Below are 72,089 nucleotides of genomic sequence, written 5' to 3' on the forward strand. Positions count from 1 at the left end.
GTTCTCTTACCTTGTGCAACCCTGGGACACCTCACAGAGGTGACAGGGGAGGGGCAGAGGCAAAGGAAAGTCCCCTGGCCAGTGCTGCCTGGGAAACCTCACAACCTACCTTGTGCCAACCCGGGGAAAGCTCACAGACCGAATTTTAATTATTTTCTAACCTGACACCAAAATGCAGATTCTGTAAAAGTATTTGAAGAAAAAATATTTTCTTTGGATTCTTGCTACTTATTGGCATACAAAATCAAACATGTGAATCCAAAACTCTCTTGAATTTGAATGATTAATAAATAAAATATAAATTGACATTTAACTGATACATATTTATTTATTAATCATTAATGTGTTATTTATTCATAAGAACCAAGTATGTGCATACATTTAAATGTACTATAATAGAGACTATTACCATACACAGTTGAAAGATTTTTTACAGTTGAAAGCTTTATATTATCAAAGAAATATTCAAAATAGTAATAAGATATAGTACATCTCATACCAGAAAATGGTACATATTAAAAAATAAAACTGGAGAAATTGTACTGCTAGAGAAGTAATTATAAGGAATTCTCATTACTATTGATACAAATGTCAGATTCAGAGTCTTGGAAATATGCATATAGATTTTCTATTAAAGTAACAATAGAGGGGCCAGAGTGGTGGTACAGTGGTAGGGTGTTTACCTTGCACGTGGCTGACCAGGTCGGACCACAGCTTGATTCCCGGCATCCCATATGGTCCCCCAAATCAGGAGCGATTTCTGAGCATATAGCCAGAGTAACCTTTGAGCGTCACCAGGTGTGACCCAAATGCCAAAAAAAAAAAAAACAAAAAAACAAAAAACAAATAGAACTTTCCTATAACTCAGAAATACCACTTCTTTGTATTCACACTCAAAACATACTCAAAAATGATTCAAGATACATATTCACACTATTTTTCATTGAAGAACACAGTAAAACAGCGTAGTACAATACAATAGGATATTTATTCATTGCAGCTGTCTAATGATAGACAAGTAGATAATAAAGGTACTTAAAAGTATTATAAAACTTATTGCCTAAAATAATATTTCAAAATTTAAATATATAAAGGGGACCTGAAAGCAATAAAATGAATCACACCATATATTCTCATTTATCTATGTTTTATAGAATTATCTGACAGTAGAATATAAGTTATCCAAAGAAGATCCCTGACTCTACAATGCAGAAATAAATGGCCAACAATGTAAAGAAATGAAGTCAGAAGAAGTAACAAAGTGATTAAGATATATTATATGCCTATTCACATCAAAGATATATGTTAATTATTGAGGCAACATGGATTTAAGCATTGCATAAAACTACAATTATTAAATTTAGAAACATGCATTTAAGTGTACAGACTGGGGGTGAAAAACTCTTAATTATTTAATATTAACATTTAAGACATATGTGTGGCTCATTACTTTCTTAGGCAAGAAAACCTCACAGAGGTTATATCTCTTATTCCAGAACATTGTGATAGAAAATAAGTGAATTTTAATTTGAGTTAGTGTACTCTCAACTAAAGGCTATTATTTATTTAAAATGTGTTAGGTGGATATGTTATATAACTCTATGTATGGCAGTATAATTCATTTTGTTATAAATCTTTCATTTCACGAATCATATAATAGTCTATCAATATTTTCTCAATATTCAAGCATTGAGAAAATGCCTGAATATTGCACTTTCTAAATACAATGACCGATTTATTAGTTTATTATTTCAATTTTTTGAGGTGACACTGGTTTACAAGAATATATATTCTAATAATTTTTAGAAATTTTATGTTATACTCCTTGCCATAGTGCAAATAATCTTGTGTAGTCAGAGATACCTTTTGAGTTACTTCCTTCCCTCTAGCATTTCGTAACCTAATTTATTTTTAAAGAGTCTACAGACTTCATTGGGTGCTGTCAATATTCTTACTTTGTTTCTTTATACAACACATGTGAGTGATATTATCTATTCTTTCTCTTTCAGACTGATTTTGCTTAAAAAATTACTTTCTATTTCCACCTATAAAAGGTAAAAGGGAAGATTTTAATTTCTTCTATTAACTAACATTTCTATACTTGGAAAAATATTTAATATAATAGAATATTTGGATCTGAAGGTTTTCACTCTCAACTATGTAGAAAGAATTCAGTATGATTCTAGTCTATTACTCTAAGATATTGGAGTAATTACATATTATTGAAAATATGTATATGATCCAATTGACTATTAAAAAGGGAAGGGTTTAAAGCATATAGATTAAATTCAAATACCAGCAGGAAATATAGAGACGGCAGACTCACTGGCATACTGCGTGCTTCTTTGTTGAGAGAAAGTGCATCTTCAAAAGTAGTTGCCAAAATTCTGGGGAAGTTGTTAGACGTTCATTAGTCATGGAATCCAAAATGTATGAAATACCTAATTGAATTAGTTTTTTGTTTATATTATAGAGCTTGCATAAGTACAGTTAAAGGTTATCTGCTGTATTATATTGGTCATAACCTCTTGATACAATATAATTTTAATTCCTCATTGCTTCAAACACATCTTTATATATCTGTGATCATAAAAAATAAACTACTGTACTTGATAGCATAACATACTTCACTGATGACCATAATTTTTTTAGAATCTGGAAGCAACCAGGTGCCGCACAACAGATACATAGTATATCTACACAATGGAATACTATGAAACCATTATAAAAAATGAAATCATAAATTTTACCTATTCGTGAATGGACATGGATAGTAGTACATTCAGAGAAATGAGTTAGAGGCAATGGAATAAACAGAATAATCTCATTCATAACTGGGATATAAGAAAAAAAGCAGTGTGGGGATGATACCCAGAGAAAATAGACATGAAAATCAGGAGGTGGGTAGTTTGCCACAATGAGCAAAGAGTGCAATTAGGAAGTATAATATGAAAAAGCCATTCATGAAACCTCTTCATTTGCAGTGGTATAAACCACAATATCAGAAATACATACATACATACATACACACACACACACACACACACACAAGAATGGTGAGAGAGAAAGAGAGAGAATGAGTGAATGAGAGAGAAAGAGTAAGAGAGTGAAGTAAAATACCTTCCCCAGAAGCTGGGCTGGAGAGGAAAGATGAGAGGAAGAGTGTATCAGGGAGGGTGAGAGGGTGTTGACATTGATAACAGGAAATGCACACTGGTGCAGGGTATTATACATTATATTAACTGTTAAACATGAATAACTTCAGCTAACAAAATTAATTCCTTAAAATTATTATTCCATCCCACATTGAATTAAAGTATATTAAAGAGGAGGAGAATCTACAATGTAGTTATTCATGAGAAACAATTTTAATAGTTTAGGAAGTAAAATCTTTGCATATATTTATGCCCAAGATTGTGTTGGAATTACTAAAGAGAATACTATCATAAATGTAAGATATGTCTTTTAAGCAAGAATATTTTGCTTAGTAATATAGAATTTCAATATAATACAGAAATATATATAGCCTCATAAAAATAAAGAAAATAATTTTAAATAGTAATAGTATTCTAAAAATCATAGGCATTTTCAATAATCAGAGTTTTCAGAAAGTTCATAAATGTAAGATATGTCTTTTAAGCAAGAATATTTTGCTTAGTAATATAGAATTTCAATATAATACAGAAATATATATAGCCTCATCAAAAATAAAGAAAATAATTTTAAATAGTAATAGTATTCTAAAAATCATAGGCGTTTTCAATACATCAGAGTTTTCAAAAAGTTATAGTGATAACTTCAAAAACAACCTAATGTTATTTTAATATCAAAATTGATTTTAAAAATAGAATTACAATCTTCAGCAGGTCTGTGGTAAGGCCAGAATTTAATATGCTTTAAGTAGACTCTATTTAAGCACTTCTGACCCTTTATATTTAAAAATTCTTCTACTATTGTTTCTTGTCTTATCTGCTATGAAAAATGTTCTGAGTGTATGGGTGAACTGAATGCTGATAATATAATTGAGAAATTTTAATTGCTAATTTAAAAATCATGTATGAACCATAATCTTATAAAATGATTAGACATCTGTATGATATATGTATCTGAATTTAATGTTCTATTCTTATCATAGTCATATTTCAGGGATTGTGACATATAGAAATTCTCCTTCTGTGATTTATGTGGCACAATTTTTGATGATGTACAGTTTGATATTCTGCATGAAATGATTTACACTATGGAATAATTAGCATATGCTTACTAATAAGCAACAATGGATTGAATTTATACTTTTAGTCTAATTCTTATATTATGTGACATGAAATAGAATATAAATGACATTTTTCATTCATGTAATCAGAAAAAAACTAGGATTAGAAATTCAATAATAAAAGTTGCAGAGCAGATTTGTCACATTAATTTTATCTAATGAAGTATATTTTTATAAATGAATTAAGTCTATTATATTGTAATATAATTTCCTTTTCATGACTTACACTGATATATTTTGATTTTATTGCTAAATTCACACATGAGAACCTATCAACAAAGATAGTCTTTAAAAATCATGATTGAATAGTTAATCATTACAAAAATCTATTAAATAAATCCTTTTCTATATTTTTAACAATATACATTTATAAATCTTATTTTCCAGGTATGTCTAAAAAAGCATTACCCTTCTATCATGTACTATTTTGAAATATGCTATTTTTGGCTGTTTTATCATACTCACAATATATAACGTAAGGAAGTGAACCAGATATTGAACCTGAACTCTCTGACAAGGTAAATATAGGACTGTTATATTAAATATGTGGCAATGAGAGTATATCAAAGATTCAGACCATAGAAACCACACATAATAGCAAATATAGTTAAGGTCCTATAATACAAAAGAGATAAAATCTCTCTTGATTTCTTATTTAATAATGCTGAAATACCTACATATTCTTTCTAGGTAGAATTTAGAAAGTTTTCCCCAAATCAATAACTCGTGTCCTATGAATAAAATTTTTCTCTTTAAAGCATAAACAACAATGACAATAAATGAGTATATTCTCAATCATTTGCCTAAATGAATAGAAAGATGATAATGATAAAAAGAAACATGGCTGCAGATTGTCTTTAATAATGATTATTATTGAATTATCATTGTTTCTGAATCTTTGGGAAAATTGTTTTTTATGTGTATGACATTATTATTTCATTCCACCATTAAAATGTGATACCAAAATGATATAGTTGTTTGCTGGTATAATATCATACACCATTTTTATTGTTTTTTTTATTATTTTTAAGTATTTTTTCAATTTTCACATACAGTTACTATGTCATTTCCATGCTATTCTATTTTTTATCTGTTTACTTTTTATTGTATTTTGAGGATTAAATTGAAGAAACTTAATTATGGTTATTGAGTAACCAAATGGATAAATGCAATCAATATTTTACATTCAAATAATTTTATCCTTTTCTGTTAGAACTTATGGTACATACATTGATACATTTTTAAATCTTTGTGTTTGTTATAAACATAAAAGAAGTAGCCATCCACCATACAAGAGCTGTCTTTTAAAAAAAATTGTTTGTATAGTACAATTTAAGTCATTATATCTATAGTTTCTTTAAAGCCACAGAAATGAATAATGAAGAGATAGCTATAATATCTGAATAAAATATTAATGAATTATAAAGAGTAAACAATGACAAGAATTTTTCTTTAGCATATGATCCATGATCAATTGAAATATTAATTTTTTCTAGATAAATAATTTTCAATGAATGATATCTGTCAGGAGCTAAAAAGAAAGATTGGCAAGTTTGGTAACTATTTGGGTACTAAAATTATAAATTACTTCTTGCTTAAATGATTGACATCAGAAGTGTTCTGAAATATTCATTCAATTGTCATATACCAATCTGAGTTGGTTCATGCAATTACATACATTATATTGGGGTTATATTTAATGCAAATCAGAGTGGTATAATGAAGTTTGTGGGAATATAATTCAAATAACCTAGAAGCAAACAAATCCCAGGTAAAGTGAGAAAACACTATAGCAGAAACAATTTCATTTATCTGAACTTTTTTTGCAAATAACAAGATTGTATTGAATACGGAGATCAAAAATATGACACCTTGGGGCCGGGCGGTGGCGCTAAAGGTAAGGTGCCTGCCTTGCCTGCGCTAGCCTTGGACGGACCGCGGTTCGATCCCCCGGTGTCCCATATGGTCCCCCAAGCCAGGAGCAACTTCTGAGCACATAGCCAGGAGTAGCCCCTGAGCATTACCGGGTGTGGCCCAAAAAAAAAAATATGACACCTTATTTTCTAATATTAACAACAAATGTAATAAAATTTTTGATTTTTTTACTGGAAACTGTACATGGTGGTTTATGATGCTGTTTCTTTTTCTTATCCATTATAATAAAAATGTATGAGACTTTTAGGTGGTAAAGCTGACAGCACACTTTATTTTATGTTTAAGTTATTTTAAAAAGGGTATTTATGATCTCTGTTTTATGATTAAAATTTTTAATATTTTCAATTACAATTTATTCTAAGTCACCCATCTTTATGGGATTAAAGACCCTTTGTATAATAAGTGATATTAGAATGTCACAAACAAAAGGTTACACAACAAATAGCAACATTAGCCATATTATTTGCTCCGAGAAATCTATTACTTTTCAGATGAAGTTTTGAGACCAGGTCACCTCCAAATATATTCTTTGACCTATGGTACACTTTTATTCCCACCATTTTCTATTTAATTTTATATTTTCAGTCCCTTTCTTCTCTGATATTGTTAGAATAAAAAAAGCACCCTAAGCTTTAGAGTTTCAAACATGTAACTAAAAGAGCTTTTGCAAATAGTTGACATAGTAAATGAAAAGTTAAAATTTTGATTAAATAAATGTGTGTTGATAAAAGAAGGAAAAATTTAAATCGCTGAGAATATTTAGAACATAAATGTGTACAAGAGTGGGAATTATATGTGATATATTTGAGAATATATATTCTATTACCTCACAGATGCAGAAACATGTTTTACCACAGAATAAAATATATAAATTTGGAATCACAATTAAAGAACAAAGTATTAGCCCAAAATGAATGAACTAAAGAAGTTCTAGCATCTTTTGTGTGTTTTGTTCAAGTGATTTAAAATGAAGAATGCAGAAATATTACAGTTTTGAAGTAAAGAAACAGACTTAGCTCACCCTCAAAATAATTGTATTTGGGGCCAGAGAGATAGCACAGCGGCAGGGTGTTTGCCTTGCACACAGCTGAGCCAGAATGGACGGTGGTTCGAATCCCTGTGTCCCATATGGTCCCCCAAGCCAGCCAGGAGAGATTTCTAAGCACAGAGCCAGGAGTAATTCCTGAGCTCTGCTGGTGTGACCCAAAACAAAACAAAACAAAACAAAAAATTGTATTTGCTTTCAAATAGTTCAGAAACTAAGGTAATTCCCCAATGTATAAATTTATAAATATTATGATCTTTATATTATCATAGCTAAACAGATTTCATTCAGCTTCTGTATAATCTCACAGATTTATAATTTTGGTATTTTATTTCTATTTACATTATTTTTGTTTTAAAGTATCATTGTGTAGGTAAAACAGCTATAGTTATGTTTGAATTGTAATATCAATTCAAAAAATATTTTACCTCATTAATATCAGTGTCCAAAACTCTTCACCAATATTTTATGTGACCTTTAGTCAATTTTTTGTCCCTCGCAAATGTATGTCTACACATTTTTTCTGAGAGGGTTCACACCTGGCAGCGCTCAGGGATTACTCCTGGTTCTCAGGGATTGCTCCTGGCAGACTTGGGGGACCATATAGGATACCAGATTTGAACCACCGTCCTTCTGCATGCAAGGCAAACACCGTACCTCCATGCTATCTCTCCAGCCTCATCTCTACACTTTATTAATGAATTTTTAACTAAAGACAAATGGTTTGTAATTGATGCTGACTTTTTTATAATTTCATCTCTCAACATTTCAAGGAGTGGGTTTATAAAGTATAGATCCTTCCCCTTATTATTTTCACTTAATATGATATCATCCAGTTCTGTTTATATTATAGCAAACTCCCTAATTTTATTTAGTTAGAGCTCTATACTAAACCATACCCCAACTACTTTATCCATTTATCTGTCATTTGATATTTTGGTTCCTTCCATATTTTAACTATTGTTCTAAGTATTGAAATAAATATAGGTATCTATGAAATGTATATATAAATATGCATTGTATATATATGTGAATATATATGTATAAATAAGGTGATATGCTTTTAAACAATTTTATTTATTTTTAGTGACTGAAACTCAAACACAATCATGTATGTAATAAAGTTGGTTAAATAAAAATAAAATAAAATAAAAGATGCTGAGTAGTGCAATGGATAGGAACAGGACCAGAAATATGCAACTCCCATTTTTTTTTTTAGCCTGGGCATTTTTTTAAATTTCAGTAGTATTTTCTTTCTTTATGCAAAACTTTTTATTTGATCCAGTCCCTTTTGTTGTTGATTTTGGTTTGTTTTGTCTTTGATAATGGAATAAATTATTGAAGGCACCTCTTAAGGCCAATACCACAGAGAATTTTCCTATCCTTTCCTGAATGGATTCTGTTATAATTCAAGCTCTTCAATTTTGAAATTAACTTTGTAAATGGTGTGAAATACAAAGTATAAATAGCAGGCTATACAATTTACATACATAATTATGTTGCATTCAACTAATAAACAGTAGAGAAAAATAAAGAAGACTGAAATTTACATAGTGTTTCAAAACATCAAATATATAATTCAATTAAACAAAGATGAATGGCTTAAATAATTTTAATAATACATATAGTAAAAGTTATATAAATACTAAAATAAGTAGAAACAAAGAACAGTACAAGGAAACATTTTATATCCATGGATTTGAAGAATCAATATTGTCAATAACTGCCCTACCAAAGCATTCTACATAATTAAAATGCAATGCCAGCCAAAATTGTCATGATATTATTTAGAACTTAAGGAAAGGAATCTTGATGTTAACATAAAATAAGGTGGATACCTTTGATATATGTTGTTGATAAAATGGGATCCATCTTTTTATACATATAGGTTTGCTGCATTATTAACTTTTCATTGTTCCAGAAAGAAGAAAGTTTGGAGGAAATGAAACGTTATAATAAATTATGTATCCATCTTAGAATAACATCAATATACATGGATATTTAAAAAGATCAATTATCATTGGGATATAATGTGAAAACATAAGTATTTGTATATTATTGCTTAAAATTATGATAATAAAACACTATTGTTATCTATTTTGTTAGGTATACTAAAATTATGGGCCAGAGAGACAGTGCACTGAAAATGGTGTTTGCCTTGTATTGGCTAACCCATTTCCAATACCCTCCATCCCATATGGTTTGTGAACACTGCAAGGAATGGCCACTAAGTACTGAGACATGTATAAACTCTGAGAACAGCCAGTGTAGCCCTATAACCCATACCCAAATATTCTTAAATATTTCACTAGTAGAGAGGAAAAACAGGATATAAATTGAATATCAGCTGACATTATTCTTTTAATATTAAAAATGTTCAATTAGGAAAATTTAGGGAATGCTTAATTAATGATTAATTTAGGGAATAATTAATTTGTTTTGTTTAGGTTCACATAATGTTGTGATCAGAACCTATGCTTGATTTTGTTCTCAGGGATCATTCCTAGATGGGTTAGGTAATTTTAGGAGGTGACTGGGATCAAACTCAAGTCAGCTAGGTTCAAAGCAAGAATTTGCCCACTTTAATATCACTCTGATCCCAGAAAGTGATTAGTTTTTATTTTGCTCTTCAGTGGAGATAATTATATACTATTCCTAATGTGCTTCTGAAAACTATAAACTTAAAAAATTTGAAATAAACATCATTTTTTGAATTTCTCATATTAAATATTCCACTCAGATTTGATTATAATAAACTATTCATTTTGTAACTCGTGCTTTCAGCAAAATACCTAATATTTTATTCATCTATTGTCTTACACTATGATAAATTTTAATATAAGTAAAATAGAATTAATTTAATGCCTTATTATTATAATAATAATTACTTGAAGCTCTTCTCTGTGTATCATAATACACAATACACAATACATAATACACAATTTAATTCAAACAACTTTCTGATTGGTTTTAATTGAGATAAAGATTTATATCATTTTCTATTTCAATCTCTTTTTTTATTCATTTTTGTTGAGTTTCAGTCTTATACTGTTACAATACCCAGCCCTTTACCACTGCCACTTCCCTCTCAACTCATAAAATGTTCTTACCACCTCGGTTCCCCCACCTATCACCCCCACTCCACAAGCTTGCCAATGTCTTGCCACTTTTTTCTCAACCTTACTTTTTCTCTTATCCCCTTTTCCTTTCAGGCACTGTGGTTTGCATACTGTTACTGAAACTATTTCATTTCATACTATTTCATATATAATTACTTTCTGCACACAGTTCTTGTCGAGAGTGTTCATTTCAACTAATTTTGTCATAATAGTCCCTTCTCTGTCCTAATTGCAACTCTCCACACCTTTTTGTGGCAAGCTTCCTACAATGTACCAGTCCACATAGCTTTCATTTACATTGTCTTTGTGTATTATTCTCATATTTTTATCTTGTAAATCAGTGGTATCATTCATTCCTATCTCTCCTCCTCTGAATCATTTCATTCCCCATATATATCTATGTATAAGCAAAAATCAATCTATCATTTTTATAATGACAATATATTATTCCATATTGTAGATATATCATATTTTCTTTTTGTGTTCTTTTTTTTTCTTGAAAACTTGGGTTGTTTCTAGATTCTGTATGTTGTGATTAGTGCTACAATAAATATATGATGCAGGTCCATTTTCTGCATTGTGTTTTGGGGTTCCTAAAATATATATCCAGGATCAGCAATGCTGGGTATAATAGAAAATATTTCTAGGATTTTTTTGAGAAATATCTGTATTGTTTCCCAAAAAGGTTGAGTCAGTCTACATTCCCAGCAACAGAGAATGAGACTCTTCTTCCCTCTGCATTCATGACAGCTCTAGTTAAACTTGTTCTTTTTTATGGCAGAAATAGACCATCAGGTATATGAACATTTTATCTTGATTAAAAAAAAAACATATGAAGTGGAGGAATGAAAGTTTTTTCATCAAGTGATGCTGGAAAACTCATCATTTTTATGTAAAAATACAAATTCAGATATCTAATATCATGCACAAAAGTCATATAATAAAGAACTAAATACCTTGATATCACAAATCAATCCATAAGGCAAAAAGAATAATACATAGGCAGAACTCATCTTGACGCTGAAGCTACAGCAATTTCAAGAAAATATCACTGGGTAATGAAGTGGAAACAAAGATAGACAAATGGAGCTAAAAATAGAGTGAAATTCTGCACCTCCAAAAAAATATTGATGACCAGGATTCAAAGAACATATAATGGTAGAGACTATTTATCCAAAAACAAATTGATTAGATATTAATATTCAAGATATACTAGAAACTGATAGAACTTCACAAAAATGTATTCTCTATATTTTGATTTCTTAAAATGTTTCCTTCTGGCAATTTCAATCCATTATGTTAATCAACTCTGTAATTTTCATTTGGGGTTGCATTTTTCTTTACATTGTGTATTTTGTTGTTTTAGGGGTCATACCAAGCAGTGTTTTGGACATACTTTTGGCTCTTTTCTAAGACATCATTCCTGATGGAACTGAGGGGACAATATGGCGAATAGAGGTTTGAACCAATGTGAGCAAGACAAATGCTCTACCTTCTGTACTATTGCTCCAACCACTGTTCTTTGCTTTTATATTACACATATAAGTGATGTAATCTAGCAGTATAATTTTTATATCACTATTTCATGTTATGACAACTTTAAACTTCATTTATTATTATAGAAAATGGCAGTTTTAACTTTTCTTCTAATTGAGAAATATTTTACTATGTGTAGATAACACAGCTTGTCATATACAGATTGTTGAATATTTTATTGTTTACATATATATCTTCATTATTGTAAAAATTACTGAAATAATAAAGTGTATACATTAGTTGGAATTACAGTTTTAAAAAATATCACATTATACCTAGTAATGGTGTTGGTAAATTTTATGGTTTTTATAATAATGATATCTTTTAGAAACCTGTATAGTCTTGCAGAGTTTATTTCCACCAATATATGGCAGAGTTTCATTTTATCCATAAAATTATGAATATCTAATTCTTATTTTTATATAGTATCAATTCTCAGTAGTTAATTGATATATTTTGTAGTTTAATAAAAAATAAATGCTATAATGTATATTCCCTTGTATTTGACATCTGTATGTCTAATTTAGATAAGTGTCTTTTTAACTGTTCCCTCCATATTTGGTGCATTCCTTTGTTCACTGTTTTTTTATATTGTTTATAAAATACATGGGAAGTCTATATCATGCAAATTTTAACCTTTCTTTTTAGATATAACAAGGGCTAAATCATAACAGGTTTTCTTCTTATCTATAGCCGACAAGTACAAATTGTAAATAATTATTCTCTTCGGCAAAGTAAAAATTGACATTTTCACTAAAGTTTTATTTAACTCAAAATATAGGTTTTAATAATATTTGAAGTCCAAGGATTTTTATTATTTTTATATTCACTTGGAGTTAATACATAATGAAGGTGAAAAGAATACAGATGTAAATGAAGTAAGGAAATAATAAACCAGCTGAAAAGGAGAATATAGAGGAATAGCAATTTGAAACTATTATAGGAGGTGAAAGCATAATGCATGTATTTAGATATCACAGATATAATATTGTATCTTGACTTTGTTTTAAAAACATCACTTTCATATCTGTTTTCATCATTATATTATCAGCAATTTTTCTTAAATTAAAGAAAATTTGATAATGTATAGATACTTATTGATATAAGAGAATGTTAGTAATATTATTTGCCTGTTTTATCAAGAATTTTCCCTGTATAATATGCTGACTTTTAAGTATACTAAACACTTCTGCAGTACGTTATCAACCCCTTATAGTGAAAGATAATACATGAGATTTAGAATCATTAAACTTACCTGTAAACATCAAGCAATGAAATAATGGTAGCATCGAGTTTTGAGCGCATACTATCTCTTCTCAATCCTAAACTTTCTATTATTTTGCGTAATATATTTTGTAATTACTTTTTCTAGCTTTTGTTGAGTATAATTTTCCACAGAAGTCTGATGAGGTATATTGTGATGCTATCAAGAGTGTTAGCCAAAAATATATGGCAAAAACTAAATGCCATGTTTAAAACCTTTCCCTCATCATGTGTAAATTGTAGATACACCCCAGTCACTTGACTTTATTGCGATTAGATGTAGAGAGGAAAAAAAAAAAAAACATGTGTCAGGGGTACAGTGTTTTCCATCTCATGACTAGATTTTATAATGCTAATTTAAATAGCTTTGGATTAATCTGAAATTTAAGAGACAAATTGACATTCATGGACTTTTATGGTTCAAGGATGTGAAATGATCCTTTGTAAATTTGTAGGCCAACAGGCTTGGAGACAATGTGTGGAAAAATCAAGCTGCTTTATCAGTTCCATTTCAAAAAAATGTTGTACCTCTTCATAAAGAAGCTTCAATTCACTGTGGACGCCTAGCCCAAAGACAAAAGTGTGACTGTCTTCAATAGACAATTCAATTATAACTGAAATATACTAGTAAGAAACTCACCAGGAAGTCTCATTATTAAACAAATTTCAAATATGTTCATATAATTATAATAATCTACTTATGAATTCTACGATTTTCTAATTATGAACATATTGAAACATTTTTTCCAATCTCTCTACCAATCTCCAAGAAACAATTTCTCCTGTTCTCCTTTTTTTTTCTGGACTCCGTGATTAATTATAGACTCATTATCAGAAGAGCGAACATTTTTACTTTTTTTTTTCTTTTTGGGCCACACTTGGTGACGCTTAGTGGTTACTCCTGGCTATGCACTCAGGAATCGCTCCTGGCTTGGGGAACCTAATGGGACGCCAGGGGATGGAACCACGGTCAGTCCTAGGTTAGCGTGTGCAAGGCAAACGCCTACCATTTGCGCCACCTTCCTGGCCCCGGAAGTGTGACTTTTTATGTAAAAATAACAAAAACAAAAAAGTAGTAAGAAGAAATTAAAGAGTTTCTGTTGGGACACTTTGTTTTTTTTTTCCCCAAACAAAGGCGTTCCCCAGCTACCTCTTTCCTGTTCACCAATGTTTGACACATAAAATTCCAACTAGACTAGATTAGCTTGATAGGTACTCTTGTCTCTCACTTTACCCTTATTCTCCTGGTTGAATTTGAGTTAGTCAATAAAGAAAGATTTTGGTAGTCGGACCTGGAGACCACGAGATGAGAAGCCACTGACTCCATGATTTTTTCCTCATGATTGTCTTATTAATTCATGTGGTGATCATGCTTCAGGCTAACTCACCAGGAGCTGGAAATACAGCACATGGGGTATTTATATGAAGAAAAGCTGAATTCCATTACCAAGTTAATGAAATCTACACCCATTTTTAATATTTATTTAAGCACCATTATTTAAAATATGTTTGTAGTTGGGTATTAGTTATAAAAAATAAAAAAAAAAAACCTTCACCAGTGTAACACATTTTAATGAGAGTAGGTCTGATTCCAATGAGGGGAGAACTGGACCTTGTCTCTGTATTTTATTTATTACCACTATCAGGAGAGTAAAAGGTCTTATTTTACCTTTTCTGTGTATTAGAGCACCCTGGTATGTTATGCACCAAATCAGTCTGTCATGTTTAACTTTGCTTTCTACCCTCACCAGCTACAAGTTCCCAACCTAAGGAAGAGCATTGTACAAATGTAACTTGAACCTTGGGTTCAGTGTTGAGCTTATGGATACAATTCTACTGTACTGCCACCAGAGCTAGGTAAATAAATTCCATTTTATTCTTGCTCTTTCACTTACATTTGTTTGCCTATTTCCTTTGTGGAATATTCTGCAACACCTCTATAAATTTTCCTCAAGTCTTGTCTTGAGGGTGTTTTATATTAAAATAAAATCTAAAAATATTGACTTAACGTTAACAGTTTACCATTTATTTTGATATTTCTTATGTTTAATTTAGTGGATATGGGGACGACAACCAGTTGTGCTCAGGACTTACTCCTGGATCTATGTCCTATGATCACTCTGTGCTCAAAGATAACTCTTGGAAATTTACAGGGGTCATAAGCATCTGAAAATTGAACTATCTGTTGTGTGCAGAGCACAACCAATTTACTACCTCTGTGGACCCATTTAACTATTCCTAAAAGCATAAGTCTGTCAATAACAGCATGAAAAATCACAATTATCTCCAAAAGTACTTTAAAATAAAAGTAGTTTAGATATCACAGAAAAATTAGCTTATAGTCCGAAGGGAATACTATATATCAACTACCCACTTAAAATAAACAACTTGAATAATCAACATTCTCTTCCACAAGGTTATATAATTTATAATTAATTCTATGTTAACACATAGCTTATACTCAGAGTTCATTATTGCACTAGTATGTAGTCAAAACATTGTTCATTTTGAAACTTTATTTTTTTGCATTTTGTTTTGCATTCTGGGTCACACCCTGCAGTGCTCAAGGTTTACTACTGTCTCTATGCTACAGGATCATTCCTGGCAGAGTTAAAGGACCATATTCAAACTGAAGGAGTAACCCTATTGCTGAGCAAAGCATTTGTCCTGCTCACTATACTATCTCTCTGGGCCCCAAATTTTGCAACTTTTTACTTTAACATGTAGCCAACATTTATTGTCTTACAAAAACACTGAAGTTTCATGTAGAAAGAATATTTTTGGATTGGTCTTTCATCCTTCTCTTCTCTTGATTTTCCAATTTTAGATTCTTTGACAGATTATATAGTTTTGTGTTTTTCATAATCTAAAAAGCTGGAATTAAGCAATATGCATAATTTGAATACCACATTTTTCACTGAACAATAGGCATTTAAGGTTAATTAATATATTTTCATGGCTTGATGGCACATTTTTGCAATTAATAATATTCCATTGTTTACAAGTGTAATAATTACTTTACTATCAATTGATAAAGTGACATTATATTCCCTCAAAGTTTGGTAATTTTGAATAAAACTTCTATGAACATAAAAATATTGATTTTTTGGTGTGGAAATATCAATTTTTAAAATCTTTTGTGTAAAAATCATGGAACAGAACATTGAATCATTTATTTATTATTTAGTTATTATTTAATATTTTCAGGCAATAAAAATGGTCAAACTCCTTTAAAATGACTGTACAATTTTGCAGTAATATTGGAAATCCCTTTGCTCCACTTTCTCCCCAGAATTTATTATTGTAATTGCTTTTGGAATATTTTGACCAGATGATTAATATTGTATCATAAGGAAATGAACAGACTCAATAAATTGCTAAACTTTCAAGAAATAGCCATAATATGTATATAAATACACTGGTAGTAGGTGTGTAGGTAGCTACCTACAGAGGGCGCAGGTAGACACTAGAGGGTCTACTATACTACCCTTCTCCTTGACCACAAGTCCAGGATGTCAGTATTTACAGAAGGCTTTTCACAGTGTGGTTATTAAATTCCTGATGTTCACTGTTTACCTGGTCTTGTTATCTGTTCTCATAGAAAAGAATTTTGAAAAACATTGTGAAGCAATGGTGACCAATTAGTAAAATCATGAAACTATATTTAGAGAATTCAGGGAAAGAAAAGAGAGAGAAAAGAGGAATATGTACTGCAGGGGACACAGGTTTCTGTAGAAAGGAGTGTCAATGATGTCAAGGAATTACTAGAGAAGTTGGGATGTGAACAACTCTCAGGAATGAAGTACACCATGCTAAGTTAAGGGATAAAGAAGAGCATGCAGGTAGTGTGAAATAGGTGTCATCAAAGATGAAGTATACATCCTGAGTATGGAAAAAGTTCCCCAAAAAATCTTTGTACGGGATCCCTTCACTTCTCCCCAATCTTCATTGGGAATAAAATAAAAATAGTCTTTGAAAACTATATGCCAAATGTAAACTTAATATTTTTATTAAAAATAAATATAATTTAATTACTTTAAATTAGCTCTAACAAGTCCATGTATAGTATCATGTTTATTATCAATATAGATTAATTTTTATGAATATTTTAGTGTGGAATTCAGTCTATCTTTCCATGTATTTAAAGAAATCTAGAAGTATTTACTTTTATCTGAATATTTTTAGTTTTATTCCTTTATTTAAAGTGTTATAAGTACTTGACCAATAATATAGCATGAACTTTTATAAATGTATTTTACAACTTATTTCTGTTCTCTTAAATGATATATTAGTCATATTATTTTAGCTAGAAGAAACAATACTCACATTGATTAAATATAGATGGAAATGTGTTGCTAAGATAACTGGGAGGTCTAGTAATAGAATTGATTTTAACATTTCATGGTTAATTAGGGCTTAAATAATTCAGAGAAAAAAAAAACTCTCAGGCTAGAATCCCAAAGATTGAAAACCAGAAAAATTTTAATTCCAAAAAGCCAAAATCCTAAACTTCATAATTCTCAAAGATCAAAATTCACAAAATAGAATATGTAGAAGAGAAGAACCAAGAGTGACTTACAAGTCATTTAAAATCCTTTGAAAGAGAACAGCATTCTCTGATAGCTGTCTTAGAACACAAACATATGTTCTTTACCTACATTGGATAGAGTCCTAGGAAGCTAGCTGGCAAATATATAGACGAATGCCTCAAAATAAAGAATCTTTTAGCTGTGAGGTAGAGTTCACTTGGTGAAAAACACACACACACACACACACACACACACACACTCACACACTCACACACTCACACGGTTTCGAAAATCTATTTTCACCACGAGTTTACTTAATACTTCTAATTCATGCAAAATTTCTTTTGACAGCAATGTCACAGAACTCTCCTGATAGGTTGTGATGGATTCAGAAGCACTGGTAGAAAAAAAGCACAAACTCCTTTGCAACAGTCTAGACTGGTATTGATCTTACATTACACTTTCTGATTGCTGATTTGTCTCTCACCTCTTATTAGTCTTTATTTTTTCAATGTTGTGGTTGACTTTAGAATTTCAGCTCTTGGTTTCAATGTTTTAGGTTTGTATTTTTCTATTTTGGTCCTGGGAGAGGTATATTGGTTTGCAAGATTCTAATTGGAAATGCTTTATATGGCTTTCTCCATCTATTAATCTTCTTGAGATAAATTCTTTCATTAAGAATTTATTACTTATTTGTGTATTATTTTGCCTTGCTAAAATTGATTTTCATCAGGACAATACAGGTGAGAATATTGATTAAAGTACAGAAATTTATAGATTTTATTCTTATTTAAAATTGCAGAGATAAAGATTTTCTTTCGATTAGCATGTCCTTCAAAATATGATAGAAATGGTTTTGGTTGTAAACCCATACATTTCATTTCTTGTATATTATTATGTTTAGAGGTAGAAAAAAAGTGAGTAAATGGGAACGATAATTGTTCTCTCCTTTCAAAAAGAAAAAGGTTTTTAAGACTTGACATGCTTATATAATTCATAATAAAATATGGTACAATAGAAGAAATTTAGCATAGGAAGTTTGTGTATCTAAAGATTTCATAGGTAAAGAGAGTACTTCAACTCTCAATTATATCCTGCCAGGATATGTGAAGTGAATCTTGGTTCCAATAACTGTTGGTCAAAATATAAAATAAAGTCCTTCATAACTCATTGGTGATATAATCAAGTTAGATTATTTAAGTAGTTAAAATAGTAACAACCCATGAAGCTATAAAACTCCAATTTTCACACATAATTTAAATAGGGGAGTTCTACCTTTAAATAGTAGATTATTTATTACTAAATAACCACTTTGTTCTTATATAGAAACAGAACTAAATCACCAGATGTTTCTGGTGATAAGTGTAGTATGCTTCTACTGATAATTTTAGGAATCTTAGCTGATAATTTTATTTTAAAATATATGTATTTACACTGTAAAAATGATATATGTTTTCTAACTATGGAAATATAAAGTTACTATGCTAATAAGAAAGACCAAAAAATAAGGAAATATTGCAGAATCAAGATGCAAGATGGATATAAAATTGATTATTTTATATATATATTTTATTTAAACACCTTGATTACATACATGATTGTGTTTGGGTTTCAGTCATGTAAAGAACACCACCCATCACCAGTGCAACATTCCCATCACCAAAGTCCCAAATCTCCCTCTTCCCCACCCAACTCCCGCCTGTACCCTAGACAGGCTTTCTATAACCCTCATAGGTTCTCATTATTAGGATAGTTCAAAATGTAGTTATTTCTCTAACTAAACTTATCCCTCTTTGTGGTGAGCTTCATGAGGTGAGCTGTAACTTCCAGCCCTTCTCTCTTTTGTATCTGAAAATTATTATTGCAAGAATGTCTTTCATTTTTCTTAAAACCCATAGATCAGTGAGACCATTCTGTGTTTTTCTCGCTCTGACTTATTTCACTCAGCAAAATTGATTCCATGTACATCCATGTATAGGAAAATTTCATGACTTCATCTATCCTGACAGCCATCTCTCCTTACAGCTGCATAATACTCCATTGTGTATATGTACCATGGTTTCTTTAGACATTCGTCTGTTGAAGGGCATCTTGGTTGTTTCCAGAGTCTTGCTATGGTAAATAGTGCTGCAATGAATATAGGTGTAAGGAAGGGATTTTTGTATTGTATTTTTGTGTTCCTAGGGTATATTCCTAGGAATGGTATAGCTGGATTGTATGGGAGTTTGATTTCCAGTTTCTGGAGGAATCTCCATAACGCTTTCCATAAAGGCTGAACTAGACGGCATTCCCACCAGCAGTGGATAAGAGTTCCTTTCTCTCCACATCCTCGCCAACACTGTCTGTTCTCATTCTTTGTGATGTGTGCCAATCTCTGTGGTGTGAGGCATACCTCATAGTTGTTTTAATTTGCAACTCCCTGATGATTAGTGATGTGGAGCATTTTTTGATTTGTCTTTGGCCATTTGTATTTCTTCTTTGTCAAAGTGTCCATTTCTTCTCCCCATTTTTTGATGGGATTATATGTTTTTTTCTTGTAAAGTTCTGTCAATGTCTTGTATATTTTGGAGATTAGCCCCTTATCTCATGGGTATTGGGTGAATAGTTTCTCCCACTCAGTGGGTGGCTCTTGTATCCTGGGCGCTATTTCTTTTGAGGTGCAGAAGCTTCTCAGTTTAATATATTCCTATCTGTTAATCTCTGCTTTCACTTGCTTGGAGAGTGCAGTTTCCTCCTTGAAGATGCCTGTAGTCTCAATGTCCTGGAGTGTTTTGCCTGTGTGATGTTCTATATATCTTATGGTTTTAGGTCCGATATCTAGGTCTTTAATCCATTTGGATTTTACCTTCATACATGATGTTAGCTGGGAGTCTAAGTTTAATTTTTTGCAAGTGGCTAGCCAGTTGTGCCAACACCACTTGTTGAAGAGGTTTTCTTTGCTCCATTTAGGATTTCTTGCTCCTTTATCAAAAATTAGGTGATTGTATGTCTGGGGAACATTTTCTGAGTATTCAAGCCTATTGCACTTATCTGAGGGCCAGTCTTCATTCCAATACCATTCTGTTTTAATAACTATTGATTTGTAGTAGAGTTTAAAGTTGTGGAAAGAAATTCCTTCCATGTTCTTTTTCTCAATGATTGCTCTAGCTACTCTAGGGTTTTATTATTACAAATGAAATTCAAAAGAGCCTGATCCAAGAATGTCACGGGTATCTTTAGAGAAATTGCATTACATATGTACAATGCTTTGGGGAGTATTGCATTTTGATTATGTTAATCTTGCCAATCCATGAGCAGGTTAAGTGCTTCGATTTCCGCGTGTCCTCTCTTATTTCTTGGAGCAGATTTTTATAGTTTTCTTTGTATAGGTCCTTCACATTTTTAGTCAAGTTGATTCCAACATATTGCAGTTTGTGTGGCACTATTGTGAATGGGGTTGTTTTCTTAATGTCCATTTCTTCCTTATTACTATTGGTGTATAGAAAGGCCAATGATTTTTTTTGTTTGTTAATTTTGTAGCCTGCCACCTTGCTATATGAGTCTATTGTTTCTAGACGCTTTTTGGTAGTCTTTAGGGTTTTCTAAGTACAGTAACATGTCATCTGCAAACAGTGAGAGCTTTACTTCTTCCTTTCCTATCTGGATACCCTTGATATCTTTTTCTTGCCTAATCACAATAGTGAGTACTATCAGTGTTATGTTGAATAGGAGCAGTGAGAGAGGACAGCCTTGTCTTGTGCCAGAATTTAGAGGGAAGGCTCTTAGTTTTTCTCCATTGAGGATATTTGCCACTGGCTTGTGCTAGATGTCCTTAACTAGATTGAGAAAGTTTCTGATTACCCTTTGGATCTCTACCATATCAGTAGTGATCTCTCCTTTTTCATTCCTAATATGAGGTATCAAGTTTCTCTCTTTCTTAATTAGTTTTGCCAGTGTTCTATCAATCTTGTTTATTTTTTCGAAGAACCAACTTCCAATTTTGTGATCTTTTGGATTATTTTTTGAGTTTCCACTTCATTGATTTCTGCTTTCAGCTTTGTTATTTCCTTCTGTCTCCCTATTTTTGGGTCCTTTTGTTTAACAATTTCTAATTCTATGAGCTGCATCATTAAGCTATTCAGGTAGGCCCCTTCTTCTTGATATGTGCTTTCAAAACTATAAATTTTCCTTTCAGTACTGCGTTTGCTGTGTCCTTATGTTCTGATAGTTTGTGTCTTATTATTATTTATTTTCAGGAAAGTTTTGATTTCCTCTTTGATTTCATCTCGGACCCACTTGTTATTCAGTATGAGGCTGTTTAACTTTCAGGTGTTAAATTTTTTCTTCTGTGTCCCTTTGGAATTCATATATTATATCAGAGCCTTATGGTCAGTGAAGGTAGCCTCGAAAATTTCTATCTTCTTGATATTATGGAGGTATATTTTATGTGCCTGCATGTAGTCTGTCCGGAGAATGTCCCATGTTCATTGGCGAAAACTGTGTATCCAGGTTTCTGGGGATGGAGTGTCCTATATATATCCACTAGGCCTCTTTCTTCCATTTCTCTCCTCAGGTCTTGTATATTCTTGTTGGGTTGCAGTCTGGTTGACCTATCCAGTGTTAACAAAGCCATGTTGAGATCCCTCACAATTATTGTGTTGTTAGTATTATTATTTGTCAGATTTGTCTACAAATGTATTAAATATTTTGCTGGCCCCTCAATCGGTGCATATATGTTTAGGAGAGTGATTTCTTTCTGCTGTACATATCCCTTGATTAATACAAAATGTCCATCTCTGTCCCTTACAACTTTCTTGAGTATAAAGTTTGCATCAACTGATATTACTATGGCCACTCCAGCTTTAGTTGTTTTTTTTTTTCTTGTTGCAGTGGCGTTCTTTCCTTAGAAAGAGCACATAGCTGTGTAGTGAAGCCACACTGGCAGCACTCACAGTTTCTCACAGTCGGGGCCGGTGTAGATTTTCCCAGCCTGACGTCACAAACATGGGACATGCCTTCTGTGAAGTACTGCTTATAGCTGGTTTTCACTTTAGGAAGCAGTCACTTGGCGTTCCAGCCCCTTGAATGAGCCTCTGGGAGAGCGAATATTAGGGCCCTTTTCAGCCCACTCCCAAGAGGTTTAGGAGACTGGACGGGAGACAAACACACACAGGCAGCACCCACAGTTTCTCACAGTCAAAATTGATTATTAACCTAATAATTTGTGGAGGATGGATTCAAAAAGGAGTTAATTTTTAGATAAACAGAATACTTATAATAATACTTGTATTCATTCTTAGTGGATAACATTTCTAAATGGGAAGAAAAGAGATGAGGCCTATGCGATATATTCCAAACTTTTTAAACAATATCTTTTACATTTTTTGGGAAATAAATAGAATCACAGTAGCTGACTAATCAAAAAGTCTAGTTTATAAGACTGAATCTATAAAATTTCAGGACAGAAAGGTATTAAAAAGGAGAATATATTTTATTTTTTACTGTACCTGGTTTTAATTTTACTATTCTTGCTTTGCTTCAGAGTATATTGATTTAAATGTAGGTGAATCTGTGTTTAAAAATGCTCTATATTTTTTAATCTTACTATTATACATATTAAAATATAGATAATTATCTAAAAATTTGAGTAACAGTAAGCTTGAATCAACATTCCTTGATATCTTTTGTCATAAGCATAATACCTGCAGATCCCAAATCTTAATTTTCCATTGAAGATGTTTGAAGATACTCAGATTGCAATTACAATGGATGGAAAAGCAGATGAAATTATAAATAAAAGGGAGATATATAATACTATAGAAGTGAGGACACAGGACAGTGTCTAGTTCACATATTTGAAATACACCACTAGGTATACAGACAACAGTTCGCTCTCTATATCAATGAAGGTCTAGCCTTTCAAATATGTATGCACCATCTTAAGGTAGAGAAAATAAAGTTTTGGTTTCTGTAGTTTTCATTATTTGCTTATTAGAAAGTCACAGAACATTATTAAGTTCTACCATTTTTTAAAGCAAATGCAATGAAAATAAAGAGAGAATGGTATCAGGAAATAATGCTTTATTTAGCAAGTAAAGGTTGACTATATCTTGGACAATAAAGTGGAAACTATGATTAATTAGAATAATCATCTGTGTGTTATGTGTATTTTATTGTACCCTTGTTATTTTAAACTGCACTAAGGAATTACTCTCAGAGATGTTCAGAAGACCAGAGATGATGCCAGATATCAAACTCCAGTGAGGTGAATGTAAGGCAACAACTGTGATATCATTCTAGAAGGATGATATTTTAAATATTTTGATATTTTATGATATTTTAAATATACAGAAGAGACATATTTAAATAAAACATTGAAGAACATCAAGAAAGGAAATGTAGATATAATATTTAAATAATTTTAGCAGCAATATGACAAATGTAATGGTCTGACAAGAAAAATGAAAGTTTTATGGCACACAAATTAATCTATTTCTTCTTACTTTTTGCACAGATTTTCACAGTTGGGTGGGTTTGTTTGTTTGTTTGTTTGTTTGCTGTTTTAGGGTCATACCCAACAGGGCGTAGGTGTTACTCCTGGCTTTGCACTCAGAAATTGCTCCTGGTAGGCTCTGGGGAGCATATGGGTTGCTGGGGATAGAACCGAGGTCCATCCCAGGTTGGCTGCGTGCAAGGAAAGCACCCTACCACTATGCTATTATTACTCTGGCCCCAATCAGAGTTGTGATTAACAGGTGAAAAATGCCTTTAGTTTTGATGCTCATATACAATTTTAGGATGCATTCCAAGGTCAAAAATACTGTTCTGATACTCATAAATGCCTGGAATCTGTTCACTGAGATTGCATATTCTGCTACAGGCACGCAGGATCCATCAACACAGCTGCTAGGATAATTTACTGCAGGGGTCTCAAACTCGTGGTGGCCCTCCGTACAACATTTTGTGGCCTGCGGCTGGCCTTCAAATATCATACTATTCGTGATTATTTGCTTACCGAATAATCGCAATAAAAATCTTATTAGTAAGAAAAAAATTGCATTAAACATTCGCATACCTTGAGCAGTTCCGTTCAGGGTATGCAAATGTTTAATGCGATTTTTTGCGATATTTTTTCTTACTAATGTGATATTTTTTATTGCAAATATTCGGTAAGCAAATCCCTTATGCAGCCCTGCCTCGCCCCAACTTTGCTTGCTGCAGTCCCCAGGTAAATTGAGTTTAAGACCCCTGATTTACTGCCTATGTGGACAGCATTGGTGATCAAATTCCATGGTCTTACCTTTGATAGATAGATTATTTTGATACTGAACCATCCCCTAACTTTCAAGACATTAATTTTTGGAAACTGATTTTATTAAATTATTAAATCACAAAGAATGAATAAACATTTTATTTAAAGTAATTTTATATGCATTATATTTAAATAATATAATTAATGTTAATAATACACATAAAATTTCAAAAAAAGGTGTGTGGTGAAATACCAGACATTTAACTATTTTTAATTTATTAAAAGAAAATAAATTTCATAGTTGACATAACTGATCATAATACATTGTTTCAGGATGACATAAAGTGAACTTATTCAAACATAGAAAGTCGAGAATTTATTAAAAAAAAGATGGTAAAAGGGAAAGAGTTCTTTAGCAGTTATGTTAGTAAAAATTATTGAATCACAAATAAAGTTGTTAATACAATATTCAAAAGGTTAGTAAGGTTCCCCCCTTTTTTGGGGATGGGAGATACAATAAAAGAGAAAAATCTTCCAGACATCACAAAAGAACTTAGTGGAGAGTAAAGAGCATGTACAGAGCCTGTAGTCATACCCATGACAGTATACTTCAAGGGTAGAGAAACCCTGTATCTCTTAGGCCATGGAAATTCCCTTTTTAATCTCCCCAATTTTTATTGTGCCTATGCAAAAAAATAGCACAAATTAAATTTTTTTTGTAATTGTTGTGCTTATTTTTTTCTTTTCTTTGTCTTTTATTTATTTTTTTCTGTGCTTTGATTTGTCTTAATTTCAGGACCATGTATAGTGTTTAGTTGTCTTTATTGCTGTGGTGCTTTTCAGGTTTTTGTTTGTTCATTTGTTTTCATTTTGTTTTGGAGTTTTTTGGGGGGACTTTTTTTTTGTATTATTTTTATGCTTTCCTTCATTTTCCCCTTTCTTTTCTTAAACTGATTTGATTTATATAGTCTCTAGAAGGACTCCTCCCATTTTTTGCTTGTTTGAATTTGCCCCCATTTTCTTTCTTTTTTTTTTTTTTTTTTTTACCTTCAAACAGAACCACATAACTTGAACCATGTTGTTCTGCCTCACAAATTGATGCAGAAATAATGGAGGGCACCAAGAACAAACAGGTGTATGACTATTGAATAGAAATATAAAAATGATCAGACTTAAACACCAAATCCAAAGCCAACTACAACAGAATTGATACCCAATCTACAACAGGCTTGATACAGAAGGGACCACTTGTACTAGCAACTCCGGGGGGGGGGGGCAAAGGAGGGGCAATATGGGGTGCATACTGGGAACAGGGTGGAGTGAAAACAACATTGATGGTGGAAATATCCTTGATTCAATGTCACTATGTATTAAAAGGCTTCTGTGAATGAATTGTAATTCTCTTTGGTCAAAATAAAAATTATTTTAAAAAAAAAGAAAAAAAGTGTGTGTAGCAGGTGTTGTTTGCATAAGCACAGCAAACTATGGAAGGACTTGAAAGGAAAGACCTTTGGCCTACAAAACAAGGAGATCTTACCCCGAGATATTTTGGCATAAGACCAATTCAAGGCTCCCGGCATACTAGGTTGTCCAGCTCCATAGTCATTCTTGGTAGTCAGCTCTTCACCATCACAGTTTTTGCTGTCAGGTAGCTTCAGTTATAGCTCCTGATTTCTGTATAGGAGCTACGTGTAAGTCCGGATGATGTGTAATGTCTTCTGGTTCAGTCTCACCATTAGCATTGCAGAGAATTCTGCCCTAAAAGAAGACTGTTGCTGTCCCCGGTTGTGAGGGTGACATAAGAACTGTCTTTGGAGTAAGTCAGTGCCATGGCGGTGGTGGTGCCTTCTTGGTAGAATTTGTTCCTGGTGCTGATGTAGAAAATCATGTTTGTTTCGGTAGTTGGTATCCATGGTTCAGGAGTCTCATTATTCAATCAACTGGAGTCTAGGGTAAGTCACTAAGCCAAATGTTTAGGGTGTAATGTCCCACTGCAATATAAAATTTTTTGTTCCTATTTCTATTAGATAAGAACTTGTTTGAATCTGATAATTTTTCCCATATTATTGTGCCTATTCAAAAATGGACAACACCAGAAAATATTACTAGAACATGCGGGGGAGGGGGGCAGAGTTGTCAAAACCAACAGTGCCAGGACCTTTCGCTTACATGTGAAAAGAGACTGGTCTACTAAAATTTCATAGGGAAGGGATCTTAAGGGTAGGGAAGTTGCCGCCAAATAAGGAGATATTCAAAAACTGTTATGCCTATTAAAGGAATGTATCTAAAAGAAATATTTAAAGGAAATGCATATGTCCTCTTTGAATCTTTTGAAAAGGTGGGGAAGGAATAAGGTCCGGGGTACATCTTCAACCTGTGATTTGATTTTGTGGAGTCTAAGGAGAATGGCTTCCAACAGTCCCATATCAGGAAGTGTCCTCAAGCGGAGTATTTCTCAAGAACCAAATCTGGTAGCAAGCAAAAGTCCACGGTGAAGGAAGGTGAAGGAAGTGGGATCACCAAGAGCAACTCAATAGCAGATTTTTATTTGTAAATCATAATTGATGATCTCTGATTCATGATCACATTCATATTCCATTCAGAAGACAATCATAAGTATGGAACACAAGTTGAGGAGTAGATGAGCAATAGTTGAGCAATCGTCTAGTATAGGACTTAAAGGAAGCCCCTAAGGTCAATTCAAAGCACCACGTATGGTAGCCTCAGCACTTTCAGGAGTGGTTTCTACTAGCAGAGTGAGCACTATGCCCTGAGCACTGCCAGTAGTAAGCTCACCATTTAAAACAAAAATAAATAAATTGAAAAAATAGAGGTTAAATCATTTGTATTACCTACTACTGTTCAATGACAGCAGGTAGAAATTTAGTGGTAGCAAAACAAAACTAAACTAAATAATGCAAGTATATACTAGGGATTTACAAAGGGTATTTATTTGGATGATAATTATGTTGGTTATAAATCAAATTTTATTAGCATTTTGTCTATTATCTGGATATGTTATCTTCTTTGTCATATTCATGAAATAAACAAGCAACAGTTATAAAGTCTGTTTAAAATTAGGATATAAAATACAGTTTTAACTTTTGTTCTATCAAGCAAAATATTCATCACAGAAACCAGGCAAAGTATTTAAATGCCAATTAGGAAAATATGAAAAGTCTTCTACAAGTCTTTTGCAATCAAGAAGAGTGGGCTAAATATTTTTTCACATCATTTACCAGTCATTGTTAAAAATATATTTCCACCTTAATTAATAAAAGATGCTTTAAAATGAATAAATCACAAAGGATTTCCCTCTGGCTCTAGGACTAAGGATGAATAAATAGGGACAAGAACATTTTATTCGATAACTGATAATATTTTATTTATTAAAGGTGAGTTAAAGGGGGTTTTGAAAATACAGAAATACAAAATTGAAAACAAATTTTATTCATTGTATTTGACACTAAAGCTAAGGGGATTCTGTTGAAATAAGACTATTCAAATAAATTCTTATTTGTAGACATTCTGATTAACTGATTGAGAAGAATTCAATCATATTTTCCAACTCACAGTTTTAAAACTTAAGAGAAATGCAGTTAAAACAACCTCAATCAAAATTAGTCAAATAAAATCATGTACAGAAAAGTGTTAAAGCGATAATCATATCAAAAGAAGCCCTAAAGAAAGAAAAGAAATGAAAAAAGAAAATTGCTGCTTTTCTAAAGGAGCGTTATAGACTTATTGCAAGAAAATATCTCTAAAATTTTATAATATCATGCATATGTTTCTATGTAGAGGGCAACTATTATATAAAAGGAAATATAGTGGAGAGAAAGGCATAGTATAGTTTTTCATTGGTTATCATATAATAATATGAAGATAAGAGAAAATCATATTTGGAATTTTGAAGCTCTGGTCTCTGTCAAGAAAGAGACTTCTTGGTTTATTTTTTTAAGACATTCACATCTCAATTCTGTTTTGAAATAAAATGAAAGAGAAATTCATTTAAGAAGACAGTCACAAAGACTCCTCTAGGTGCTAAATTTTTACTTTTAAAACATCTTTTGTATCATGATATAAAATACCATCAAGCAAAATTCTCCAAATCAAAGGAAATGTCCAAAATTTTTATATATTTTATTACTGACAAAAGCTATTGCAATAATTATGGGAAGAGAGTCAAAACACAATAAACTGAAACAAAGCAGGTCGACTGTTTTAAATTTAAAAAAAGGAAAAAGCAGATGAGTTCAAATGACTGAAATGTTTCCATTCTGTTAAGCTCTAATAGAGTTTCTAAGAGAAGTAAGGAAGTGATGTGAGTTAAAGTGAAAAGAACTTTGATAAAACCTATCATATATTGTATGATGGAATGTCACAAAGAAAAGCACACACCAGGTATCAAAGTCAGACAAAAGCAAACTCAATATCACATTTATACTTTCTACATCATTTTTCAAAGACTAAGAAAACATTATAAATCAGAATACTGTAAACATTTTTCACTAGGCATGGATTGAAAAGCATTATAAAGGTTAATTAGCTACTTCATCTTTCTCTATTTCAATGACAACAGTTCCTCACACACACAAGATTTCAGGCATTCAATTTCAAGTTTTAACTTCATAGCAAATTGTATTTAGAAAATAATATAATTAAACAATATTTCTAAATTTATAAGATATCTGATGTGATTAGCTGCATGTGCATAGTTTAATTCAGATCCTAATTTAAAATTTTGAATTTGTCAAATAAATATGCCTTAGGTGTTTAATTGTAAGATCTGGATTTATGTGATAGGTGCATTTAAAACTAGTTTTTGTTATATTTATTTACCTGCTTTTTATTTTGAAATATAAATATTTTTCATAAGTCTATTTGTCAATGACAGCAGTTGTCATACCGCTTTCAACTTTTTTTTGTTTTCAACGAAACATACCTTACTATAATTAACCTAATAAGATATTAAATCTGCCTGTGTAAGAAGCTAGACCTAGAAGGTTCACAATTTTTATTGTATGCATCAAAGTCAGAACTTTGTAAGATAGTAATGCTAATATTCACTCTTTCTATTACTCATAACAAGAAAATTGATAGGACATTTTTGACTTGTAATCAAATATTAAAGTGTACAAATCAGGTACTAGCTGCTAAATGTAACAGAGAGCTAGTGGCTAGTGATTTTAACTTTTAATCTTCATGAAGCAGACTATGAAAGGAAGATTCTTACTCAATAGTTCTCTCTCACAGGTGAGTTTCTTGCTTTTGTTTTGTTGTTTGTTTTCAGGGCAGCACTCGGCATTGATCATAGGTTACTACTGGTTCTGCACTGAAGAATTACTCCTGGAGGTGCTTAGGGGACCATATGGAATACGGGCAATTGAATTTAGGCTGACCATGTACAAGGCAAGTGCCCTATCTGCTATACAATCATTCCAGGCAGTCACAGGTGAAATTTATGACACTTTAAAAGTGCTGGGGGCTTTCTTTCTCTTCTTTGCAATTTGATTACATTAATTTAACATGTTTTATAGTAGAATTATTGTTTAAGCTTTTGATATGCAATGTTATTAGATATTACACTATAACCAACAACGAAGTGAGAAAAATGCTTTTAGAACTTAACTCTTAGTTAATATTTGGGAATATTTTAAGCAGTTTCAATCTTAAATTTTTCTTTCTCAAAAAAATATATCCTAGGGGCTGGAGCTGTGGCATAAGCGGTAGAGCGTTTGCCTTGCATGCACTAACGGCTTTATCCCCAGAGTCCCATATAGTCCCCCAAGCCAGGGGCGATTTCTGAATGCATAGCCAGGAGTATCCTCTGAGTGCTGCTGGGTATGACCCTAAAACAATAAACAAACCCAACTAGTGTGAAAGTGTGTGCAAAAAGTAAGAAGCAATAGATTAACCCATGTACCATGACCCCGGGTGTGGCCCCAAAGCAAAAAAAACTACAAAAGAAGTAAATAAAATATGATACATTTTATGGTAATGTGTTAATAGTAACTTCAGTACTTACTTGTGTTGGGAATAATTTGTTTTATTTATACCAAAGAACCACTAACATTACCTTTGAATAACATCACTTTATTTTCGGGGGGAGAGAACACCTAGAAATGCTCAGGGGGCTTACTCCTTGCTCTGCACTCAAAAATTACTGCTGCATAACAAAAGACCACATTGAGTGCCAGGGATTGTATGCTGGTCAGCTGTGTGCACAGCATGTCTATCCAACCCCAATACTAATTTATATCTTATTATAATTATTATAATTGCATTATTATAAGTTACCAAGCTTGTAAATATTCAATTATGTAATTAAAATATATATAGTTTTATTTTTGATGTTATACATATAATGTATTACTGTTTTCGTCATAATAAACTGAGAATACCATATGCTAAGAGCTAAATAAAACACTGCCACATGGTAAATGGCAAAAAGTTCTCTGGGGTCTTAAAAAGAACAGGATTTTCAATACAGCCTTTGACTTGCCAACTGTTGTTCAGATGCTCTCCAGGGGAATAAAATTTACTTCTGGCTTCCCAAGAACAGCATTTTTGTTTTCCTACTGACAAAATGTGTTGCAAAATTTAATTTGGATTATTTTTTTAACCCAGTAAATTGTTAAAAATAAAACAAATATATTTAGGTGATCAAGATCATAATCTCTATTGTTAATAGTTCTATATAATAAATATTAGGATAAAATATAATTTTGACTATAATTTTCTGATCACTATTCAAGAAGATAGTAAGAAAATATTGTTTTGCACATAGTTAAGGCACATGGTTTCTGACTGTTACCATCCTATAATTGTACAATTCCTTTTAATGGTACTTTGTGATTTATAAACTATGGCACTTTGCTAATCTATTAATTAGATCAAAAGAGTACCACTGTAATTTTGTAGCATTTGTTAAATATATCTAAAAAATAGCTAAATAAGCATTATACTGATAAATATACTTTATAAAGCTTGAGAATTTAAAAAATCAGGCTTTGAATGGCAAATATATTTTACAATTTATTAGAAGGGTAAAGAAACTTGACTTTAGCATATGGGAGAATATATTTAAAGGATTGCATATATACTTCAACACTTACATAAAGTTTTGTTATAAACAATGTAATATTATTAAAAATTTATCAATAGATAAACTCAATATTATAGATCCAGAATTAGAATTTAATAAATACAATAAACTGATCTTTGATTAATGTAAAAATACAATGAATATAATTGTAAATGGTACTTACATATAGACATTCAATGCAAGAAAATAAATCTAAGTAGATCTAATACTCTTCACAAAAAACAACTTTAAGTAGATCAAAGTCCTGATTGTAAAATTAAATCACTTAAAAGTTTCCTTTAAAGCATAGAAATATGTATATATGTGTACATATGCATATGGTGGTATATATAAATACAATATATGAATCAACACTATCTAATTGTGGGCATTTTATAAGTGTAGGAAAAATATGTACCTTAAGAAATTACTCATTTGAGTTGGGATTCTGAAAAATATATGGGGAAATGTCTTACTGAGTATGTACTAGCAGTAAAAATGAATATTTTTTTATTTTTGTGATAAAGTTTCATAAAGAATAGTGTCAAATTGTATTTCATTTTTATTGAGGTACTATGATTTTAATACTGAAAGAGTTTTTTATGTATAGCCTTACAACATAACACCACCAGAATGCATGCCACCCTCAACCAATGTCCTTAGGAACATTTCAAACCACTCTCTCTTATCCAAGTAATCTCACCTCTTCTGTTGTTATTGGGCCAATAAATGTTCCCTTACAACAAGTTTATATCACACATGTGAGAGAGACATTTCTCTATTTGTCTCTTTCACTCAACATAATATCCTCCAGTTCCATCATGTAATAGAAAATTGTACAATTTATTTCTTGAAGAATAGTGACTCTTATGAGTTTATATTATAGTGTCTATCAAATAAGTAGGAATTCAAAATAAGGCATAAGCTAAGAATAATATTATGTCATTATAGCATTTAAATAAAATTGTCCTTCATAATTTAATTTAATATCTCTGGTAGGTTAGTTAGGAAGGGAGAATGTTTGGATTTTCTTATTGATGCTTTTTGGTTACCATAGAAATGTTTATAAAATTTTGGATGTCATGAATTACTGGGGATCAAAATCAGAATCTTTTTTTTTTAATGCATAATTTTTTTATTTAAACACCTTGATTGCATACATGATTGTGATTGGGTTTCAGTCATAAAAGGAACACCACCCATCACCAGTGCAACATTCCCATCACCCAAGTCCCAAATCTCCCTCCTCTCCACCCAACCCCCGCCTGTACCCTAAACAGGCTCTACATTTCCCTCATACATTCTCAATATTAGGACAGTTCAAAATGTAGTTATTTCTCTAACTAAACTCATCACTCTTTGTGGTGAGCTTCCTGAGGTGAGCTGGAACTTCCAGCTCTTTTCTCTTTTGTGTCTGAAATTTATTATTGCAAGAATGTCTTTCATTTTTCTTAAAACCCATAGATGAGTGAGACCATTCTGCGTTTTTCTCTCTCTCTCTGACTTATTTCACTCAGCATAATAGATTCCATGTACATCCATGTATAGGAAAATTTCATGACTTCATCTCTCCTGACAGCTGCATAATATTCCATTGTGTATATGTACCACAGTTTCTTTAGCCATTCGTCTGTTGAAGGGCATCTTGGTTGTTTCCAGAGTCTTGCTATGGTAAATAGAGCTGCAATGAATATAGGTGTAAGGAAGGGGTTTTTGTATTGTATTTTTGTGTTCCTAGGGTATATTACTAGGAGTGGTATAGCTGGATCGTATGGGAGCTCGATTTCCAGTTTTTGGAGGAATCTCCATATCGCTTTCCATAAAGGTTGAACTAGACGGCATTCCCACCAGCAGTGGATAAGAGTTCCTTTCTCTCCACATCCCCGCCAACACTGTTTATTCTCATTCTTTGTGATGTGTGCCATTCTCTGGGGTGTGAGGTGGTATCTCATCGTTGTTTTGATTTGCATCTCCCTGATGATTAGTGATGTGGAACATTTTTTCATGTGTCTTTTGGCCATGTGTATTTCTTCTTTGTCAAAGTGTCTGTTCATTTCTTTTCCCCATTTTTTGATGGGGTTAGATGTTTTTTTCTTGTAAAGTTCTGTCAGTGCCTTGTATATTTTGGAGATTAGCCCCTTATCTGATGGGTATTGGGTGAATAGTTTCTCCCACTCAGTGGGTGGCTCTTGTATCCTGGGCACTATTTCCTTTGAGGTGCAGAAGCTTCTCAGCTTAATATATTCCCATCTGTTAATTTCTGCTTTCACTTGCTTGGAGAGTGCAGTTTCCTCCTTGAAGATGCCTGTAATGTCCTGGAGTGTTTTGCCTATGTGCTGTTCTATATATCTTATGGTTTTGGGGCTGATATCGAGGTCTTTAATCCATTTGGATTTTACCTTTGTACATGATGTTAGCTGGGGGTCTAAGTTTAATTTTTTGCAAGTGGCTATCCAATTGTGCCAACACCACTTGTTGAAGAGGCTTTCCATGCTCCATTTAGGATTTCCTGCTTCTTTATCAAAAATTAGATGGTTGTATCTCTGGGGAACAGTTTCTGAGTATTCAAGCCTATTCCACTGATCTGAGGACCTGTCCTTATTCCAATACCATGCTGTTTTGATAACTGTTGCTTTGTAGTACAGTTTAAAGTTGGGGAAAGTAATTCCTCCCATATTCTTTTTCCCAATGATTGCTTTAGCTATTCGAGGGTGTTTATTGTTCCAAATGAATTTCAAAAGTGTCTGATCCACTTCTTTGAAGAATGTCATGGGTATCTTTAGAGGGATGGCATTAAATCTGTATAATGCCTTGGGGAGTATTGACATTTTGATGATGTTAATCCTGCCAATCCATGAGCAGCGTATGCGTTTCCATTTCCGTGTGTCCTCTCTTATTTCTTGGAGCAGAGTTTTATAGTTTTCTTTGTATAGGTCCTTCACATATTTAGTCAAGTTGATTCCAAGATATTTGAGTTTGTGTGGCACTATTGTGAATGGGGTTGTTTTCTTAATGTCCATTTCATCCTTATTACTATTGGTATATAGAAAGGCCATTGATTTTTGTGTGTAATTTTGTAGCCTGCCACCTTGCTATATGAGTCTATTGTTTCTAGAAGCTTTTTGATAGAGTCTTTAGGGTTTTCTAAGTAGAGTATCATGTCATCTGCAAACAGTGAGAGCTTGACTTCTTCCTTTCCTATCTGGATTCCCTTGATATCCTTTTCTTGCCTAATCGCTATAGCAAGTACCTCCAGTGCTATGTTGAATAGGAGTGGTGAGAGAGGACAGCCTTGTCTTGTGCCAGAATTTAGAGGGAAGGCTTTCAGTTTTTCTCCATTGAGGATAATATTTGCCACTGGCTTGTGGTAGATGGCCTTCACTATATTGAGAAAGGTTCCCTCCATTCCCATCTTGCTGAGAGTTTTGATCAAGAATGGGTGTTGGACCTTATCAAATGCTTTCTCTGCATCTATTGATATGATCATGTGGTTTTTATTTTTCTTGTTATTGATGTTGTGTATTATGTTGATAGATTTACGGATATTAAACCAGCCTTGCATTCCTGGGATGAAACCTACTTGATCGTAGTAGATGATCTTCTTAACGAGGCATTGAATCCTATTTGCCAGGATTTTGTTGAGGATCTTTGCATCTGCATTCATCAGTGATATTGGTCTGTAATTTTCTTTTTTGGTAGCGTCTCTGTCTGGTTTAGGTATCAAGGTGATGTTGGCTTCATAAAAGCTATTTGGAAGTGTTTCTGTTTGTTCAATTTCATGAAAGAGTCTTGCCAAGATTGGCAGTAGTTCCTCTTGGAAAGTTTGATAGAATTCATTAGTGAATCCATCTGGACCTGGGCTTTTGTTTTTCGGCAGACATTTGATTACTGTTTTAATTTCATCAATGGTGATGGGGTGTTTAGATATGCTACATCCTCTTCCTTCAACCGTGGAAGATTATAAGAGTCCAAGAATTTATCCATTTCTTCCAGGTTCTCATTTTTAGTGGCGTAGAGTTTTTCAAAGTAGTTTCTGATTACCCTTTGAATCTCTGTCATATCAGTAGTGATCTCTCCTTTTTCATTCCTGATACGAGTTATCAAGTTTCTCTCTCTCTCTTTCTTTGTTAGGTTTGCCAGTGGTCTATCAATCTTGTTTATTTTTTCAAAGAACCAACTTCTGCTTTCGTTGATCTTTCGGATTGTTTTTTGAGTTTCCACTTCGTTGATTTCTGCTCTCAGCTTTGTTATTTCCTTCTGTCTTCCTATTCTTGGGTCCTTTTGTTGAGCATTTTCTAGTTCTATTAGCTGTGTCATTAAGCTACTCAGGAAAGTTCCTTCTTCCTTCCTGATGTGTGCTTGCAAAGCTATAAATTTTCCTCTCAGTACTGCTTTTGCTTTGTCCCATATGTTCTGAGAGTTTGTGTCTTTATTGTCATTTGTTTCCAGGAACCTTTTTATTTCCTCCTTGATTTCATCTCGGACCCACTGGTTATTGAGCATGAGGCTGTTTAACTTCCAGGTGTTAAAGTGTTTCTTCTGAATCCCTTTGGAGTTCACAAATAATTTCAGAGCCTTGTGGTCAGCGAAGGTAGTCTGCAAAATTTCTATCCTCTTGATCTTATGGAGGTATGTTTTATGTGCCAGCATGTAGTCTATCCTGGAGAATGTCCCATGTACATTGGAGAAGAATGTGTATCCAGGTTTCTGGGGATGGAGTGTCCTATATATATCCACTAGGCCTCTTTCTTCCATTTCTCTCCTCAGGTCTAGTATATTCTTGTTGGGTTTCAGTCTGGTTGACCTGTCCAGTGTTGACAAAGCCGTGTTAAGGTTCCCCACAATTATTGTGTTGTTGTTGATATTATTTTTCAGATTTGTCAACAGTTGTATTAAATATTTTGCTGGCCCCTCATTCGGTGCATATATGTTTAGGAGAGTTATTTCTTCCTGCTCTACGTACCCCTTGATTAATATAAAATGTCCGTCTTTGTCCCTTACAACCTTCCTGAGTATAAAGTTTGCATTATCTGATATTAGTATGGCCACTCCAGCTTTTTTATGGGTGTTGTTTGCTTGGATAATTTTTCTCCAGCCTTTTATTTTGAGTCTATGTTTGTTCTGACTATTCAGGTGCGTTTCTTGTAGGCAGCAGAAGGTTGGATTGAGTTTTTTGATCCATTTAGCCACTCTGTGTCTCTTAACTGGTGCATTTAGTCCATTGACGTTGAGAGAAGAATTGTCCTGGGATTTAACGCCATCTTTATTTCAAAATTTGGTGTGTCTTTTGGGTAGTCTTGTCTTAGATTAGGTCTTTCAGTTTTTTCTCTTAAGACTGGTTTTGTGTCTGTGAAGTTTCTGAGCTGTTTTTTGTCTGTGAAACCATGTATTCTTCCATCAAACCGGAAAGTGAGTTTTGCTGGGTATAGTATTCTGGGTGAAGCATTCATTTCATTCAGTCTTGTCACAATATCCCACCACTGCTTTCTGGCATTGAGTGTTTCTGGTTACAGGTCTGCTGTAAATCTCAGGGAAGCTTGCTTGAACATGATTTCCCCTTTTGATCTTGCTGTTTTCAGAATTCTGTCTCTATCTGTGGGATTTGTCATTGTGACTAGGATGTGTCTTGGGGTGGTTTTTCTGGGTCTCTTTTGGTTGGTACTCTTCGGGCATGCAGGATTTGATCACATATATTCTTTAGCTCTGGAAGTTTCTCTTTAATGATGTTCTTGACCATTGATTCTTCCTGGAAATTTTCTTCCTGGGTCTCTGGGACTCCAATGATTCTTAAGTTGTTTCTGTTGATCTTATCATAGACTTCTATTTTCGTCTGTTCCCATTCTTTGACTAATTTTTCCATTGTCTGCTCATTTGCTTTAAGTTTTTTGTCCAATCTCTCCTGCTGTATGGAATTGTTATGTATCTCATCTTCCACTGCACCAAGTCTATTCTCAGCTTCTGATACCCTGTCCCAGAGCTTATCCATTTTGTCATTCACTTCGTTTACTGACTTTTTCAGTCCTGTTAGTTGACATGTTATTTCAGTTTGGAGTTTTGTCATTTCTGCCTTCATATTTTCTTGGTTCTTATTAGTGTTCTGTTCAACTCGATCCATGGTTTCTTGGAGTCTGTTGAGCACCTTCCATATTGCTAGTCTAAAGTCCTTATCTGAGAGGTTGATTAGTTGTTCAGTCATTATCTGGTCCTCAGAATTGTCATCTTCATTCTCTATGTCTGATGCTGGCCTGCGTTGTTTCCCCATTGTCACACTTGTATTGTGGGTTTTTCTACGTGTTGTGGTGGTATTCATTGTCTATATGATGTAGGCAGCACACTCCTCTGGCTCCTCCCTTTCTGGATGGGCTGACTTGCCTCTAAGGGAGGGGAGTCCTCCGTGGATGAAGCCTCACACTGGGTCAAATCTTAGGCCCGAGCATGCAACAGAGAAGACAGTCCAAAGAGAAATGTTTGCTTCTGTGATATAGCGCCGTTCTTAGTGTGATTTTTCCTTCTTGTTGCAATGGAGTTCTTTCCTTAGAAAGAGTGCACGGCCGCGTAGCGAAGCGGAGCGGCCGTGCTCCTCTGAGCCTCTTTTTGCCACACTCGCAAGAGTTTCACGCAAGAGGACAGTAGACAGACATAGACAGGTCACACTCACAGTCTTTCACAGTTGAGCCCCCCAAAATCAGAATCTTAAATACTCAAGTCATATGTCTTTTTTTTTTTTTTTTTTTTTTTTTTTTTTGGTTTTTGGGCCACACCTGGTAACGCTCAGGGGTTACTCCTGGCTATGCGCTCAGAAGTCGCTCCTGGCTTGGGGGACCATATGGGACGCCGGGGGATCGAACCGCGGTCCGTCTCCTAGGCTAGCGCAGGTAAGGCAGGCACCTTACCTCCAGCGCCACCGCCCGGCCCCAATATGTCTTTTTATTTTAGTCATATTTACTGCTATTATACTTTGCTTTTAAAATATGTACTTAAAATATATTTATCCATTGTATTTTTAATTAAATAATAATAATATCTGTACAAAACTATCTAGCAAGACTAGTAAGATACAGCTAGAAATAGTATATTATATTTTTTCTAATACTGACTTAAATTGTAGCTTTCTGCTTATATTGGTAAAATAGCCTAATTTCTGTAGTCTAATTTCTTTAGTTATAACAACTGCATACAGTGTTCTATAAAATTGTGCTAATGATAAAGAAAGAAAATGTAAATTACTCTAGTCCTTGCTCAATATATTGTCATTTACATTACCATGATTTTCAGATGATTTTATTTGGGGCCAGAGCAGTGGCACAAGCAGTAGTGGGTTTGCCTTGCACGGGATAACCTAGGACAGACCTCAGTATGATCCCACCCCCCACCCACCCCCGCTTCCCATACGGTTCCGCATGTCAAGAGTGATTTCTAAACACATAGCCAAGAGTCACCCCTGAGCATCACCAGGTGTGCCCCCCACAAAAGATGATTTTATGTAACACACACACACACATATATATATATACATATATATACATATATGTATATATATACAATTAAAAGTACTTAAAGGCATGTTAATATTCTGTATTACATGAGACAAGTTAGAAATTTTATGAAAGAAGTAAATATGTTTAATTGTTTATTAAATGGTCATATTACTTTTATTTTTTATTTTTTACTTCAACCCAGATACATTAATATACTGCATTCCTAAGAACTTTCTATCTGCTGCTAATACATTAATATCAGGTCTTCCACAGAGAATAACTAATCCTTCTTATCTATTTATAAATATCCCTAATACTAAAATATCTAATGAAATCTTTATACTGTAGAACTTAAAATGACAATTTAAAGATGAAAATATATATACTGGTTCTATAAAATTAACAGCTGCTATCATCATTGCCTTTTGTTTTATACTATTTAGTCAAAAATAGTTGCCACTTAAAAAGCACTTTTAAATACATATTAAGTCATGCTTCTTTCTCACTTGATATTATAAAAGTTTTAGTCCACGCATCACCTTAGTAATGATAGATATTTATTAACATGCATTGTATAGACTTACTCAATTTATGTCTTCTACCTAGTTTTTCTTATAAAGTTTTCTTATTTTGAAATAAACAATATTAAGCACCATCTTTCAGTATAGGAATACAACAGCAAATACACTTTATATGTTCTACAGCATGTTCTCTTTTTTTTACTCACATATTTAAATTCATTAAAATACAAGACAGTGTCTTTTACTACCGGATGAAAGAAAAGGTCAGGTGACATTGTAAATTAACTTTAAAGCTGACTCTTCATCTCTAAAGACCTGAAGGTCACATTTACTTATATTGACTTACAAATGGGAAGTAGAGCAGTTCCAGAAATCAGCTATGCAATACAAATTGCTAATCATAGAAATTCACATTCAAAAAAGAGCCCCCATCCCCCAAGAAAACAGAATATTGCAGATTAAAAAAACAAATTAAATATAATACACTGAGTCTTTACAAAAAGTTTTTGAGGTAAGATGACTTCTTACTGTATTTCTTAATGCCATCCTTAATGTTCTATAGTGATAAGTTTTAGTAATCCTTTTTCCATTTATTCTTTTCTTTTTTAATTTATTGTAAAAACTATGAAATAAGAAAATCCAAGTAAGCTAGTCAAGGTCAAGGTCACAGAGTAAATTAGAGCAAGACTCACAGGGAGTCATTATGTCTGCTGAAGCTCTTATTTGAAGTTAGTAGAATTATTACAATATACCAAAAATACCTGCTTTGTTGATTTCTCTATGAGTACATGACACACTCGAATAAAATATAAATTTTCACATTTTATTTTATTATTGTGATTTATTTTAATTAATATTTTAGAGTCATCAAATTATATCATAAAACTTACTGGGATATTCAAAATTACTATTAGACAAATAAGCATACTAAGATACCCTAAATAGTTTTAAGTATATAGTTTTATGATACGTTACCATTGACTTGGAAATTATTTTGACTTTCTTTGAACTATTGAAAAAATTGTATTTCCTATCATTCCATCTCTTGTTTTTTTGTGAAGCAGCATACTATATTGTATCCTCAGCAACCTGTTTAAAATGATGTCACAGATGTGGAAAGTTGAGATGTAAAAATACCATTACTTATTCCTTATGTAAAACAGCCTTTTGAAATAAATCCTAAAAGGTGAAAGGTGATTTAAAGATTGATTGAACCTTCAAACTTGTGCTAATTATATATAAAGTTTATATACATTAGATCAAAACAATAACGTGCTTTTTGTACTAATTGAAGTGTGCTCAGCTCCAGCTGAAAAACAGCTGAGCTCCATCTCTTCTACAAAATTTATTTAAGGAAATATTAGATTTTTCATGTTTTCTTTATTGTAATTTTCTTTGTCTAACCAGGATATAGAACATTTAAATTTATTCTGTTAAACTATTCAAACTTAAATTTCTTTTTATAATAATAAATTTAAATGGGAAACTAGTTTAAAGTAAGGTTTTTGTTTTGTTTTGTTTGTTTCTGTTTTTAGGCCACACCCAGCGATACTCAGGGGTTATTCCTGGCTCTGTGCGCAGAAATCGCTCGTGGCAGGCATGGGGGACCATATGGGATGCGGGGATTCGAACTACCATTGGTCCTGGGTCAGCTGCATGCACTGCAAACGCCCTACCGCTGTGCTATCTTTCCAGCCCTAAAGTTAAGTTTATGTCATCAGTGAGCAATGATTTCCCCAGTTGATGAGCCAATTTATTTAAAAGAAATATATATATATATAACCAGGTTGGCAAAGAAATATATATAATATAATATATATAATCACCTATAATATATATAATCACCCTGTATACAGTGTTGAGCACAGCAAACTAGGTGATTTTCTTACATGCACCAGACCTGAGTTTGATCCCTGGAACTTTATTTATTTTTATGTATTTATTTATTTTGTTTTTTGGGGCCACACCCAGCTGCACTCAGGGATAACTCCTGGTTTTGAACTCAGAAATCGCTCCTGGCAGGCTCGGGGGATCATATGAGATGCCAGGGATCGAAACTGGGTCTGTCCTGTGTTGGTTGCATGCATAAGGCAGACGCTCTAACGCAGTTCTATTGTTCTGGTCTCAAGATCCCTGGAACACCACCAGGAATGATCTGAATGCTAAGATAGGAGTAAACTCTGAACACTCTTGGGCTCATACCCCCCAAACCAAAATATATTTATAATTATGTAAAATTTATTCAATATTTATTTTAATATTAAAACTCATTAGAGAAACATAATTGAATGACATTTTCAATATTTAAACTTCCATTTGAATATGAACGTTTTTAATATTTGAATGTCCATTTGATTGTACAATATTTGAATAAATACATAAAATATTACTTTATGAATGGTATATTTTATCATATTTGTGAAGTAGCAAATGAAAGTGCTCTCTATATCTTGCAGACAATTGACTCTGAAAGTGTCATTTTTGTGTGATTTTTTTTCTATATCTCTATAGCTACAAATCAGAACAGCTTATAAGCAAAAGAAATATTTAATGTAACTGAACAAAGTTTGAGTGCATCTCTTACTCTGCCTTTTAATTACTCACATGTTATCAATATAGTATTTTACTACAGAGGTCTTTTACTGGGAGGACCACATCCATAGATTTTTAGGGATCACTCCTGGTTCTGTACTCAGGAATAATTCCTTGAGGAATTATTGCTTGAAGGGATCATCTAGTATTATGGGGAATAAATCTGGGTTAGAGACATGCAAAGTAAACACTGTATATACTATACTATTGATCTGGTTCTATATTATGTCTTCTGTAATTATGTAATGTAATGTCTTCTGTGTAATTTATATTAAAGATTATAATATCATACTTTTTTCTTTTTGTCACTTTATAAGATGTAACATTATTTAAAAATATAATTAATTCTCTAATAAATATATTCTAAGAACATGGCTATTTAACACTTGATAACTGGCTATTACACACTTTATATATTATTGCATAGAACTACATACATCATCAGAGAAAGCATTATTTTTTGTTTTTGAATGTGCACATTGATTTATTTCTACTCTTCTTCCCTTTATGTATACTTGAAGTAGGATTATACATAAAAATGCAAATACCCGACTTCTCAGTATATTTTGGTCTAAAATAAGATTACATTGAAGCCTGTTTCTTCACAATTTTAAATTTTATTACAATAATTTCCCCACTCCAAATGCAACAATATATTTGTATCTTTAAAATTCAAAACATTGGAAACATTCACATAAGACAAGATATATTTATGTCTAGTGCAACTCTGTCAAATTCTCTTAAGACAAGAAAGAGTCAGATGTATTATTCTCTGATTCTTCCACTTACAAAACTGAGAGGATGTGAAACCTCTAAATGCCTGAAATCTATTTCATCCAAATTGCATTCCCTGTTTATTTGAGCTGTGTTTGGTATCCACCAAAGTGATTTGTTTTCATTGAAATGAAAATAGAAAACTTACTCAATGTGAAGAGAAGCAGTTATTTGATTTTTCTTATTTTTTGTCAACATTGTAATAGTTCTATTATTTTATTCAATATTTATACACTATCACCTGGAAAAATAAGGACAAGATTTTTTACTTTATATGAATTTGTATTTATTGATATTACTTTATTCAATTATTCTAAAGACTACTGGAGGAATGATATTCTGACTCTTGGGCTTTGGAATTTAGATTTACTTAGTGATTTTTAGCAAATTTCCCAAATTCTTAGTACATCAAGCTTAATAAAATGTTCATACATTTTTAGTACTAAAAGTTCAGTAACTTTTAGTCACTATCACACCATAACACTATTTTGCCTAAAGTTCTTAACGCCATGTGATAGAAAGATAAGAAATTAATTATAATCCAATTCTATGTGAACTGCTATATAACAAATAAGCACATTAATTGATGTTTCCTTCTTTCATACTTGGATACAATTTTACATTTTAAAAGTATATTTATATAATTTTACATAGTTTAGTCACTTGAGCTATCTGTAAATTGTTCATATTTTGCATTGCCAAATTAAAGAATAATCTCTTTTAAAAGTTTGTTGCTGAAATTTCTAAAACTCTTGATTATGGCTTAAGAAGACTGTATTAGGCTAATAAAAACTCTCTTTTGTCCTTTTACTTATCTGAATACCTATAATTAGGAGTACACAATTAAGCCTTTCATTAAAATGTCTTAATTGCTTTTGTCTCAGTGAAAATGACAAATAAATACCTTGAGCCTCTTTAATACCTTAGTTGTTCCCCATACATTAGATTATAGTATGTGCTAGATTCACAAAATATTGTATGCATCATTTACTTCAGGAATTTGAACATTTTCTTCTAATTGGAAATCTTGAGACAAAAATACAAATAATTTATTTTACATCAATCTCTAAAAGGAATTTTCTTCTATTTTAACAAACAGGTCATTATGCTCTATGCACAACTTTTGAAGACAAATCATTAGTAATGAAATATGCCCTGATCTAACTGGCAAATTTCTAAGTTCTTTTCTTCAAACTTGCAAAGTGTTACAGACAAAGAGGTAGACTTTGACACACATTAAAAGACATTTAAAAATTAATTTTGATTATGGGAAACACCCACTTGTGCTCAAGGTTTACTTCAGACTCTACACTCAGAATTGCTTAGGTGAACCATTGGGATGAAGCTGGGCATCAAAACTGAGTCAACCATATGCCAGGACAAATGCTTTGCCTGCTGTATTAGATCTCTAATATTTATATTAGACAACTGTATTAGTAAAACACATTGGATAAATACTAATCAAGATAATTTACTTAATGGTCAAACATATTCTAAAATTTTTATTTCATATATAAATTATTCTAAAATTTTTATTTCATTTATAAATTATTTTTTAAATTTCAAAAATTTTCAACTTTGGTTTAGCAAAACACAATATACTTATTGTATATCAAATCTAGGGAATGCTGCATATATTCACGGTGATGAGAAGTCATTCCTATAAACAAAGAGTCATCTAAAAATTTAGAATAAATTCCCAAATAATGAATTTCAGTAATTCTGAACCAATCAGAATCTTTGAAATCCAGAGAATAAAAATTGCTTTATAAGTTTAGAGACATGTCTGTGTGAACTTTCCTATTAAATAAAATATTTGTTGTTGTTGTTTTTTGGTGGGGGGGGGCACACCCGAAGGCACTCAGGGTTTACTCCAGGCATGGCATTGAGAAATCACTTCTGGCAGGCTTAGGGGACATTATGATATGCCGGGAATCAAGCCCCAGCCCGTCCCTGGTCGGCTGCATGAAAGGTGAATGCCCTTCTGCTGTGCTATTGCTCCATCCCCAATTAAACAAAGTATTTTTTAAGAAATATTATTACATTTATAAATCTGGCCTCTAAATGGATTTATTTGTAATAGGAACAATTAAATTATTATAATTAAAAATCTAAAATTCCAATTTTGTAAAACATTTGTTGCAAGTCAGCCCTTGATGGGGTTGACTGATGGAGGGATGGAGGATGAGGTCTTTCCCCTCCAGCTCGGAGCACGTGTCTGCCACCCTGTTCAGTCGGTGGTTCTGAGGTGAAGCGGCGGGTAAAAGGCTAAGAGACAGTCAGGCTTGTGAAAATATCAGCTTTATTCGGAGGACAAGATTGAAGCCAAAAGCTTCAGCATCAGTTCCAGCCAAAAAGCCCCTCACCTTCCACAGACCGTTGCTTTTATCCCCCAGAATCAGGTACCAACCAATGGTGAGATCAGGTACCACCCTAGGGTGGGGGCAGAATGCCAGGTCACACCCTAGGGTAGGGCACAATCACCGATCAGAGTAGGGTCAGTAATATAATAATCCCATTGAAATGTTTACATACACAACAAACATTCACATAACTTTTTGCTTTTTTTAGTTATTGGGCCATACCCAGTGACATTCAGGGGTTACTCCTGGCTATGTGCTCAGAAATCGCTCCTGGCTTGGGGGACCATATGGAACACAGAGGATCTAACCGAGGTACATCCTGGGTCAGCCACGTGCAAGGCAAACATCCTACCGCTGTGCCATTGAGCTGGCCCCACATTCTTATAACTTTATTTTATAGACCTTGCTATTAATATTTAGGAATATCAAAATAGCATTTTTGTAAAGAGTTAAAATCAAATTAAAAAACACAAAAAATAAAGTGAAGCTAGCAACATGATACAGAATGAACTTTGAGTATTTAGAATTATTTCTTCATAACATCTAAATTTAAATTAACAATAATAAAATAATAGAGAAACTAAAAATTTAATTATTAAATATTAGAACAAGAATCTAAAAGTTTATTAATCCACATATAACGAATAAGAAAAATTATAAAAAGTGTTAATAATGACACTAATAAAAAATTAACTTTACACGGGTCCGACTTTAGTAACCAGCTCTACCAGAGCATAAACTTTTGGTAGATACATTAAAAAAATGCCTTTTTTAAGAGTGTAGATCTTCCACAAAGATTAGAAATAATTGATAGAGTTACCTATGATGAACTAAAGTGTGTACCATAATATTTGGTAGAATATAATCCTAAATTCCTCTGTGATTGTACTTGAAGATTGGACATTTAAGAAGTTGATAATTAAAAATACCAGAGACTATCTTTATTGCTGTAGTGCTCACTGGATATTTTATTCAGTACTTCTTTTTATACTGATGTGGTGTTCCACCTTCTTTTTCCCCTTTGTCTCTCAAACCGAGGATGAGAGCCTCTAAGGACTCCGCCCATTTTCGGCATATTTGATTTTTATCCCATTTTATTACTTTTCTCTTCTTCAAACAAAACCACATAACCTTAACTATCTAGTCCCACCTCCCAATTAGAGGGGGATATAATGGAGGTACCATGACCAAACAGTTGAAAGATCACTAAGTAGTAATCTAGGCACAGAGGGGACTACTCATTCTAGGAGCCCCGGGGGTGAGGGTGGAGGCTTTGGGAGGCAGGTCGGAAGTGGAGGTAGAGGGAGGACAATTCAGTGGTGGGAATTCCCCTGATTCAATGCTAATATGTACCTAACATATTGCTGTGAACGATATGTAAGCCACTATGATTAAAATAAGAATTATAAAAAAGATACAAGAGACTGTAGGGAGCTGAAGGTTTTTGCTTGCACAAGGCAGAACCACTATCTCTGGTTTCATATCTAATACTACACTACTGGATGTAATCCAAAAAAGTACTTAAAAATAATTAGAAGCCAGTGAGATAGAACAATATGTAGTACACTTGCATTCTATGACCTATGATTGATTCTTACCAACACATAGGCTTTTGTTTGTTAGGGGTTATTCCTGGCTATGTGTTCTGAAATCACACCTGGCCTGGGGCAACAGATGGGATCCTGGGAGATTAGCCAAGTGTAAGGCAAATGCCCTAGCACTGTGTGATAGCTCTGGCCCCGATATAAAGTACATTTTAGATATTTTTATTCATTATGGTGTATACATCTATATATTTATTGAATTGATAATTTTTAAAAACCCTCCTCCAAGAATGAAAATATCATGAAAAACATGAAAATATAATTCATTATTATATGAAAATAATCTACATATTAGTACCTTCTGATTTCATTTTATCTTTGGTGTGGTCTTGTGGAACTCTACTATTAGATAATCATTATTATGTGTGGTCCTAAAGCTTTCATAAACTTCATGCTAGTTTTAATTTTTCTTTGTCCACATTACTCATCATAAACTCATTACTCCTAGATTTAATTATACCCTCTTTAATTCTGTTTATGATAATGTTATCCTCATCTAATCAAGTTTACAAGTGAATCAAGGATTGTATAGTTATGACACATAAAACTTTCTCTTTTTAAAAATCATGTTATTTCATTGAATCACAGTGAAATATAGTTATTGAGTTGTTCATGACTGAATTTAAGTCACAAAATCTCCAACACCACTTGTTATATCCTATACCCGCTTACTGGTAGATTTGGCAGACATTTTTTTTTCTATCTCTGTCCCTGGTGGACTCTGTCTTTGACTCTATCTTTGTCTCTCTTTCTCTGTCTCTGTCTGTCTCTCACTCCACCATTTTTTTCCCTTTGTATACACTGACTTGTATGCACTGCTACGGAAGGGATATTATGCCTATCCCTTTACCTCCTTTCAGCATCCATTTCTTGTCCAGATAAGTATTTCCAATTATCAATGTCACAGTGGTTGATTCTCTGACCTAACTGTACTTCCTCTATCTTTGGGCAAGCTTCCCACCACGGACCATTCATCCCTGCCCTTGTCTCAGTTGTCTTGTCTTTGGGTATTATTTCCATACTATCTAGACAAAGAAACTGTTGTTCCTCTCTACATAGCTGTTAGAAAATAAATGAAGTCATGTAATGTACTGAGAGATTAGTCTTATTAAGGATAGACACAGAGTGATCCACTCATATGTGTGATATATAATCTTTCCTCTGACATAGCTGGGTCTTGATGGGTGTCTGTAAAACAGAAAGGTAGTTTAAGAAAGGACAGATTGTGTGACCAGAGTAATATATCAGGGTAGAAAGAATGCATCTGTCAACTGAATGAGAAAAAAGGATAAAATAATAAATGGACACTTTGAAATTTAATTTGTAAGTTTTATAAAAATATTTCTTAGAAAACATTATTTAATATCTAGAAAAATATGACTTTTTTCTGATTATAAAAAGATCATTGGTATTTTTTGTTGAACACTTCACTTAGTATTATATAACAAAGTCCTTAAGCTTCGTGAAGAATTTTCTGTTTTCAATAATATACTTTTGCATTACTAAATTCAATATGATTCTTCCTGTTCCTTGGATATGTGCATAGTATTACTGGTTTATAAAACAGAGCGGCAAAATAAGGCTCTGGTATTTTAGCTTGGGATTTAAAAGACTTAATGTGAAAGAAACTACAGCAAGTGATATTGTTAGAAGTGAATTTTACAGCATAATTTTTACTTTAAGAGTTCCACTGAAAGAACTGCAAGGTTTTACAACACCAAAGCAGAATTTTCCTACAGGAAACATTTAAAATAATCCCTCAATCTTACAAGTTTCTTTGTGTTCATTAAAATTCGGAATGGTAACTCTGAACTCATTAGTTTCCTCTATTTATTTCTTATTTTCTGGATAAGTACTGTAATCAAAATTAAATTTGCTCAAAATGCCTTAGTAATAGAATAATACATCACAGGAGTAAATTCCTCACAGTGTACCTCTTTAGTTTCCTTAAATCTCTTAAAATTTGCTGCCTGTCTCTAGTGTCTAACAATTTTATGTGATTTCATACAAAATACGATAGAAAGCTAGTTATCCATTCCTCTTCATCCATTTGTTCCTTTATTTCTTTACTCTGCAAACCTGTCTTGATATTGCTCATGTATCAATTAAGGATTAAATATAGTAATTAATGTACAATAGGAATTAAAAATTTCAGCTATTTCCTCATAGCTTACAAATACAACAAAACAAGTAGAATACTTCAATAATTAACTTATAAACATTCCAGGTTTATAAGCACAGTATCTGTCAAATATAATCATCTTTATCTACTCAAACCCAGATATTAAGACATAGTAAGATTGTTCTATATATTTAAAATTCTGTTATATCTAAGATCCTTTACTGTGCTTTTTCAATTCTAAGAAAATCCAGGCTGATTTTGGTCGGTACCAATTTAGTTAAAGCTTTACTTTTATGCTATCATAAACTATAAAGGAACCTAGAGCTAACATCCTCACTATATTTTATTATTTTTTTGGGGGGGCCACACCCAGTAACGCTCAGGGGTTACTCCTGGCTATGTGCTCAGAAGTTGCTCCTGGCTTGGGGGACCATATGGGACACCGGGGGATCAAACCGCGGTCCGTCCAAGGCTAGCGCAGGCAAGGCAGGTACCTTACCTTTAGCGCCACCGCCCGGGCCCGATCCTCACTATTTTCACAAACGTAAATATACCAGCGTTTTTCATAAGTGCTATTTGCACAGGAGAGATCAGATGGATATACAGTTCTCGAAGGACTGGTCAATTTAGCCTTGCTGGCTCCTCATTGGGTTTTCATGTTTGACTCTAGAAAAATGGTAAGAAATACAAGCTGTTTCTGACTTTTATAGACATACCTGGAAGAAAGAGCAATAGTGTTCAGAGCTGGGCTGTAAGTTTATAAATCTTTTGGTAACTCTTTATGCCCCTCTTTTTAAATAAACTCTGTCACCTAGTGCTCTTTTGTTTTATTTTTAAGTTGTTTTTGAGCAACACTAGGCAGTAATCAGGAAATATTACTGGCTCGCTAATGCTCAAGAGTTTAACATAATGGTACTTGGTGGACCTTGGGGTGCAGGAGATCAAACCATGGACTCTATATACAACATATGCACTCAGCTAGTTACCTGACCCACACACAATGATTTTATTTATTTATATTTATTTATTTAAACAGGTTTTTACTTAAACATCTATTTATTTATTTAGGCTTATGAATCACACCCAGCGGCACTCAGGGGTTACTCCTGGCTCTGTGCTCAGAAATCGCTCCTAGCAGGCTCAGGAAATCATGTGAGATGCCTGAAATTGAACCCGGGTATGTCCCTGGTTGCCATGTACAAGGCAAATTCCCTATGCTGTGTTATCACTCCGGCCCCACAGTCAATGATATTTAAATTGATGCTGAAGATTAGTGATCTCTGAGCTTGAAATTGAAAAACTGATTATTTTTTATTTGCTGTTTGAGTATAGTCTTCTAGAACAGAAATTGATTGGCATGGAGGGTTTCCATATAAAAATGATAGGTTATGTTTGTTTTAGAAAGCTGAATTGATACTTCAAGTATTACTATATAAGAACATATATTTTCTAAGTACTTGGTAAAATGAAATTTAGTTAACTGTCAAAGACAGAATAAATATAACTTGGTAAAAAAATTTAACTGTGAATTTCATAGCAACAAAAACATCCATAACACAAGTCTAATAATTATGTATACTTTAATTTATATTTACTAAGCTTGTGTTTAGTTATTATGATATATTAACATTTTGCTTATTTTAAACTGAGGCCAATAAAGATGTAAATGTATGACATTTAAATTTTACTTTTGGAGGGGCCGGCGTGGTTGCGCTAGAGGTAAGGTGTCTGCCTTGCCAGCGCTAGCCTAGGACAGATGTGGTTTGATCCCCCGGTGTCCCATATGGTCCCCCAAGCCAGGAGCGACTTCTGAGTGCATAGCCAGGAGTAACCCCTGAGCGTCACTGGGTGTGGCCTAAAAACCAAAAAAAAAAATTTACTTTCGGAGTAATACAAGAATAATAATTTATAAATATAATTCATAAGTAATTAATATGATATGACATATTATATAACATATAATTAATTTATATATTTTATAATTTATTGTTTATAATTTATACATATAATTTATAAGCTGCAATTTTTAAAAATTAAATACATTAATGAAACCAGCACTCAAATCATGATTAAACTTAATTAATATTCTCATAAAGGCTCTTTGTTGATCTCTTTTTATTGTTAAGATTTTTTTGCACATTGATAAAATTATTGTTAATTCTGTATGTGCATTTGTTTATACTCTGTTTTAGATTATTTTAATAGACTTATTTGTGAATAGTTTTATTGTTTTCAATTATACTTCTGTTGTTCATATATATTCTCTGTTATATCCTCAATTCTTGATTTATGCTATGGTAGATAGAATATTTTCCTATTTTTCCATCTGAAAGCCCACCTCCTATACTAAGAAAATTGTTATACAGATCTCTTGATAAGCATGATAATTTATATGTAAAAATGGAATCTCTTGGTTATGCTTCATTTATTTAATATATTCTAAATTAGGAGGTTCCATATTTTTATGATAGTTTATTTCAATTTACCGACTTATATACTCGAGTATAAGCCGAGTTTTTGCAAAATTCATGCCAAAAAACATGAACTTGGCTTAAACTCAGGTCATACAGGTTATTTGATTTGGTGCACTTGCACGGAATCAAATGCACATAGTCTTCAGGAATCCTCTGCCTTCTGCTGGAGCGTAGATGCTTCAGCTCAGTTCACAAGTCATGGCTGAACTGAAGAGGTAGGTGGCTGAACTGAACTGTATGCCACTGAACTACTTAACCCACAATATTCAATGGCACATTTAATTAAGTTAAAAACCCATGTAAGGCTTAAAGTCATGGAAATAAAAGTCTATTTATCCTGAATCCTTATAATCAAGGGTTTTGGAGTATAAGAATTCAGGATTTTTAACCTATTATTTATAATGCTTTACTGTCTTAAGTGGTTTATTCACTTTATTAAAGTTGCCATTGAATACAATGGGTTAATATGGTATGTTAATGGTATACAGTATATCAAATAATCACATATTGTAAATGTAATCATGCATTTATATTTATACCTTTTATTTACTAATTTCTCAATTACTGTAATTGTTTTAGGTATATATTTTTATTTTTGAAATTTTACCAGTGGCTGCTGCATTTCCCACCTTGGCTTATACTTGAGTCACTAAGTTTTTCCAGTTTTAGGGTAAAATTAGGGAAGTCGTCTTATACTTAGGTGGCTTATATTCGAGTATGTACAGAAAGCCTCATGTCTGCTCTGTTCCTACTCAATTTCCTCTCAAACTTCAAAAAACATTAATCTTTTCAACATATCCATATTATATTTTATCTTCCTCAGACATTCAGAATAATTTTTCTAATAGTTGAAATACTATGACATACATTTAAGGAGACCATTTTTACTTACATAAATTTAAGCATCTTCATGTTTTCACATGGCTTGATAATTTTTAATATTTAATAATAATCAATATATGGTTATGCTTTTGTTTATTTATTTATATATAAAGGAACATCTATATTTTCCCAGGTATTGGCAGTAATAATTTGTAAATTTTGTAAGGAACAAGAGCTAATTATTGGAATGTATGGTAAGAGTATGTTTACTTTGTAAGTAAATCTCTTCCTTCAGGATGTTGTAATAATAGATCAAATGCCTTGTTAGTGGCTTGCATATTTAATTTCCATCAACACATATACAAATACAAATACAACTAAATTTGCCTATGAAAATATAATACACTATTATTTAAATTTTCTTGATGCCATATGATGAAACATTTTAATGGTTTTTTTTATTGCATTCAAATTTATATAAACTAGTGAAGTTCCCATGTAGGTTTCCATTTGGCCCAATAAAAAATATTGTATTAGTTGTCTTTTTACTGTTAAGCTTTATGTAGTTTTACTTTCTATCATTGTGGAACTTAAATTCTCATTATTTTAAGAATACATTTTAAGGGGGAGTATTTTCCGATCAGTGCTCGGGGGCACAGAAAACACTGGTGATTCTTGGTCATTTGGACACTGAATGAATCAGGGCATGAGGTGGCAGTGCTACTATGAAACTGTAGTGACAGAAATTATCATCCATGACAGCATTATTTAGGGAAACCAGAGCCACACTCAACCATATACAGAAACCATGTAATGCTAGGCTCTAATCCAGTTCTTTTTGTTTTGTTTTATTTTTGTTTTTCAGGGGCCACACTCAGTGGCGCTCAGTGGTTACTCCTGGCTCTGCACTCAGAAATAGCTCCTGACTCGGGGAACCACATGGGATGCCAGGGATCGAACCTGAGTCAGCTGCATGCAAGGCAAATGCCCTACCACTGTGCTACCACTTCAACACCAGTTTTCTAACCCAGTTCTGACAGCTTCTAGGTATGTGCCCTAAACTCTATACCCCACCCTTGACAATAGATTTTAACAATGTTTTGGTTGCTATCGCTCCAAGTAAGTTCTTGAAATTGGGCAACTTAAGTTTTTGTTACTACCATCCTCTAATATTCTAAACTAAGTGTAGTATGATCAAATAAGTTCCTATTAAACAAAGGCATTTACATGCTCAAAACAATTCAAGACATTTATAATCAGCCGTATATCATTTTATTTTATTTTACATTTATTTATTTATTTATTTATTTATTTTTATTTTGAGCCACACCATGAGTGCAAAGACTTACTCCTAGCATCACTGGCAGGTTTCCAAGTACAATATTGGGTGCAAAGGTTTCAGACTAAGCTTGATACTTGCAAGGAAAACAATAGATTCAAACTAAATGCTATGTCTTAATTTAGTACATTTTCACAGTAAATTGGTACTATATATATTTTTTGTTTTGGTTTGTTTTGGGGCCACACCGGGTAATGTTCAGAAGATACTCCTGGCTATGCGCTCAGAAATAGGTCCTGGCTTGGGAGGCCATATGGGTCACCTGGAATGGAACCAAGGTCCATCCTGGGTAAGCTGCATGCAAGGCTTAAACATTCTGTGCTATCACTCTGGCCCCTGGTATTAAAAATATTTGGAACAAATAAATTCATAAGTTTTTGTAAATTTGCATTCATATTTTAGCCCCCAAATTTGAAACTCTTGGAATTCAAAATTGACACCTGTAAGGAAAATTTTCAAATATTTTATTTTATCTGAGATGAACTGAATGAATTTCTTACGCCTCAGTCATAATAAATCTGAATCAAGTATAAATACCTGTACAAGTGACATCTTGAAAATGAATTTTCCTCTCATGAACATGGACTCTCTTTCCATCAATTTTATTTTTATTTGATTTATTTCATCAGGTTATTTTGTAATTTACATATACCTTTTACATATTTTATATTTGTTCCTAATTATTATATTATTTTATGTAAATTTGAGTGTTGAAGCATGTTTACTTCCAAATTCTACTTGTTCATTAATGGTAAACAGGGAAGTGATCAGACTGAATAAGAATTTGTAATATTGTCATTGTTTTTGCTAGTATCTCTTTATAAATGATTCTATCTAACAGTGGTATTTTTTCTTTTTCAATTTGTATGCCTTTATTTAGTTTATTACCTTTTCTAATTTTTAAACCTTCTATTTAATGTGAAACATCAGTGATGATAGGATTTATTATTTCTGATTTTACTTGGTATGTTAGCTTTCTTAAAGAGTGACTTTAGCATAGGTTTCTTATAAATATATATCACTTCCTTGAAGAAATTCCTCTAATCTTAGATTAATGAGAATTTTTATTTTGAATGAGTGTTGAAATTTATCAAATTCTTTCTTGGTATCTATAGGGATCACATGATTTTTCTTGAAGTTTTTAGATATGAGAGATTGCATCAGTTCATAATTGCTGATCAGCCTTGCATGACTGGAATAAAGCCCATTTGTCATGATATGCAATTTATTCTGTACTTTACTGGTGATAATTGATAATATTTTATAGAAGATTTTTAAAACTTACACTGATGTGAAAGTGTTCTATATATTTATTTTCTTATAATATCATTGTCTGATTTCACCAAAAGGGTAAGACTAACACACAGAGTTAACAAGTAATCCTTTCTGACTCTATCTTTTGAATAAGACTATAAAAAGTTGACATACTTTCTTAAAATTTATCAGATACTATATTTGAGCCTTGTTTTTTGGGGGGGATATTATTTATATATATGAAATAATTTTCTGCTTAATTTGATTTTTATTGTTATTTTTAAATGTTAGTTTAATTATGCTTATGAAGAAATATACTTATTACATCTAAGTAATTAAAATAGATGGCACAATTTGTATTATTCTTTCTATCCTATTATTCTCTGCTTTTATTTATATTTTATATTTCATTGATTGTTATCTTAAAATATTTTAATATCTCATATTTTGATATCCACTAGCATCTGTTTTAAAAGTTCTCAGAGCTACATTACTATACTTATTTACTCATCTATTTTTTGCATGCTTCATATTCTATTATTCAATATGTTCAGTATTTTTATTGTAATTGTTTTAAATTTCTGGTCTGATGTTCCCCAAATTCTCTATGATTCTAGTAACTGTGACTTTATTATTGTAAATTTTGCCTTTTGATAAACTGTATAAAGAGAAGAACACTATAGTCCTATAATTTGATCAGTTTTAGTGAATCACCTCTGTACTGAGTACTTCACAAGATTTTTTGTGTTTGTTTTTTCTCTTTAGTTTGGTTGGTTTTTGGTTTTGTTTGCGTGTTTTTTGACTTGGCTTGACTTTGACTTGGCCTATGGGAGGAATAATTATAATGGCATAGACTTGATTATTTACCTTACCTCAAGACTTATAGGCACGGATAATTCCCAGCAGAGTCAACTATTTTGAACGAATTTCCCTGCAGGACATGTTGAGTGAAGAAAATAAAATATAGCAGCTCAACTGTTTCTTTTCTGTTGTAAGAAAACATTCCTGTTGGTGCATGATGGATAGCAACACCTGGCTGTGCTTGACACGGATGTCCATTATAGGACGCGCACATTCAGTTTTGGGACAGTAAGTTATTACTGATCATACACCTTGGGGTGGTATATAGAATCACTCCTGTAATGTTCTAGTGCTGCCAAAACTATACCTGGAAGTGGTGAGAACTATGCACTTCAGAGATTTGAAATTTGACCTCAGGAATGCTAGGCATGGCTCTTTAAACTATCTCTCAGGACTTTCAATTTTTTCCCCTTCTTGTTTGGTTCCTTGTTTTTTTATACTTGTGGACACCTTGTTGAATTCCTGGAAGGAAATCTCACAATATTGTGGGGATCCCTGTATAACTGACTCCCTCACCCATTATATTTCTCCTCATTTCAAACCAAATATTATTCCTTTGAGTAATTGTTTTATATGTTCATGAAAAAATAGATATTCTTTTTCTGGGGGGTCCACACTCGTTTGATGCTCAGGGGTTACTCCTGGCTAAGCGCTCAGAAATCGCCCCTGGCTTGGGGGTGGGACCATTTGGGACGCTGGGGAATCGAACCGCGGTCGTTCCTTGGTTAGTGCTTGCAAGGCAGACACCTTATTTCCAGCGCCACCTCTCCAGCCCGAAAAATATATATTCTATTTGAATGCATAATTCCACATTGGGCTTATTCTGTGTAGGTACCGTCTCTATTTGTTCTGACAGCTTGATTAAGAGGGCTGTTCACTGTGCTGATAGTGGGAGTCCTGTAAGTCTAAAGAAGAAAATTCCTTACTAGCTGTGTCCCTTGGTACTTTAAAACAGAGTGAAGCTTTATTTGTGCCAAATTCTGCCTTTTTTTTCCTGTTTTCTATTTGTTAAGGGTAATAGTAGAACCACAAATTGGTCTGTAATAAAAACAGATTAGATAAAACCTAAATTCTTTCAAAAAAGTCAGAACCCAATATCCTGAAATTCATTTTGAATCACAAATCTATAGTCTCAAGACTATCTCTTTATACATTCTTAGTGAATAAGGACATTAGTTGAGTCTTTGAGCAGATAAGCGAAAAGGAACCTTATTTTCTCCATTCTTTGACCTAAGTCTTTTTTAATCAAATATATACAGAATATTTCGTAAATTATAAAAGTTTACTCATTTATATAAAATAAAACTTCTTAATATTTTAAGATACATTTTAATACTGTAGTAGTAGAAAATTAAATTTAATATTTTAGAAAAAATTTCTCAGAATTAAATAATATTTAATAATGGAAAATAAAATTATTAATTAGATAATGTTAATTGCTTCAACATATTCTGAATTATTTATAATCTAGAACAATATATAATTAATTTAATGTAATGCTTTTTCAAAATAAAAATAAAACATAGGAATTGCAAGGAATATGTGCCAGAGAGGTAGTACAAGGGCTTAGGTACTTGCCTTATAGTTAGCATGGGTTCATTCTCTGCTACCACATAAGGTCCTCTAAACTTTACAAGGAATAACCCCTAAGAGCAGAGCTAGATTAAAATTCTAAAATTTATTTGGGATGACACAAAAACCTAAAAAAAAAGAGAGTGAGAGAGAGAAATTTCAAGTAATGCACAATAATTAAAACCTTTTATTTATTTCTTAAACAAATGAAGAAAACTTGTCCAAATAGCCTTAGATAATCATTGAAAAGTCAAAAGATTAAGGCTCATGAAACAAAATTTTGATAATTGGGAAGGGACAAATAAATTGGTAAAGATGAGAAATAAACATTTTAGGAGAGTGAAAGAAACTAAGTTTTCTTAAAAAAAATGTGAGCCATGTGGGCCTGTGAAATATTACTGTCGTGTATTTGGCATGCCCCAGTTAGAATCCTGACACTAGAGATGTTCTCATCATCGATACCACCAGAAATCATTTCTGAGTACAAAACCAAGAATAATCTATGAGAAACACTAGGTGACCAAAAAAAAAAAAAAAGACACTTAGAAGATATTGCATAGAATAAACAAGATACCTGAACATAGAATAAATTTGTGAATATTTTTAGAAACAGCTACTAAAGCCCAGAGTTCTACAACCATTCACAATGTATACATTGTTTTGACTATATTCAACGATTACCTAAAAATTTAATGTCTACAAGATATATTCAAATACGCTTTGGTAATTAGATACATGTTTATTACTGTAATTTTGGATAAATTCCAGGCTATGATTATTTTACATAAAGCAAATTTATGTACTCTTCCCTGATTTTCTAAATTAAATAATTCAAGCATATTACTGTTTATTTTCTCTTTTAAGTTTTCCTTTTTATCTTACTTTTTTTTTTTTTTGGCAGGGTGGGGAGTTTGCCACACCAGGCTGATCTCAAGCTCAGTGGTTACTCCTGGATCTGTGCTCAGAAATGACTAACAGGCTCAGTGGACCATATGGTTGCTGGTAATTGAACCCAGGTCTGTCCTGGGTTGGCCACATGCAAGGCAAACCGCCCTACCGCTGTGCTATTGCTCTGGCCCCTATCTTCACTTTTCAAACCAAGAAATCAAGTGTATTTTCCTTTAAAAATAGGTCATTTTACCTGAGAGAAAAATATGTAACCTGAAATTACTTGTGATGTAATTTTTTTTATTTTTTTCTCTCCTTTCCCTTGATGTAAATTCTTAATAAAAATATACTCTATGGGGCCGGAGAGATAGCACAGCGGTGTTTGCCTTGCAAGCAGCCTATCCAGGACCTAACGTGGTTGGTTTGAATCTCGGTGTCCCATATGGTCCCCCGTGCCTGCCAGGAGCTATTTCTGAGCAGATAGCCAGGAATAATCCCTGAGCACCGCCGGGTGTGGCCCAAAAACCAATAAATAAATAAATAAATAAATAAATAAATAAACAAACAAATACAAATTAAAAATTAAAAAAATATACTCTAACTCATCAGGTGACAAACCTCAATAAAGTTCACAGATTCTAACTATATTTGCATACATAATATTAATCTATATTTTGAAAATAAAAACAGGAAAGTGATTAAAATGTGTTAGGCATATCACTCACATTAAGAACACAGAAAGTTCCATTTTGATATATTGAAAAATATGTAGTAAATACAAAACATAATTTATAATACCTTATAGAGGTAACAGATTCAGAAAAGAAATATCTTTAAACATACCTGCATATCCTTTTTTAATTCTGAAATGTACTATGTACTTTAAAATTGAAAGAATGAATTTAAGTACACTGATAATTTCTTACAACTTCTCTGTGTATTATAAAGATATTTTCAAAAATGGTAATTAAATTAGAAAAATAAAGCTACACAAAATCTAGAGATAGTATATCTGGTAGGTGACTGCCTTTTATGTGGCTGTCCTGGTGGTTGATGCCAAGGATCTCATATGGTTCCTGGAAAAATAGCAGGAGTAATTCCTTAATGCAGAGCCAGGAATATCCCTGAGCAACACCAGAAGTGCTTCCTTCCCTCCCCCAAAAATCCAAGGTCCCCCTTCTTAATTTAGTTACTCTATACAGCCTGTGAGTTTTTGTAAGAAATGGGAAAATATACTTTCTACTTGTCTAATATGAACAGAAAGATAGCCTACAAGATGTTGTATTAATAACAACCAGCATCATCTATCTCATATAACCAAGGTCTGCTCTAAAATTTCTGCTACAGTTTTTCTGAAAACTACACTGCAGCAGTACTCTAAATTAGGGACTAATGGCTGAATGTATTTCTTGTTCAGCAACATTTTGGAGGACCATGATAGCATGTAGCAGCAAGGTTGAAGATATCGGGAGAATATTTCATTGAAAATCAAATTCACCTAAAAAAAAAAAAAACTTCAATGTCTTCCATAGATAATTGTTCAGAAATAGTCATATGATTACCAAACTTCAAGTGCAGTCCTCTTGTAAATAATAAATGAAAGATAGATCTTGGAATCTCTACTCTAACTAATGAACTGTCTCCTAAACCAAAAAGACAGATTTGTCAATAATGATTAATGAAACTTGTAATATAATTGAAGAAATGAAGAGTGCATAACTAATTTTTCAAATTATAATATTGTTAAGTTGCTGACATTGTCTTGCTTTTATGTAAGGAGTGTTCTTAGAAACTGTTTTGAAAAAAAATTGACAATTATAGAGGATATTGCTTATATCAATTGTCTGAAATTCTGAATATGGTGCTATAGAATCTTAAGCCTAAACTTATTGTGTTTAGTAAGTATTATGGTGTTAGAAACACTCTTAAAAATACATAAACATTGTTAGTACTTTTCTTTTAAAGGTTGATTAAAGAGATGACTTTAGGTACAATATATTTTCTTTATTTATTAATCAGATATCTAGAAAATGAAACAAACTAATAATAGTGCAACAGAGTAGGCATATTTTTGGTCTCTAATTCTACTAGTTCTTCCTCATTCTAACATGTTGTTATATGGTTATTTTGCAATAGAGAAAATTTTCAGCATTATGTACTTACTTACTTCGGTAAGAATTTTTAATTGTTATTTAAAATTAATTTTAATTTATTTATTTTAAAAATTAATTTCTAGATAAAAATTAAAAGGATAATTTAATGGGAAAAAGTTATGCCTTGTGACAGTAATTGGCATCACAATGTAGTGAGTTTTGTTATTGCACTTTCTGCTTCATAGTTGCATCATAAACAACTATAAACCCTCTTGAGTTGTTTACCATTAGTTAATCATATAAGGAATAATTTTTATAAATTAGAATTACTGCTCTGCCTTCTTTAGAGAAGTTAAATTAAAAGAAATTAGACCTCTAAGGCCCTGCTATAATATTTCCTCTCATCTATAAGAATCTTTATTGGAGAAATGCCAGATCTGCCTTCTACTGTTTAACTCACTTATGAATTTATTCTTTGACAGAAAAATTTAGTGTTTGTTTATAGAATACACATGTCAAAAATATAATATGGGTGATCTATTTTATCTGTGGTCAAAATGTCATCTGTAATAATCTAACCTTCTAACAACACAGACACCAGGAACATTATAATTCATATCATTAAAAGACTTTTTCTGCATAATTACAACATTGACCGACTCCTTTAAATTTACCAAAATTAAATGAAAATATCATTATATGATATAACCAACTTTATTTATGTGATTTTTGAGATTACAAATATGTTTATATATTTAAAGCACTTTCTATTAAAACATTCTAATATATATTGAAGATTCAGGTTTTTAAATGAAATAATTGTGATATTCTGACATGATATACTATAATATTTTAATATATTTTGTTTCGTTTTGTTTCTTTTTCTTTTTTGGGGGGTTTTTGGGCCACACCCGTTTGATACTCAGGGGTTACTCCTGGCTAAGCGCTCAGAAATCACCCCTGGCTTGTGGGGACCATATAGGACGCCGTGGGGACGAACCAAGGTCCTTCCTTGGCCAGCGCTTGCAAGGCAGACACCTTACCTCTAGCAACACCTCGCTGGTCCCTCGTTTTGTTTTTGTTTTTGTTTGTTTTTGTTTTGTTTTAGTTTCTGGGCAACACCAGGTGACTCTCTGGGGTTCTTCATGGCTTTGCGCTCAGAAATCGCTCCTGGCTTAGGGGACCATATGGGTTGCTAGAGATCAAACCGAGGTCTGTCCTGGGTCAGCCGTGTGCAAGGCAAGCACACTACAGCAGCGCTAAAGTTCCGGCCCAATATTTTTAATATGTTAATTAACATAATCTAAGACCTTGAATATAGTTCACAACAAAGAGTGGTGAGTGCAATTAGAGAAATAACTACAGTAATAACTAATATGACAATAAGTGAGAGAAGTAGAATGCCTATATGGAATACAGACAGGAGGTAGGAGAGGAAGAGGATGGGGTTATTGGTGGTGGGAATATTGCGCTGGTGAAAGAGGGTGTTCTCTTTTTTTTTTAATTTTTTTGTTTTGGGTTTTTTTTTTGGGGGGGTCACACCCAGCAGTGCTTAGGGGTGACTCCTGGCTTTAAGCTCAGAAACCACTTCTGGAAAACTCAGGGGACCATATTGGATGCCAGAATCGAACTACTGTCCTTCTGCATGCAAGGCAAACGCTCTACCTTCATGCTCTCTCTCTGACCCCAGGAGGGTTTTTTTTTTTAATGACTGAAACCCAACTACAATCATGTTTGTAACAATAGTGCTTAAATAAAGATATTGTAAAAAATATTTTATAGCTCATTGCCAATAAAACTCTTAACTATTATAATACAGTTCATGTATATGAGGCAGAAGTTATTGTTTTATTCAATGTGAAAATGAATAATTTATCACTGAAATTAAATAATAGCTGGATTTTGTATGATAAATAAATTACATAAGAAGTCAATTCTAAATTTTATTTTTTTTTAATTCCAGTTTGGTATACAATCAAAAACTTAACTCTCCAACATACTCAAGAAAAACTTGTATTTGCATATTTTATAAAGTTGGTAACAAAACTTTCCAACTTTCTGCAGTTTGAATGCAAGCTATTTCTGGATTTTTTTTCCCCTTCCTCTTCCACTCTGTCACTCTCTCCTCCTCTTTCTCACATACACAAACATCGATATACTGTGGAAGATTTTTTTGTTTAACAGCATATATTAAGTACTTTGAACATTTATAATATCATACAATCCAAACTAAAAAATGTATAAATATTTAACATTACACTTAGTTGAAAGTTTCAAAACAGAACAATATTCTAAAATAAGTAGCATAGAAAAATATAGAATAAACAAAATTCATCTCTTACTAGATGAAATAAGCCAATAGGATAAAAAGACCTTTCATTTTTATAGAGGTCACACATCGTGTGGTCCAGAGACAATTTTGCCAATGCTTGACTCTCAAAGACTGATATGTGGTTTTCAGAGACAGAGGTACTTAGAGGGTCAGCAAGATCATCACAGAGCTACAGTCTGTGAGCCAGAAGATCACACTTAGAAGTCTTGAGTGTTATCTAGGCATCAGAGCCTCACTCATGCCAGGCATGTTCTCTAACTCTTGAGTAATAATTAATCACAAAAATGTTATTCAAATGAATGCTCACTTCTTTACTGAGCTATAAGACTTCTAAAATACACATTTTGAAAATTAACACCAAATTTTATGTAGGATGTACAAATGTTTAAATTCAGTAAAATGTATTTTAGGTTAAACATCTAGTGAGTTTTAATTCTTGGTGGAGTGGGTTTTTCTTTTTTTGCAATTTTCTTTGTGTATTTTGCTTTTATTGCCCATGTCATTGAAGTAAAACCTATAAAAATATCCTTGAAGTAGATATCAAAGAGCTCACAATCCAGGTTTACTCCTATGTGGTCTTAAGCCTTACTTTCAAAACTTGAACCTATTCTAAATTATTTTGATATATTGTGTCAAATGTCAAATTTATTTTTCCTGTATGTTCATAAAAGAGTGTCCATTTTTTCAACAGTTCTATAAGGAAAGTGGATTTTGATATACATTTTTATTTAAAAAACTACAAAAGATAAATACAAGTTAAAATGTTCAGTAGAGAAACAAAAACCACAATGAGGTATAATTTCACTCATACTAGTATGCCTATTATTAGACTAGATCACTATATGTTCTGTATACGATCATTAGAGTGACTATTTGCAAACAAAACAGTGGATTATGTTGAGCATAAACAACTATCGCATTATGTCATTAGAGATAAAATTTATATCATCACTGTTTATAGCCTTCTGCAAAAAGAAATGTAACTATCACATTACCATTTATCCTACTATTTCTGGATATTTGTTTGGACATGCAAAAAAAGTAAGTTTGAAACATATGTAAAAAATTTTAAAAAACATGCATTTGTTCATTGAATAATAATTTAAATAATAATATGTAAAAACATATGTCTGTCAATGAAAAAATAGATAAAGGGGTTAGAAAAGTTACAGGACATTTGTCTGTCATGATAATTTTTGCAGGTCCCACCCAGCAGTGCTCAGGGGATACTACTGACTCTGTACTCAAAAAGTACTCTTGAAAAGCTTGTGGAACAATTTGGGATAACAGGAATTAAGTTCTATTCTGCTGCATGCAAAGCAATCGCCCTACCTGCTGTGCTATTGTTTAGCTACTAGCATAATAATTTTAATTCTGGAGACTACATTTGTTTCCCAAAACACGACCATCAGTGATCTCTCAGTATAGAGCTAAGAATAAACTCTGAACACCAACTCTGAGCTTGTTTTGGGTGTGGCCCCAAAAGAAGCAAAAGCAAACAAATAAAAGAAGTACATTTCATGGGCACATACTATCCATGCAACTGATATGTCTGTAATATGATATGATACTGTCATTTCATTAATATGCATAAACTTGTTTACACAATGGCATTCTACTTAGTAATAAAAATAATCTTATAATTTGGACAATAATAGATCTTGAGACTTCTATGCTAAGTGAAATAATACATACATGACAGATAGATATTTTATAATTTTTACTTACATAAGAAAAATGAATGAAAAGACAAATATGTCAAAGCAAAAAATAATAAAGTTATAGAGAATCAAGTAGTGGTTACAAAAGTAAAGGTGTTTAAGAGAAAACTCGAGAACTATGAGTTATGTGGTGTTGGGTGGTGATTAAACTGTATGTGGTAATAGCTTCACATTATTTTCATGTTACTTATTAACACTGAACACATAAAACCTATATAATGACTTAAACTAAAGTAATTTTAATGTTTTTTAATCTAAAATTCTGCGGATCTCACAACATTATATATTATGGTAAACTTAAAGAAATGATAAACATAACTATATAATTACTCATGCTTTGTGTCAGATAACTAAATTAAGCTTGGTGAAAGATATCTAAATTATATATAGGCATTAACTATTTATAGATGAGACAAAAGATATAAAGGATACTTAATTCAGAAAACACTAAAAGAGGATGAAAATATATACATAGTTTGCTCTCTTTGGTAATCAAAGTTATGCAAATTAAAACTGCAAGGACACATAGTTTTACATGTGTTTTAATTTTAGTCAACATTTATTTCAGTGAGTATTCATTAAATACAAGGCATTATGCTAAGAACTCCAGGGGCCATAATATTGGAGAATGCAAAGCAGGTTAACTGTTAATGCTAAGATTACAAAGTGGTAGAGGAAAAAATAAAACAATTTCTATGGAACAAAGCATTTAGTTCAGTTGAAGAACATAGGGATCAACATAAATGAAGGCCAAGTTCTGATGTCTAGCATGCCCAGCCCATAGAATTAGATAAAAACCAGTGGTGTCATACTTTAAGGAATAGTTAAATAATAAATTATCATATTATATCTGTAACATGATAATTTATTATTTACCTATTCCTTAAAATATATGCTTTTGATATAATCTAAAGATAATAATAGAAAGCATTAATCTTCTGCAACTATAAATAATGCAAACCTAACAAACAAAAATAATTGAACACTTAAAATTTAATATTACTTGAGTACTATGAGTTAAATTTAGTGCTACATACATATAAATCTGCCTTTCTCAATATAAAAATAAGGATTTTAGGTAAAGAAATTCCAGTATTTTATCTTGAATCTATCTTATAGTCTATTGCTAGAATGTTTCCATACAAAATTTTGATTGCATAAATAAAAATCTGGAAATTATTTGTTTAGTGAAATAAAAGTTGAAATCAGGAAAACAAATCTCTATTTTTCTTGTAGACCATTAAAAAAGCAATAAATATGGAGTGGAATGATAAAAAACATGCTTTAAGGAGATGAATCTACCTGCCAATATTTTTTATGGTTTTTTTTATTTAAACACCTTGATTACATACATGATTGTGTTTGGGTTTCAGTCATGTAAAGAACACCACCCATCACCAGTGCAACATTCCCATCACCAATCTCCCAAGTCTCCTTCCTCCCCACCCGACCTGCCAATATTTGACTGGAGTAGGGGAGAAACTGATATACCAGACATTAAAGAAAGTCAAAGATATGCAAAACTATCTGAACATGAAAAAACATCGCAAATGAGTAAAATTTTGGGATTATTCAGAAGGAAGCTCAACTATAAAATGAACAGTCTTTTGCAGCTCTTTAGGTAAATTTTAATTGCTAGTATAAAAAATAAGGAAAATGATGAAGAATATTTGGTTCAGAAAAAACTTGCCTCTTGTGTTTTGAGTAGATAATTCCAATTTTATGATAGATGCATTTCTTCTAACAATACTAGTTGAGAAGAAAATAACAACTCAATTTAATTGTGTGTCAATAGTTATGTCGAGTGGCACTGAATAAAAAGAGTAAAGAAATGTTGATGATACAAGAAAATATGCAAATGTACCGTGTGGAAATTATTTATGGATAAGAGGAATATTGTCAAAGATTATATTAACAAAAGAGTAAATAGAATTGTAAAATAGGAGTAGCAGATGTTATCTTTTGTTTCTTATTTGTCAGAGCCAGTAAGACTTGCATTTTCATCATTTTGATTCAAATTCTTATTGTCCAGGCTCAGGTGTTTGAACTTAATCTCAGCACTCGATAGGAAACTGCAAACAAAAGTGGCACTGTACTCTGGAAGCATTGCTATTTAATTATTTATTTAAAAAATGAAACCTGGTACTGCCAAATTCTATATACAATTTGTCAATATAAATTGGGTATTTTTATAGATTTTCAATTGAAATAATGAAAACGTTCTTCCCTTTTATTGTAGATATTTCTGTATACACATTCTCTATAAGGCTTTCTCCATTATATCAACTAGAATAATAGTATATGAAAACTATAAATAGCATCTTGAAATTTGACTTTATAGTCAGAATAATAATCGTGCTCAAGATATCCATAAATTAGTCTTGAAATCCCATTTCTAATTGCTTAATATAGATTGTAATATATACTTCAACTAGCACCTAATTTGACATGGCTTTTTTAGAAATCTCAATCTATTTTCCTCCTGGAAAACAACTATTTAACTTTGAGTAGATTATTATATTTAAAGTATTGTTGATTAATTTTGTTTTATTGAGGCCTCAGAATTTATATACTTGGTAATATCTGGTTAGGTGGAGAGGTCTTTTAGCTTTTTTAATGGGGACAAACAGTAACCTGGCTATGAATATCCTGGCTTTACACTTAGGAATTTTTATGCCTTGCTAATGGGATGACAATATGGGATGTGGAAATCAAACCTGCGTAATGCCCTCTCTGGCCCTAAGGCTCTACAATTCTGGGCTCTAGCAAATATATTCTATCCCTACAGTATGTGCACATGAATGTGATATTACTCCATTTATTAAATATATTTTCATTTCCTCTGCATCAAAAGTTAAAAATATATAAACAATAACAGAACAATTCATTTTTCTCCTATTATTGAAAAATGAAAATGAATCATAATTAGTTTGACCTACTTACTTTCTTTTTTTAGAGACATTATTTATGAAAGATTAGAAACTTACAAGATGATTTCCAAAATAAAAGATAATTTCCAAAAATGAAAGCAGTAATAAAACTATTGTTGCAGTCTCTGGATCTTTATAATCATGTACAATCTTTTGAAATGGTGACAAACTCACAATATAACAGAACATTTGTAAAATCTAACTGTAGTTTATTTTTGTAATAAAAACAATAAAAATATCATCAGCATTCAATGTATATTTAAATTACAACACACCACAAAAAGCATTTAATAATTAAAAAGTAAGCAACACAAACTACCATTTAGAGTACACTCAATAAAGTATTTGAAATATTAGGATGGACTGCTTAAAAGAACAGGAAAATCTGATTACACTAAAAATGTGAGTATCCTAGCTGAAAAATAATGGACATATTCTAAGTTGTTAGTTTGATTTGATATCATGATTATCTTCAAAGTATTGTTTATCTTCAAGATATACAATAGAAATTGTAAGACTATAGACTTATGAATGCACAGACAAAATACTAAATATTCTGAGAATACAAAAATGGAATATAATCCTACAACCCCACTTACTTATAAATTAAGGACATTTTAAAATATAAACAAATAAAAATAAGTAATTGGTTGAAGGTTTCAAGTTAGAAGTTATTTTGGTTACACACAAAATGTTAAATTTTGACAGAGATTTTCATATTACTAATATAGAATACCAAATTAAATTTTTTTTCTTGAATAGAGTAGCATCAATAAGACCTTAAATTATTTTCATTATTTATTAGAATATATGTCTCACAACTATTGTCTCTAAATAAATACAGATCAAAATAAGTATATTCTATTTATTCAACGAGCTTTCAAAGGCTATCTTTTCTCCCTCATCCTTGTGTTGTTGTTGTTGTTGTTGTTGTTGCCATATCTGGAGTCAGGACCAATTCCTGATTGTGTGATCGAAGCTTGGAGACCATTGAGTTGCAAGAGATTAAACTCTCATTAATTATATGAAAGATAAATGACCTACCCACTGTATTATTGTTCTGGCCCCAAACTTTTTGTAATAAATTGAGCCATAAACAATTATAATCTTGATAAAATATCAACTTAAATTCTTGAAAGACATATAGCAACTAAAGTATAATAAACAATTCAAATAAGTAATAATCAATCAAATAAATTGACTGCATGCTTGAATATCAAGATAGAATTATCAACTTACAATAAAGAAAAAAGCATAACTGAATGTAATATTATTTAAACTGGATGTGAATGCAAATATAATCTAAATAACACTGTGATATTAAACAATATTATCCAAAATAATAGATATGTATTTAGAAAAACTAAGACAAATATATTATTTATGCAAATAGATATTAATCATAAAACATTAAATTATATAGCAATTTTAAAATTAAGATAATGATACCATTATGTTTCTTTAGAAAGACAAAAATATATGAAAAATTAACAAATGAGTAATAACCAAATTAAAAAAAATTACTGCGTGTCATGTTAGAAAATAAAAAACTATTTTTTTGGTTTTTGGGCCACACCCAGTGATGCTCAGGGGTTACTCCTGGCTATGCTCTTAGAAATAGCTCCTGGCTTGTGGGACCATATGGGACACAGGGGGATCCAACCATGGTCCTTCCTAGGTCAGCATGTGCAAGGGAAATGCCCTACAACTTGTGCCAACACTCTGGCCCCAGAAAATAAAAAACTCTTAATCCATATCCTGTGTCTATAAATTACATATTAAGTTAAATTAAGCTTGCATTGGATTTTTCAAATTAAGCTCTTCAGCATAAAAAGAAATGGTATTGGGGCCGGAGAGATAGCATGGAGGTAAGGCATTTACCTTTCATGCAGATGGTCATCGGTTCGAACCCTGGCGTCCCATATGGTCCCCTGTGCCTGCCAGGAGCGATTTCTGAGCACAGAGCCAGGAAAAACCCCTGAGCACTGCCGGGTGTGACCCAAAAACCACAAAAAAAAAATGGTATTATGATATAGTCAATGACTTCAATAGCAACAAAAAATACCAACCATGAATTCTAGTGCTTACAAATTTACTGCAAATTTAAAGGGTTAATGAAAATACTTTAGACAAAAAAATCTGCTAAAACAGTAATTTTATCTAATCTAGATTTGTATTCAGGGAACATTCCTGGCAGAGCTCTAGGGACCATATGAAATTCTTAATAAAACCCTGTATGGTATTGTGCTAGGCAAGTTCTCTATTAGCAGTATTAACATCCTGGTAAGAGGAATTGCATTTTGTATGAAATTCTTTGGATTTCTGGACCTGGTAGAAAGTAAGATGACTGACAAGGTTGTGGCAAGAAATAATCTTTGATAGAAGTGGAACTTTCTAACTTTTACAGTTTAGAAATATGAAAAAAAAAACTTTAAGAAAAGTTGAGCATATAATGAAAAGAAAAACTAAATGAAAGTTACATGATTTCCTAATCAAACAAATATTTATAAATATAATTACTCAAGTGTACTTTTGAATGTCAAATATGAGTTAAATTTTATTTTACTTGATTGTTTATAAAAACAAACATGTCATTTCTCAAGCTTAATTATTTTTTACCAGGCAAATAAAATTTTAAACTAGATAGTAAAAATATTTTAATTTTACTCTTTTTTGGGGGGTTGATTTTCTTTAATTCATTGCTCACTGGCCTCCTGTATACACAAAGCAATCAAAAAGTAAACTGCATGGTGCTAGGGATCAAACTAGCTACATGCAAGAAAAGTACCTTAACATTGTTACCTTAAAATGGACTCCAGTTAAAACCACTGATTGGGGCCAGAGCGATAGGGTGTTTGCCTTGCACATGGCTGAACTAGAATGGACCCCAAGCCAGGAACGATTTCTGAATGCGTAGTCAAGAGTAACCCCTCAGTGTCTCAGAGTGTAGCCCAAATACCAAAATAAAACAAAACAAACAAAAACCTCCACACATTCACTACTTGCTTTGTCTTCCCAGCTTTTACAGTCACAAATTGATAAATAAGTCATATTATATTTGATATGCATAAATGGAAATTTAACATTTTATGGGAGTTGAAAAAGACCCTGAGCACATGTACATGTAGAAACACAATCATACTTATCAAAAATGGTATTTAATCATTTTTGATATATCAAATACTTCGGTTTTGTTCTTTTCAGTAAAGCAATAGCTTTTAGAACACAGTTCAACAGACAATGAGTTTAGATTTGATATGAGATTAAATAGATTTTACTGTCATCTAACTGACAGAAGTGGATTGTGATCCATTGGCAGGTTTGTATAGAAAACTTAGGTCAAGAAAAGTGCTGTAATAAACTTAATTCTTTTCTTAACAGGTGCAACACAGGATATATTTATAGTTTCTGTCAAGTTTTCTTCTGGTGCTCTCCTTTTTCTTGTCAATATATCTCTACTTCTTTCAGACTCCTTTGTCTTTCTTTATCCAAATTGTCTATAAGCCTCACAAATTCTTAAGAATGAGATCATATTCAATGCTGTAAGGATGTTTATAATCTCCTGAATTTAATTCTTATATAACACTTGGATGTTAGTTTTATTTTAAAAACAAACAAAAATCAGCAGATAATTCAATACTTATATCTATATTTACAGCTTTGTTTAGAAGCAATTAGAAACTTTGAATTTACTAACTCTTCATTTCCGAAGAAAAAAGTAGTTAAGTACTAACTTACAGAGCTAGACTGGTAGCACAAGCGGTAAGGTGGCTGTCTTGCATGGGTCTTACCTAGGACCGACCGTGATTAGATCCCCTGGTGTCCCATATGGTCCCCCAAGCCAGGAGTGATTTCTGAGCACATAGCCAGGAGTATGCCCTGAGTATCACTGGTATGGCCCAAAAAAAAAAAAAAAAAAAAAGATCTAACTTGAAGCTATACCCCTAGAAAAAGTAGGTGGTATCCACTTGACAGGATCACAGAAGCCACTTTTGTATTATACAAGTCCTTAAGAAATTTACTTCATTCACGTTAACAATATGAACACCATAGGTTTTTGATTTTCAGACTCATTACGTCTTTCTCAACTGCATCCAATTAACATCTTTATTGATTAAATAATATCCACTGATACATATTTTTCAGACTTTTTAATAAGGATTACAAATTAATGAGCAATAGAATATTTTAAATGTTGCTAATAATTAAATCTTTTAAAAATATTTGGGTTTGTGACCTGTGTCTGTTATCCCCTCTGTCCACCCCCAACTACACCGACAATATAATGTAGCACCACTTCCCCTGCAAAGACACACTAAATAAAGGGGAAATCT

Source organism: Suncus etruscus, chromosome 13 (genome assembly GCF_024139225.1).
Source record: "Suncus etruscus isolate mSunEtr1 chromosome 13, mSunEtr1.pri.cur, whole genome shotgun sequence".
NCBI lineage: Eukaryota > Metazoa > Chordata > Mammalia > Eulipotyphla > Soricidae > Suncus > Suncus etruscus.